This window comes from Arvicanthis niloticus, chromosome 9, assembly GCF_011762505.2.
Source record: "Arvicanthis niloticus isolate mArvNil1 chromosome 9, mArvNil1.pat.X, whole genome shotgun sequence".
Classification (NCBI taxonomy): Eukaryota; Metazoa; Chordata; class Mammalia; order Rodentia; family Muridae; genus Arvicanthis; species Arvicanthis niloticus.
In genome coordinates this window covers 60,080,179-60,149,268 of record NC_047666.1, presented here as the reverse complement: position 1 = coordinate 60,149,268, position 69,090 = coordinate 60,080,179, and the positions used below count along the sequence as shown (strand labels likewise).

Below are 69,090 nucleotides of genomic sequence, written 5' to 3'. Positions count from 1 at the left end.
GCTCAATAAACTATCCCTGTCTGACAAAGATCTGTGTTTATGTGGTTTGTGAGGCGACTCCTGGACCCCAACACTTACAAGAGTACTTTCTGAGAGTACATCCTGAGGAGCAAAGTTTTGATGTGCCTTCACATGTCTTTAAAGAAATGTAGCAGGGGGGTGGTGGGGGGAATGTTTGAGCATGCCATAGGGATTCCTGTCCATCAGTTTAATCATTTAATACGTTCTCATCACCCTGAGCTTAGTGCACTAAAGAGTATGCCTATTACGTTTCTGCCCCGATTCGATGAGACCCTAGGGAAGGGGGCAAAAGGATGAAGGGACAAGAGACACAAAGAATGAGAGCAAGTCTGGGGTTCTGATCAAGCTCTGCAACTTTAATTTCAGGGGCAGGTTATAAAGACACAGCAAAATGGAAAGTTTAGGCAAGGGTCATTGTGTAGGGCTATCCCACTATTGAATCCTTGTCTGAGACCATCCCACTGTCATATCCTCATTGCCCAAGACCATCACAATGTCGTAACCAGCTCCCAGGAAATACCAGACGTTCTTTAAGTTCCTGGGACCTGAGACTCATGAATGTTCTTTCTTAACCTTGTACTGACCAGGCTTTCCTGAATAGCAGGTAATTTCCTGAGGTTCTCTTAGAAAAGCAGATAATTTCCTGGGTTTGGCTCCCAGCACTTTTCTCTCTAAAATTATGACCTTAACCTGAGCATGCTCAAGAATGTAATTCTTAACCTCGCAACTGAGCATGCTCAACAATGTGCATGTGTGGGCAGTTCCCATGCGCGCCCCCCCCCCCAGTCCCCAATAAAATCCACTCTCTCTCTCTCCTTGCCTGCTGCATGCAGGACAGTTGTCTCCACTCTTGCACGCCTTAGCTGAGCTTCTTTGTCTTTCCATTCCCCAAGATGGGAACCTACTATGTTCAGAAACAGACCTCTTGACTTTTTAGAGTTCTTTTTCCGTCCCCTCCATCTCCTACATGAAAGCCCCTCCCCTACTAAATCTGGGCTTGCTTTACCTGGCACTATAATTTAGGTTGCATCTTTTTAGGGGTAGGGTCTCATTATGTGGGTCAGACTTGCCTTGAACTCTCAATCTTCCTGTCTCAGCCTTCCGAGGGCTTAGACTATGGGCCTGGCTAGACTGCATCATTTAAAGCTCTAGTATATAGAATTTTAAAGAATTATACAATGTGCATTTTTCTTGTCTTCTTTCACTTAAATTGTTTGACACTCATCCATATTGTACATATTAATGCTTTACTTTTGTGTACCAATATTTCCTAATATGGATTTACCATGGTTTATTTACTCCTTCATGTGTTTACAGTCATTTAGGTTATTTCAATTTGAAAATAAAGCTTTTATGGAACCAAGTGTGGTGAGATACATCCATTATCCCAGAACTGGGGAAGGTCAGGGTTCAGCTACATGGTTTGTTTGAGACCAGCCTGGGTTATAAGATACCACAAAATACCTTAAATAGATAGATTTATTTTGAACATTTGGGCACAAGTCTACAAGTGAACATAAGATTTCTTTTCTTTTGAATAAATATCCAGAAGGTAGGATATTACATTAAGTATAGGTTTATGTTTAAATTTAAAAAAAAGCGTTAAGCTTTTCCCAGGGTGGTGCAAGATTTCATAATTCAATCAGTACTCAGTACTGTGCTGGGTGTATTTTCCCTCTGTCCTAGTGGTAGTCCTTGAAATTTCAGCTCTGCTAGTAGGCATGTGCTATATATCACCAGCTCAATTACCATTTCTTCAACAATTTAGGAGGCTGAACATCTCGTTATGCAACCATTTGCCACCTGAATATTTTCCCTGAAGAAATTTCAGTTCAAATCATTTGTACATTTGACTTTTAGTCATTTTTGTTGCTGTTGTTTTTTCTTTCTCCCTTTGAGATAGGGCTGGCTCAGGCTGGCCTTGAACTCACTGTGCAGCAGAATACGACCTTGAATTCCTAATTCACCTAGCCCTACCTACCAAATGCTTCAACCATGCCCGGCTGACATTCTTTATGAATTCTCTGGACAGTTCTTTTCAGATAGGCTTTGTAAATGTGTTCTCAGGCTGTGTCTTGTCTTATCATTCTCTTAACTTTGTTTCAAAATATAGAAATTAAAAAATTATTTTTTATAGGTGCAGGTATTTTTCCTTCATGTCTCTCTGTCTGTGCACCACATGTGTGCAGGACCCATGGAGGCCAGAAGAAGGTGTCAGATCTCCTTGAACTTAAGATACAGACTACTGTGAGCTGCCATGTGGGTGCTGGCAATCAAACTGGGGTCCTCTGGAAAAGTAGCAAGTGCTCTTAACTGCTGAGCATGGTTCGTGGGATTTCTGAATTTAAATCACAGAAACATTATGTGTGAAAGTTTGTTTCTGAGAGACACGTTTTGTTCTGTTTTTTTATTCGGCCTTTTGTATTGTAGCTTGTGCTTTTTTTTTTTTTTTTATAGTGTGTATAGTCGTTGCCTTGTCTAATATCACAAAGATTACTTTTATGTTTTCTTCTAACTTTTAAAAATAGTTTTAGGTTTTCTATTTAAGTCTGTGATCTGTTTTAGCTTCAGTGTATACAAATACAGGTAATAGATTCTTTAAGAATGTGTTGAAATTAAATTGTTTTCTTTTAGATGGACAACTATGTCAGCACCATTATATTTTGCACGTGTTGTCCTGTGCATATGACATATCTACTTGTTAGTGTAGGTATGGCTGTTTAAATGAGAGTAATCCCCACAGGCTCATCTATTTTAATAGTTAGTCTATAGTTTGTAGAACAGTTTGGGAAGGATTAGGAGGCGTGGTCTTGTTGGAGGAAGCATGTCACTGGGGGTGGGCTTTGAGGTTTCAAAAGCTCATGCCAGGTCCATTTAGCTCTTTCTGCCTCGTGGTTGAGTCTTAAGAGGTGATCTCTCAGCTGTTGCTCCATTACCGTTATGATCACTAACACTTTAAAGCTCTAAGCCCCAAATTAAATACTCTCTTTTTTTATAAATAAATAAATTAAAGTTTGAGGCAGGGTCTATCTGTGTGTTCCCTGGCTGTCCTGGAACTCACTATGAAAACCAGGCTGGTCTCATACTCACAGAAATTCGTCTGTCTTTGTCCCCCACATGCTGGGATTGAAGACCTGCTGTACCTCGCCTGGCAAATGATTTCTTGTATAAGTTGTCTTAGTCATGGTATTTTGTCACAGCAGCTAAGTAACTCAGACAGTAGGTATGTGCATGTGTGCACGTGGTTGAATATGCACATATGTGTGCTGGTGTGTGTAGGCTGGGGGTAGGCTTCGGGGCTCTTTTCTTGACCATCCTCCAGCTTTGTTTTCAAGACAGGGTCTTTCTTGAATGTGAGGGTCATCAGTTTGCCTGGCCTGGCCAATGAGATTCAAGGATCTTCCTGTTTCTGTCCACCTCCTTCTATTGCTGGAGCTGTAGGCATGTACTACTTTGCTGGCTTTTTTCCATGGGCTCTAGGAACAAACTCAGGTCCTCATGCTTGTACATCAGCCATTTTATCAATGGCCATCTCCTCAGCCCTCAGCACTATTTGTTGAAGTAGCCACTTTTTTTGGTAACTTCCCTTAGTGCCTTTGTTCAAAATCAGTGAAAAAAAAAATGTCAATTTCCACATTTCTCTTTTGTCTCAGTTATTTATGATTGTTTTTAGTATATTATTTATAATAATTTTGGCAATCTGCAAATCAAGTCCCTTATCACTTTCTTTAAAAAGAAAAGTCTTAGCTGTTCTAGGCCCTATATTCTTTTCTGTAGATTTTAGTTAGATAGCCTTTAATTTTTTTCCATAGGAATGTATCAGAGACTATGTACTTGAAGTTTGGTTAGATTCTTCCAATGTTCCTACCAACTTAAACTTCTCAGCACTATGAATCAAATCACCTATTTATACCCTCACAAGGCAAGGGTAATGAAAGCCACAGACTCCTCACACTCATCTGGTTTTCAGTCCTTGCTCTGTTCTTGAGGGGCAGTGGTGAGTTTTCACTAGATGGAGATGCTTCAGGTCTTTTGCATTAGAACCTGCACAGACACAGTGACTTGGTTGTCAGTTTGACTACATCTGGAATGAACTATGACCCAGAGATGGAGGGCTCACCTGTGAGAGATTTTCTACTTGGTTTGAGGTGGGTGAATCCACTTCTAGTCTGGACCTTTGAGATAGGAAGATACACCTCTGATCTGGATATTGAGGTGGGATGACACTTTTAATCTTGGCCACGCTCTCTGGTGGAACCTTATATGGGGACATGGAAGAAGGAAGGTTTTGCTCTTTTCCTGCTTTTCTTCACCTTGCTAGCACATCCACTCCTTCACTGACGCTGGAGCCTACTTCTTCAGGATTTCAGCATATATCTCTATCTCTGTTTCTATATCTATCTATCTATCTATCTATCTATCTATCTATCTATCTATCCATCTATCTATCTATCTCTGTGTGTATATATACACACATACAAATGTGTGTATATATATATATATATACATATACACATATATGGCATATGACTGAATATAATGGAACACACACACACACACACACACACACACACACACACACTTCATAGGTTCTGTGACTCCAGAGAACCCTGACTAATACACAAGTCCTATGCTGGCAGTCATCTCTCTGAAGCAAAGCTTTGATGATGATGAAGACTGTGTTTCCATGTCAGTATCGAGATAGAGACAGAAGTGAAGAGGATGGAGAAGACTTTTGCTCTGACACACAGGGTGAATGTTCAGTCAAGTCTAGGAAGTCATGGGAGGAGTGGTTTTCAGAGCACAGGGAGAAACCATTAGCACGAAATGTTAATGAGTAAAGTAAAGTAAATGAATGAGTAAACTAGATGAATGAAGGAGAACTCAATGAATTTAACACTGGGAGGCCATTGTTCGATACTTTATTGGCGCCTCTGTCAGATGAAAGGGAGGTAAGGAAGCAGAAAGGACTCATGAAAGAGGTCGTGACAGGAAGGAAGGAGATGATATCTACGTAGTCATAGGTGAGGTCAAATGTGGATAAGAAAGACCAAGACACACTATGATTCGAGGTGAAAAATTCAGTTAAAAGGAGATTAAAAGTGCATGCCAGAGGAAGGACATTTCCTGCTTTGTGAGTCCCAACAGACAGACAACGGAGGAAAGGTTCTGCATAGAGGAAGCATCCGTTTTCTCCTTGAAGGAGAAGACTGGATGATTGGAAAGAGAGGGCACACTCTTCCTGTCTAGTGAATTTATTTTCTCAGTGAAACAAATGATAAAACCACTTACGGAGAGCTTCTAGCCTATTGACAATCTTATCTAGCCCTAGAATGCTTTCAGCCGCTGAGACTGACGGCTGAATAAGTTCACGCTTTCTAGTTCTTTCTGAGCTCTGGTTGGCTGGCTCAACTCAGCTGTTCTGTCTCAGACTGTTCTAATCTTCTGGCTCCTTCTCACTCTCTGGCTTGTTCTGTCTTTACTTGAGTCTAGCTTGTTCTCTCTTTAACCTCTCTCCGTAAAACTCTTCTAGTAAAACTGCCTCTGAATTCCATGAACTGACCAAATAGAACTGACTAGACCTCAAAGATCTGCATGCCTCTCTCTCCTGAGTGCTGGGATTAAAGGCCTGAATTTAAGTTTTTCTTTCTTTCTTTTTTTCTTCCCTGAAACTTGCTTTATACCAGAGGCTGGCCTTGAATTCAGAGATTTGCTTGCTTCTGTCTCCTGAGATTAAAGGCATGTCTGTGTTCCAGCCAGATCACATAGATTTAGAAGGGTCTTTAAAATCTTCTTACATGCTGTTGTTTTGTTAAATGGTCTTGTTTACACACTGCCCTCTAAGTATTTGTTTATATCTGTGTTGCTCTCAACCTTAGCCAGAGAAAGGTCTTTCTGTAGTGTACAGTGGTTAGTGCAGATACACAGAGTGGTCACAGTGTTGAGAATAAGCGACAAAGACAGACAGACAGACACACATATACACACACAGAAACAGACAGACAGACACACATGGACATACACACACAGACAGACACAGACAGACAGATACACAGACAGAGACACACATACACATACATACACACAGAGAGACAGACAGACAGACAGACACACACACCATGGTGGGGTAGGGGAAGGACACACTGACAGGAAAGGAGAAGGGATTAGTGGGAGTGGGATGGGGACAGGAAAGGGTAACAGGGCTGAAATACATTATATATGTTTATAAAAATACCCTGATGAAACCCATTATTACTTAACATTAATGCATAATAATAAAACGTTAAAAGTTAAGATGAGATGGAAAAGTGTGCAACAGAAAAATGATGGTTAGATATTGTAATTATCAGGGTCCAGAAAGGATACTGATGAATTCCTGAACATATTCTTATTTTTATACATTAAATGACCACTTTGCAAAAAAAAAAGAACTTGCTGGCTTATGAATAAAAGCATGTTAAAGTGTACTCCTATTCAAAAAAGCTTATTGTAAAATATCTTTTTCTTTCTTTCTTTCTTTCTTTCTTTCTTTCTTTCTTTCTTTCTTTCCTCTTCCTCTTTCTTCCTCCTCCTCCTCCTTCTTCTTCCTCTTCCTCCTCCTCCTCCTCGTCTTTTCTTCTTCTTCTTCTTCTTCTTCTTCTTCTTCTTCTTCTTCTTCTTCTTCTTCTTCTTCTTCTTCTTCTTCTTCTTCTTTCTTCTTCTTCTTTTTCTTCTTCTTGCCAGCAGCAGCTTCAAACACCTGTGTACCATCTTTGAAAACACCAAACTGTCACACACCGATAGGGCAAGATGGCGGAAGGGAACACTGAAAGCTTGTCGGCTTTTCCAAGGGATGGAGCAGGTGTGTTGATGCCGGTGGATGTGATTCACTGGGAATGAGCCCTGAAGCCTTACCACAGAGAGACAGGTATGTGGTCAAATCTCAGAGATGTAGTGAGAGTCCCCCCACCTGTCACCTAGCCATGGCCATGGCCAAAGGAGGGAATTATCTTCACTGAAGGGATGAAGATGAAAGGGAGAGCATCCCAGATTGGCACAGAAACCTGGTTATTACAGACATCCAGCGTAAATAAAGGGACATAGACTCCACAGGAGGCTAATAACTTACTGGATCCCCCAGTGAGGCCTCAAAGCACCTTAGCCAGGAGATTTCCTGTCTGAGTCTTCACTACTCTAGTGTCAGATCTCAGTGTGTTTTCATCTTTGGGTATCTGTGACAACCTCTGTGGCTTCAGGATTTAATCTTGAACCGCGGGGTGACTTTGACAAAAATCTTCAGAGGGTTTGTTGGCATCGGGAGCTGAGAACACTGCTGGAGAGTGAGCATGCCCTCTGGTGGAGGTGGAAGGCATGACGTGGAGGTAGGATTTGAGAGCACTTGCCAGTGGTTTTATAGGGCAATACTGAAGAGAATCCTGCTCTCCTCCGGCCAAGATCTTTGGGATTCAATTGCTTTTTTCAGTGGGATCTGCAAGACCCATGCCCTGACCCCTTTGGTAAGAAGCTCTGGAGGGATTACGTGTCTGGATTGGCCCTCTCTCTGCTCTCTTGTTCAGGTCAGAAACCTAGCTGAAGGAAATGTCATCTAGCTGCTGCCTGGTCACTCCTGTAGTGTCCAGTGGGCGCCACAGCCGGAAGAATTTGGTGTGCAAAGCTCGTGAATAACTCATTGCCTTGGCGGCACATAACCCAGGCTACCCAGAGCAAAGTTTTTGATTAGCAGAGCCCGAAATCACCCACCCTCCATCTGCTCTTTAAGGAACCTTTGCTGGGAGAAAATCCTATTTATTTACTTGTATTTCTTACAATTTTCATTCGTTCAAATTTTATTTGTGTTTGCTCTACATTTGTCAGCTCATATAACCAGAACTGTGCTCAAGCTGGACTACAGGAGGATTTCTGGTGCACAGATAAAAGCCAGCATCCTGCAGGAACTTGTGAAGCAGATTTTCTGTCCCCCAGAGGAGTCCTTTCCCTTACCTCTGGCAGATCGGACATATGGCTCTGCAATTCATATCTACCCATGATGCCTGTCAGCGTATCAAAGCCCATGCTGGACTCCGGGCTCTCTTGGTATCTCAACAACCAGTTATACTTTTCAAAGTCTACATCCAAGCATCCTAACCCTTCTCAGCTCTTCCACAAAACTCCCTCTATCTCACAAGCTCTCCTTCCCCAGTTACTCGCCCTTGATACTGTTCACTCTCTAGCTGGCATCTCTATTGCTCTCTTGCACACTCATACTTTCTCACTGTGCTCTATTCTCTACCTCTTGCTATCTAACTCCACTCTCCTTCCACACTGTGCTCTCTCCTACTCTGCTGCTTCCCCAGCCCTGCCCATGCCCAGTCTGATTTGCATTCTGCCTGCCTGGATTCTTCCAGATGCCTCTGGATATTTTCTCTCTCGTATTCACAATGCAAACCTTCTTCTAATGATGGATCAGTCATGTCACAGTTTCTTTACCTCACTCCCCTTAAATACAATATTATCTTTAAAATTTTTTTTTGAGAATATCTTGCTGATGAAGCCCATGGTAGTGTGGAACTCATGAGTATACTGCTTCCCTCCTGCGTGGTGGCACTACATGCATGCGCCGTGACACAATTCCCACCCTATCTGATAGACTGACTTCATTTGACTGTGTCACAGTTAAGACTGTGTGTTTCCCTGGATAGGCACTAATGGCTAGGGGAGGGGGATGGGCCCTCTATGGTACTTCCATGGTATAGCAGATTTAGGGGACATGCCTCTTACACCAGACAGTTAGCTCCACTCAGCTCTCCATGGATGCTGTCCGTATGCCTGCCTCTCCTTCACTTATAATGGGAGAAATTACTGCTAATAAACCTCAAGAGAAAGGCCTTATTGGAATGTTTTTCTTTTCTTTTTCAGATCTGTGACTGACATCGCCATTCCATTCTTGAGATTTCTTTGGAATTCTTTTACAAGATTTTAAGGATCCAGTTGGTAATGAAAATAAAAATTTCATGGCACACATCTCAGAATAAGGCACCCTACCCCACTGCTAGTTCTGTAGGGACTAGTTGTTGTGTCTGCTTCCTGGTCTTAAGGACCTTTGGGAATCATCCAGAAAAATGTGCCCAAGAAACTGTTCCTTCCTATCTGGGTATCTGTCAACTAGCCAGTCATTCCCAAATTATCCAGATCCACATCTGTGTTCAGACAGCAGAACACTGGCCAGTTTAATAACTGTGGATTTTCCTTTGTAAAGATAGATAATCATGTCCTTTAGGTATTTCTCTTAATATGATAGTGATATGATCTAGAGATCCAGGACAGACCCTCCATCTATTTCATTAACTGGTACAAACTAGTATCCTTCAGATAGAATCCACACTATTTGGCTATACTATGTGGACCCAGCACAGCGATTTCTTTTATAATGGTCTCTGTTTCACCTCTAGCTTCTTTCAGTCAATGTTTGTCCAACTATTACGTTCTGACTTCCATTATCAATGTCTTTGAACCTCTTACCAAAAGTCTTTCTCAGTTTTTTTTTTTTTAGCCTGGTGAAGTATTCCTTGGAGTCTGCTTCAGGTTCTGTATGACTGGTACCACAGAGTTCAGAATAGCCACTTCCTGGCCACAGATGGTCTAGCTGTCCCACTCCTGTATACACACACACACACACACACACACACACACACACACACACACACATGACTAGAATGAGGTTGTCATACCAGACTACTTCACATCCACGTTTATTGCACACTTGTTTTTTTTTTGTTTAAGATTTATTTATTTCATGTATATGAGTGTATAGGGGTGTTATTTAGAAAATGGTGCCAGGTCCAGCTTGTTCCTGGGCAGCCACATGTTCCTCCCCTCTGACTGGGGCTCCGGCTAGCTAGATGCACAGGCCCTGGCATCCACGAGACACCAGAGTGGGGGATGGCTCTGCCAAACCTCCATGCTGCATCTGCAAAGCTCGGCTAAACCCCAGACAATATTGCTATCCTGGCTGTACCAGGTAGAAATGAGACTCTTAAAGCTTAATGATTATCTAAAGGATTTATATATTTAGAAATGCTCAATCAACAAGATGCCCACACAATTAGAGTTGTTACCCAATATCTAAACTTTTGATAGAAGTTGGTACCCAGGACAGCTTTTGAACCATCCGTGGTTCTCCATGGCTGATAGCCTCTTTCTTCTCCTCCCTTTTCTCTTTTTCTCCCCTCCCCTTCCTCTCTTTCTCTCCCAGCTCCACCTCCACTTCTACTGCCTGATCACTGAGCTCCACTGAGAATACAATGTAGCAGAATAAATATCCTGCAACATGAGTGTTTTACCTGATCATATGTATGTATACTATGTATGCCTGGTGCTAACAGAGGCCAGAAAAGGGTGTTGCATTCCCTCAAATTAGAGTTAAAGATGGTTGTAAACCTCCATGTGTGCGCTGGAAGTTGAGTCTTTTGCAAGAGGAACAAGTGCTCTTAATTGCTGAGCCATGCCCCCAGTCCATATTGTTTCACTGTTAATAACAACCAAGTTAAGCAATCTGTCTGGGTACCGTCATACATAAATAAAGAAAATACAAAACACACGTACATGCACATGCACCCCAACCCTAAGTGCTGTTCTGTCAACAAAGAGGAATGAGAAATCCCCTGACTTGCGGGAAGATGGGTAAAACTGAAGGTCATGGTGGAGGTGGAGAGTGCAGTAAGCCAAAGTGTGGTGCTTTTCTTCTCATATGTGGAAGATGAAGAGACATCCATGGTGGGCTGAAATTAGGAGACAGAGTCTAAGAGCCTGAAAGGGAGGCTGTGCAGATGAAGTCCCTTCCCCTAGTCCTTCCCAGACTATACACTCTAACTCTCCCTGGCCACCAATACCCTAAAGTCAAGGGTGCAGTTAGGGCAGAATTGGATACAACTGTTTTGAAGGTGTGGCTGGATATTCAAGTGAGGGCCCAGGACTGTCCTTGGTCTTTTTTTTTTTTTTTTTTTTTCTATGAGTGAACTGTAACAGTCAAGAGGCTTTCTAAGATCATCTTTTGCAAGTAGGCACAGCTGAACTCCTGAAGATGGTGGCTATTTGACCAGGAGGATAGTTTCATACATATTCTCTCTCTCTCTCTCTCTCTCTCTCTCTCTCTCTCTCTCTCTCTCTCTCTCTCTCTCTCTGTGTGTGTGTGCAGTGTCTGCTGAAGGCAGAAGAGGGTATCAGATTCCTTGAGTTGGGGTTGTGAGCTGCCTAAAGTATTAGCTGCCTAATACTTTGACCTGAATGTATGTTCTCTGTAAGAATTGTCCCACCTCTGAATGGTTGAGTCATTTCTCAGGGCCTCCAGCAGGTTGTTTTTGTTTGTTTTTAGGATTTTTATTGATTAAACTTCATTGTAAATGAATCCACATGTTTATGATGCTTACTGGCCATTCCCTGTTTGCCTTTCCTCATGACCCCTGGTCAACCGACTTCTTCTCAGTGCTCAGTACATTCATTTTGTTAGTTTTGCCTTGTGACACACAAAGAATGAGTAGGGCCATCTGTACCACTATGTGTTTGGAACTATCTGTTGGAGCCTGGTAGCCCACATAAAGAAACAGTGATACCCCTTCTCTCAGAATCTATCAATAGGCTGTAGCTCAGAGGTAAGGAGTAGGTCTCCATGTTCCTTCCCCTTCTGGTCTTGTAGGTCAAAACAGCAGTTTTTAATCAACTGTATTATCTTAGCTAAAGAAGTAAAAACTTTACTTTGTTTAACTTTTAACTTTTAACTTTGTTTAACTTTGTTTTCTCGGCAGGGACTGCCAGGGCCAGACCTCCGGTCCTTGCCCCACCGGCCAGCCAGATAAGTCCGGTGTCTTCTGTGGAGGGTATGCAGTTAAAGCCTTGATTTCCTGGATTTGGTAACATGGCAAAAGGTGCCAGTCTAATTGAGGCCAACGGAGAAGTAAAGGTCTTTATAGACCAGAATCTTAGTCCTGAGAAAGGTGTGGTGTCTCTTGTGGCTATACACCCATTCACAGTGAACACACTTGGAAAGCCGCTTTTGCCAAAAACCTTCGGGCATTCTAATGTCAATATCACACAGCAAGTGGTGACTGGCATGCTTCAGAGACCTGCAACATCCAACACTATTGTAGTAGGAAGCCCACACACTTCCAACACTCACTTTGTGTCCCAGAACCAGACGTCCGACTTCTTACCTTGGTCTGCTGGGAAGCAGAACAGGAAAGGTGAGAATAATTAGCAAGGGCCTGTGGCATTTCTCCGTGAAGGTGTGTGAGAAGGTGCAGGAGGAAAGGGACGACCTCCTACAATGAGGTGGTTGATGAGCTGGTTTCAGAATTCAGTGCTGCTGACAATCACATCCTACCAAACGAATCAGCTTATGCCCAGAAGAACATCCGACGACGTGTCTAAATGTGCTAATGGCCATGAACATCACCTCCAAGGAGAAGAAGGAGATCAAGTGCCTCGGCCTGCCCACCAACTCAGCTCAGGAGTGCCAGAACTTAGAGGTGGAGAGGCAGCAGAGGCTGGAGAGGATGAAACAGAAGCAGTCACAGCTCCAGGATCTCATCCTGCAGCAAGTTGCCTTCAAGAACTTGGTGCAGAGAAATCGCCAAGCCGAGCAGCAGGCCCGCAGGCCGCCTCCTCCCAACTCTGTCATCCGCTTGCCCTTCATCATTGTCAGCACCAGCAGGAAGACAGTCATTGACTGCAGCATCTCCAATGACAAGTTTGAGTATCTGTGACAGAAATGGCTCAGGGATCCATTGGCGGAGTATTCTTTAGGACAGCAGATTCTACATCCAATGGCACAAGGCTTTCTGCCAGTGATTTGAGCAGTGGTGCAGATGGGATGCTGGCCACGAGCTCCAATGGGTCTCAGTACAGCGGCTCCAGGGTCTAGACCCCTGTGTCTTACGTTGGAGAGGATTATGACGAGTACGATGACTTTAATGAGAACGATGAGGAGAATTGATCGCTCAACCCGTAGACCCCTCCCTCCTTCAAATCATCTTCAGGAAAAACATGTATAGATAAAAGAAACTTAAAGTAGGGGCTTTCTGTTCTTTTTGGCCTACTCCCAAGAAGATACCCGTGAGTTCTGGAGTTAGAGGTGCAGCTCCAAGTAAGGAATGTGCCGCAGTTTGAGCCTAGCTGCGGAGATGTTGTGAAGCCAGCGTTCGAATGCAGAGCCTGCATCTACCTTTTAGGATTTTATGGTTTCTCTTTTCTTTCTTTTCCTTCCTTCCTTCCTTCCTTCCTTCCTTCCTTCCTTCCTTCCTTCCTTCCTTCCTTCCTTCCTTCCTTTCTTTCTTTCTTTCTTTCTTTCTTTCTTTCTTTCTTTCTTTCTTTCTTTCTTTCTTTCTTTCTTTCTTCCTTTCCTTCTTTCTGTTTTGTGTTTGAAGCTTATTTTGCCCCCCAACAGTTGTTGCTGGGTTTGCTGAGGAAACTGTACTGTGCCCACACCAGTGACAATGACAAAGTGCTACCCTGCCTCCGATGTCCAGCGCCCAGGTGGTGGACAGCCAGGCTTTAGGATGAAGTTTTCCATTTGTTAAATCATGCAGTGTCCAAAGAACCAAGCCAATAGCAACGCTCTACTTGTTAAACATTAAGAGCCATACATCTTATTATGACTATTTTTCCTTAAATTATACTGACTGTTGGAAGTCCATCAAGTCTGTACACCTTTTCTCTATTGCAGCAACAAATTGTGAAGCAGATTTTCTTGTTTGTTTGTTTGTCTTGTTTTGTTTGGAAGAAGTATAAAGTTGAAATTAAACACAGAGAATGTTTTAACAGTTTTTTTTTAAACAAAAATAACCCCCTATTTTCTCATGTGGTTTTAATTTTCATCTCTCTTGTTAAGAATGATAGCATCTTTTCACACACTGAAGAGCTGTTTGTATTTCTATTTCTGTGAATCAAGTTCATAGCCTTTATCTTTAAAGATAAAACAAAACAAGAAAAACAACTCTGTGTGAATGCTACTTTCCTTAATGGACTGTCCAGTCAAATTGTGTGAGCTTGCTCTCCCATCTGAGCCTTAAGAGTTACTTGAGCTCTTGCATCAAGGGCCACTCTGGGAGACAGTGAGGCCTGGTTTCAAAACATTGACATAATCGAGGTACACAGGTTCTTGTCATGCATAGTACAGGCTGGTCTTGAACTTGTGATGCCCTTCTGTCACTACACTACACATGGCTAAACTATCTATCTATCTATCTATCTATCTATCTATCTATCTATCTACATATCTATCTACATATCTATGTACGTAAGTCATTTGCGCCTGATGGTAGCTGAACATATCTTATCGTGGTTTGCTTTACTACTAGAATTTTCCTTACCTGTAAGGAATTTTGATTTTTACATGTCAACTTCACGTCATTTCCTTTGTGAGTTCTGAGATTTTATAATCCAAACCATTCCTTTTACATTAAAGAATACAGAAAACATGTTTCCCACATTTTCTCATAGTGCATTTTAATTTTTCCTGCTCTATATTTTAAATATTTAAAATGCTTGGAATTACTCTTGGTGCAAAATATGATATAAGCCGTAACTTGACTATTTCTGTCAAGGCTGTAGAACTGTCCCTACCACACTGATGAACTTACACTTGCTTTCTAGAACTATTTGAAACCTTACCTATGTCATATATCAAGTTCCCCTCAAGTAGAACTGTTTATCACTTTCTATTTGTTACGCTGAGCAGTGTGCTTCTTCAGTTACCTAGTCCACAGGGCAAGTGATTGCATCATGATATAGTTTGAGATGCAATAAAACTGTCCAACACATTTTTTCCCTAGAAGTTTCCTGCTTCTTCTTTGCTAATTTTTCTCTGTGTGCATTAGAATCATATTGATAGACTTGATTATTCTTACTGACTTGCTATTTCTTTTGTTTACATGATTGGCACCTTTTGTGGTTTTCAGTAGTGTTTTTAAAAATTATTTATTTTATGTATAGGAGTACATTGTCGTTGTCTTCAGACACACCAGAAGAGGGCATGAGATCCCATTGCAGATGGTTGTGGTTGCTGGGAATTGAATCCAGGACCTCCAGAAGAGTAGTCTGTGCTCTAAACCACTGAGCCATCTCTCGAGTCCCTCCAGGAGTGTTTTAGTCAGAGATTTCCTTAATGCATTCAGTCTCTTATCATATTTGCCTTCTGTTATCCTCTCTCAAATCCACATCCTTCTCTTCCCTTTCCACTCATGGTCTGGTCCTCTTTTATTTTCATACACACTCATTCCCCTAAAGTCCACATATGAGAGAAAACATGCGATGTTTGTCTTCCCAAGCCTGGTTTCTTTTGCTTATATGATGATAGAATTCCACCAAACTGCAGGCCAATGTGTAATTAAATTTTATAATGGCTGAATAAAGCTCCAGTGAGCACATACACCACACTTGTGAGACCCCTCCATCTACTGATGTGTGCTTGGGTGATTCTGTGCTTGGCTGCTAGCAACTGTGCTGTGATGAATGAGGATGTAGTTATTCCTGCATGGCTGGTGGACTTTGATTCTTCTGGGTTAAAGAAGAGATGTGCTGGGTAGTTTTATGTCAACTTGACACTAACTAGAGTCAAATGAAAGGAGGGAACCTCAATGGAGGAAATGCCCCCATAAGATCTGTCTGTAGAGCATTTTTTAAAGTGGTGATTGATGGGGGAGAGCTCAGCCTATTGTGGGTGGTGCTATTCCTAGGCTTGTGGTCCTGGAGTGTATAAGAAAGCAGGGTGAGTAAGCCATGTGGAGCAAGTCAGTAAGCAGCAGCTCTCCATAGTCTCTCTCTGCATCAGCTCCTGTCTCCAGATTCCAGCCCTGCTTGAGTTTCTGTCCTGAATTTCTTTGTTTATGAACAGCAATGTGGAAGATTTGGAAGTGTAAGCTGAACAAACCCTTTCCTCTGCAACTTGGTTTTGGTCATGGTTTTCATCACAGCAACAGAAACCCTACCTGAGACAAGTGATGTGTCTGGATGGACCATATTCTGTTTTCAATACTGATTGCCATAGTGACCAGACTAGTTACATTCTTAACAACAGCATGGAGAGTCACATTTCTGTGCATTGTCACCAACATCTGTTGCCTTTATTTTTTAAACAGTAGCCATTTAGCCTGGGAGAGTTAATATCTCAGTTTACTTTTTTATTTCCATTAAAAATGGTGAACATTTTTCATATCACCTGAAAAATGTTCTGTCAACTTCTGTGTTTATTAATGGCAATGATTCGTACTTAGATATTTATTTTTTGAGTTCTTTCCCTTTCTTTCTTAAAGAAATAAAAATAAAATAGGCCTGATATATAGCTTAAGTGGGTCATGAAATTACTATGAAGCCCAGGATAGCCCCAACATGTGCTGTTCTGTCTCATCCTCCTGAGAGCTGGAATTAGGAGCATATGCCACAGGGTCATAGATTTCATATGTTTCAGATTTAAATATTTTCTTTCTCTATTACATATATAGTCAATGTATACACACATACACATAGACACACACAGACATTCTCTCGGTACTTTTCCTTGAATATTAATTTTCTGTCAGATGAATAACTGGATAAGATTGTCTCTCATTCCTTATCCTGTTTCTTCACTCTGTTAGGAGTAGTTTCTTTGCTAGTCTTTAGCTTTCTCACTTCAGGAAATCCTGTTTACTAATTTCTGATATTATTTCCCTAGAAAGTAGAGTCCTATTAAAATCTCTACTTCCCTGTATTTTCTTCTAGATGTTTAAAAGTTGAAGTCTTACATTAAGGACCTTGAGCTATTATGATTGATTTTTTTTAATAGGGTGAGGGATAGGAATTGATTTTCAGTCTTCTAGGTGTGGGTTTCCAGTTTTTCCAGCACCACTTGCTAACACATATTCTTCAGCGTATGCTTTTGGTGCCTTTATGGAGAATCTGTTGATTGCAGCTGCCTGGCTTTATTTCCATGGCTCAGTAGTGTGTTTTGACATCTCTTTCTTTCTGTTTGTGTGTGCATATGTGTGTTTCTTTATAATGTTTAACTTTTTAAAAAAACTATTTCTGAGAAGAGGGTAAGTGGGAGGAATTTATTACATCTATAGACCATTGTCATCTGCAAAGGTAAATTGATGTCCACACTTCTTATTTGTATTTCTTTTATTTGCTCTGACTAAAATTTTAAGTGTCTTTTCTTTTGTTTCTTTTTCTTTCTCCCTTTCTTTCTTTCTTTCTTTCTTTCTTTCTTTCTTTCTTTCTTTCTTTCTTTCTTTCTTTTTTCTTTTGAGATAGGGTCTCACAGTGTAGATCAGGGTGGCCTTAAAATACAGAGATCCCTGCCTCAGCCTACAAGTGTTGGGATTCAAGGCATGCACCATCATGCCTGATGTGGTTCAAGTATTATATTCAATAAGAGTGGCCAGAATGGACATCTTTGTCTCATTCTTGATGTCAGAGGAAATGCTTTATGTCTCTCTATCTAGCAGAATGTTGCCTATCTGTCTGACGTATGTAGTCTTTATGGTGTTGAGGTGTGTTCTTCCTGTTCCTAGTTTCTTTACGTCTTTTATAATGGAGGAACACCCGATTTGGTGAAAGGCTTTTATGTGAATTGCAATGATCACGTGCTTCAGCACACTTACTAATTGGTCAGCCATTTTTGCATTCCAGAACAACAGGCAGTTTGTTCTTGGCGTGTGACCTTTTTAAAGTGAAATTAAGTTTGTGATTTTTTTTTTTAGGACTTTTGAGTCTATGTTCATCATAGATGAATATGTGATGTTCATCAAATAAAGTGGTTTTGCATTTTACTTTGTGTGTGTGTCCTTATCCGGTTTTGGTATCAGGATAATGCCACTTGTAGAAATGTTTAATTTGAGCATTTCCTCCTGTTCTGTGAGGAGGCATTCCTCCCCTCCCTAGTTATGACACAATGTGAGAGATATTTATGTTAGTCTTTTTCTAAAGGTTCTATAAAATTCAGAAGTGGATCTATTACATCTTCAGTTCTTCTGAGGGGATTGCTATGGCCTTGGTTTGGTTTCATTGCTCATTGCAGCAAAATCGCTAAGGTGTCACCATCTTGCCCTGGCTCTATTTTGTTCCTGCCTCAACCCTCCTCAGCCTTCCATTCCCCCTTCCCTGAGAAGCCACCACCTCCTTGTCAATGCTTTTGAGACTGTCTATGACCCTGACCATGGTCCATACCTGTTAACTAATATTATTAATGTTTGTGCTGGTTAAAACATAAAACCAAAATAACTAAGAGGAAGTGTAAGCCAAAAATAATTGTCATGTGGTGTCTGGAAAAATCACTAAGCTCTACAAAAAGACTTTTCTTGCTCTGACCCCATCAAACACTGATGTAATTGTGGTTTTTGTCTTTAAAAAATGTTGTTCCCCTGAGCTGTGGCACCAAGAGACTTTGAAGCATGAAATCTGCCCTTGGTCACTTGTTAATAAAAGGATTCAAATATTTTTTAATTGGCTTAATCAGCATGGTTGCCAATAACTATCTTCTGTCGTTTATTAGTTCTGTTTTCCCTGTTGATGTTGCCTTGGTCTATATCATACATATGTCTAGAAATGTATATGGTGTGGTCATATGTATGCCAAGAAACATCTATAGTTTATCAGTCACATACATGATTAGAAATTCAGTCTTTTCTCTAGACTTTCTGGTTACTGGAGTTTAATCTTTTAAAATCTGCCCTGGAAGCTGGGACTGTGGCTTTGGTTGGTTAAAGAGAACAAAACATTATGCTTTATACGTTTTTTTTCATTTTACCATTATTACATTTTATGGTTATTTTCCTTTCCCCCATCTCTTTTCCTTTTGGCCATTTTATTTAATTTATTCTTTGATCATCTTGTCCACCTCATGTTCCTCTCCAACTTCATCTTCTCTCTCTTCTTCCTTTTTTGTCATGCACTGAGTCCAGTCAGAGCTGTCTGTCTGCATGTGGTCTAGGGTCACCACTGGATATTTTCCCAATTTCTTATTTTTTGCATGGTTTTAATAAAATGTCAGTACTTATATTTTTAGTGCTTGCTGCCACCATGTGGTAATCTAGACACATACACGTCTAGAACTTTGTTCAGCTGTCATCTATATATTATCTACACAAACCATTAAGGAGATGATTATATATGTTTCTATTTATATTTGTTATATTTTGATGACAGAAATACATTTACTGTAGTAGAATTTTAACTAGTATTTTGAGGTATACACCTATCTCTAACACAAGCAAAATCCATTGTAAAACATGAATCCTTACTGTGCTGGGGGATGGGGGTGGGAGGTGTCAGCTACTGAGCAGAACAGGAGCAAACATAGGGAACACAGATTAAATAACAAACAACAGCACACAGAATATGAGACACGGGTCCAGCACATGCCATGTGTCTCTCATAATAGTGTTTATGCTTTAATCTGCACTAATCTGCACCTAACCTAATTAATTTGAATAGTCTCCCATTCCTAATTCCACTTCAAAATGAGATTCACCCACCTAGGGATCCATCCCATCTGCAAACACTAACCCCTACACTATTGCTGATATCAAGAATTGCTTGTTGACAGGAGGCTGATAAGGCTGTTCCTTAAGAGGTTCTATGAACACCTGACCAACAGATGCAGATGCTCACAGCCAACCATCTGACTGAGCCCGGGAACCCCAAAGAAAGAGCCCTTGGAAGGACTGAAGGAGCTGAAGGGGATTGAAACCCCATTCGAAGAACAATATCAACTAACTGGATCACTCAGATTTCTCAGGGACTAAACCACCAACCAAAGAGTGTACATGGAGGGATCCAAGACTTCAGATACATATGTAGCAGAGAATTGGCATATCTTACATCAGTGAGAGGGGAGGGAGGCTTGATGCCCCAGCATAGTGGGATGGTAGAGGAGTGAGGTGAAAGTGGGTCAGTGGGTGAAGGAGTAACCTCATAGAGGTAAAGGGGAGAGGGCCAAGGCCATGGGACAGGGGTAACTGAGAAGTGGAATATCATTTGAAATGTAAATGAATAAGATGATTAATAAGAATAATACAAAGATATGCAATGACTCTGGAAACACGTTTTCCATCCTGTTTTCTTACCTAAATGGAGTCTAAAAAAAATTGCACAGGAAGCTGGGCTAGGCTTTAGAAAAGATCCAGTGTTAAAATCTCTTAGGAGGCTTTGATTTTGTCTCCTAAGAGACAAAAATTGAACTTGTATTGGCTGAAACCATTTTGGCTTTTCCTAAAAACTAAATAACAAATGTTCTAAAGATGCTGAATGCATTTACAACCAGTCTTTCAAAGTTTCTATGAGACAGATTTGTTGTTACCTTCCCACTTCACCTCTGTTTGCCATTTGTTGCCCTCCAAAACCACAGGTGATTACACAGCTGTGATAAAGACCCTTGATACATTACCCTCAACTCATTACCTAGTTTCACAGTGGCATGAATAAACACTGCCCTCTTCCTTCTGCTAGGACAGCCTTTTGTTTACTGGAGCATGTATCTGCCACATAGACTTAGAAAGGAAAAGTTTCATTTTGATCGATTGATGGTCCCTGCTCTTTTAGGGTTTGTGATGAGGGAGCACAGAGGCCACTGGACACAGCAAACCAAAGCAAAAGTAAGTCAAGTTTTTACCTCATGGTCACCAAAGAAAAACAGTAAGCCAGTGAGGAGGAGCCAGCTCCCACTACCCTGTGAGGACATCATCCAGCTCTTAAATCTCCATCACCTCTGAAAAGGTCACATTAACAACTATGGCCTTTACAGCTGGATACTTGTGTTCAAGGTTTGGCCCTCAGCCTGTGGTGCCATTGGGAGGTAGTGGAACTTTGAAAAGGGTCTGGCCAATGGACAAAAGATAATTCACAGAGGGGATTATGGGACTCTGCTCTCTCCTTTCTCTCTCTTGAATTCTGACACTTAAGTGAGTGGATCCCCCTGTGAATGCTGCCTTGCCACAGGCTCCAGAATAACAGGCTGACTCACTGTTAGGGTTTGAATCTCAAATATCTCCATAGGCTCATGTGTGTAAATATCTGGTCATCAGCTGATGGTTCCCAGGTCCAGGGGACACCAGCCTGTTATGGTAGGGAAGCATAGTGGCTAGGAATGTTTAAGTCCAAGGATGGAAAACTTGTGAAATGGATTCCTCATACTTCATAGGCCAAGAATCAAAGAGAACATGGCTGGGCTAGAATTCTTAAGCTTCTCCCCTACTTCTAGCTAGGACCAATACTCCAAAGATTTTATACCCTTGCAGACCAGCACCAGCCTGGCACCAAACGAGTGCTTAAACACCCAAACCATCATGGACATTTTGCATTTAATCACTATTCCTTACATTACATAATTTAATAGATTTATCATTACAATCTTCAACATGGCACCCTGCTGATCAGTAAGGTAAGCATAGCTATTTTTCTGGCACTAAATGTTTATTTTTTCCTTTGTTAAAATTATTTTTACCTGGATGTATTATATACCTTGCTTTTCCCTTTGTTAGAAACTGAGTCCATAGATTTGAAAATCATCAAGTGTTTTGCCATGAAGCAATAATCCCTGAATTTTGATTTTTTGAGAGACAGTCTTGTTATGAAGCCCAGGCTCACTTTCCACTTGCAAAGTATCCTGGGTCACTCTTGAATTTGTGACTCTCCTGCCTCATTTTCCAGAAATCCTCTGAATACAAGCCTGAATCACCATTTCTTGCTTGTAATATAGTCTTGTTTCACTAATACACAATCATGATTTACTTGTGGAGGTAAGGTTGCCACCGTGTTATGCCTCATGTTTGGAGCACTGTTTTATTGAAGCAGTTGTAAAGTGTTCCCCGTTTCTGTTCATCTCAAATGTAGGGTATAGGGAAAAACACTAACTAAACAAGGAGAAAATTTGGATTAAGTGAAAAATAATCACAGCTAGAGACTCTCAAGAACTATGCATTTATTTTCCACGCATGTTCAGTATTTGTATTGCAGAGACAAACACAAATCACAGTCTTGAAGGTTCCTGGGTCTGGGGATTCCAGCAATGCGTTGTCTGCAGATAGGAGTCTCAAACATTTTGATTTTCTGTGTATGGGAAGAGAAGAAAACAGCACATGTGGTGAGTATAATCTAACTGGGCACAGGCAGCAGGGTTCTCAGCAGGAAAGCAAACTGGCCTTGGTGGAGAATGGGATCCTTCAGATTTTCTACCATGAGCTACCATACACTTTGGTAAGAGAGTCAGAGGAGTCTTCCAGGGTTAGCACACCAATCCAAAGGTGCACATTTCTGTGTTTCTGTCACTCAGCGGCAATTGTCTGAGCTCATCTCACAGAAGTTGTGGGTCATTTTGAGGGGAAGGAGGTCAGAGGAAGGCTTGTGGTAGGAATGCTAGGTGCTCACCTGAGCTGCAGGGGCTGCTGTATTCAGCAAAAGCCACGTCATCTGAAAGACATGGGAGTCAAACTTGAGAATGGGAGTTTTGAGAGAATTTTGGAGGGTAGGTGATGTCTTAGGACTGACCACTTTCCTCAGTCAGGACCTGGATGATTGCTGAAAAGTCACCTCTCTGGGGACATCAGACCAACAAAAGGAGGGAATTTCAACGCTTGAGGCCACTGGATGACACATTTACCCTGGGCCAGTAAGATGGCTCAGTGTTGAAAGGTGCTTGCTGCCATGCCTGAAGACCTCACTGATTTCATTCTTCAGGATCCTCATGGCAGAAGAAGAGAACACATTTCCCCAAATGGCCGGCTGACCTCCACAGGCAGCATGAAGTGTCAGCCTCTCACACAATAAAGAAACAAATGTATAACAACACTGGAATCATTTACCCTGTAGAGAAAAATCAAAGTGTGCATCTCCTACAGTGTTTGAGCAGAGTACTAGCCAAGATCCTTGTAGACATATATTGTGGGGAGCTGACAGAAGGCGGCTATCATCCTTGCAGCAGCCATCTTGAGCCATATACCCTGACAAGAAACTTGATTACAACAGCCTACAACAGCTGAGCACACTCTGATAACATCTTCTTTTAGATACCCAGGATTTTCCCTTGGGTGTGTGAGACTTAAAGGTGTGAGAGTTAATGGTGTAACTTAAAGGTGTAATTTAGAGATAAGACCTAAGGGCATGACTTAAAGGCATGACTTAAAGGTGTGGCTTAGAAGTGAGACATATAAAAGGTGAGAGGCAGACAGAAGAAATTATTAGGCACTGACACTTGGAAGGTAACTTGTAACTTGTAACTGGGAAAGAGACTAGCAACTTAGAACTAGGATTAGGACTTGAGACTTGGTGATGAAGCCCAGGACCTGAGACTTGGTACTTGGAACTAGGGACTTGGAGAGAAGAAGAGAGACTGAAGAATAATTGGGATTGAATCACACTCTGTCTGGTCTCCATTTTTTGCGTCCATCCTCACTTTCTATCTTGCTGAACCCCGACCCGTGGATGGACTGGAGTAACTTGGGGCAGTGACAACTTAGCCCCCAAGGCTTTTGGCAGTGTGGGTTCCAAAATTGACAGAGCAGTCCGTGACATTGGCCCCCAAATGTGGGGTAGTGCGGTCTGCAACAATATATCCTATCAGATTTTGTTCTATGTTTCTGTTTTTCCTTCAATATTTCTTGAATTATTCTTGTCTGAAACATTTATTATATCTCTTCACTTGACAGAAAACCCACAACTTAATTTCCCAGTTCTGGCTTTGCTTTCTTTCTTTCTGTGTTCACCACTGAACACACAGGCTATAATTCTCTCATCTTTTTATTCCTTCTGTGATTATTTGTACAACTTTTCATTTTCCCATTGCTGTATTCATAAGAAGGTTTTCCTGTCTTTCAACCTATAGACTCTACTTTGCATAATGTTTATTCCTTGGGCTATTTGGACATGGCACATGATTACTTGGACAAACAAGGCATGAATAGATGAGTGAACTAAAAATGTATAAATGGTTGTTTGGCCTACACAATGGGTCAGTGTCTGAACAACAATTGTTTTTTAATGAATATGATGGCATATGCCTGTAATACCACCATTTGGGAGGCTGAGTCAGGAGGACTGAGAATATGTGCCAGCCCAGGTTGTATAGTGAGAAACTGTAAAAAAAAAAAAAAAAAAAAAAAAAAAAAAAATCAAAACAACAAAAAGAACAAGTTTCTTTAGAGTCCACTACCATCTCTTGCTCACCTGTCTCATAGTAGTCATAGACTTTCACGATGGCAGGCTGCAGGTTTCTTACTGGGATATCTTGTTGAATGATGAAGGAGAAGGCCAGAGTCTGATTGGTCACCTGGGAAAGAGAGAAGAAAAATGATACAGACTCTGGAAAGGGGCCAGTGTTTTTCTTCAGCATGACTCAGTTATGAGTTGGATAGCATTTAACCCCACAGTCACTGTCTTCCACAACTGCCCATCTATGTGGATGGTGATATGGTGATATGGATGGTAGACTGGGGACTTGAACTAAAGGCTTCTGGGTGTATATGAAATTTTCCAGTCTATTAAACCATTCCAAAAATCCATATTCCTCCTTAATGTATGATATTTAACTTTGTCCATTGTGAGAGTTAAATCTTTTGACTTTTTGACTTGGGACTCTAATGCTAAGTCCCAGGAAAGCCAGAAATGATTTAAAGATTTGTTTTATTATATATACTCTCTCTCTCTTTCTCTTTCTCTCTCTCTCTCTCTCTCTCTCTCTCTCTCTCTCTCTCTCTCTCTCTCTCTCTCTCTGTGTGTGTGTGTGTGTGTGTACTGATGGAGCCCAGAAGAGGGAATCAGATCCCTTAGAACTGGTTATAGACAGTTTTGGGTTGGTATGGCTCCTGGGAACTGAATTCTGGTCTTCTGCAAGAGCAGTAAGTTCCCTTAACTGTTGAGTCATGTCTTTAGGCTAGAGAAAATAGACCTCAAAGTATCATGTAGAATGAGGGAATGTTGTGCCTCTAATTGTAAAAGCTTCTGTTAGAATTGCTTCTGTTCTGCTATGGGATTCCCACATGGCTTCACCAAGAAAGACTGTCCACCTCGGCATTTATTGGAAGCAGGAAGGGCCCTCACCTGACCTACATAGACCAAGCAAGGACTGTCCACCTCGGTGTGTCTAAGGAGGCAGAAGGAACTGTACCTGATCCAGATAGAATAAGACATTGTCTTTGCTCACTTCCGTTCTGCTCACGTGCTCTAATTTTTCAAGCTGAAAATGAGAGGAAACCTCCACGTTACTGAAAAAGCAAAGGCCTTGGGGGTGAGAGAGATAAATGAACTGTGGGACTGCAAGTGATAAAAAGGGGGTGTTATTGAATTCACTTAAAAGAATGAGAAGAAGTCTTTCCAGTAAGAATGAACATATATTTAGAAAATTGTGAAGGTTTCGCTACTAAAGGCCTGACTGAATATAATCTGATGTAGTAATTGATAATTTTGACTTTTGTTTGAAAATAAAAATAGTCACCCATTTGGCAGTACTTACCGCATATTCTCTAAGCTCTGCTATCAACCTTACCTTGATAATTTTCATAGTTCTTAAAAAACATCTGAAACTACACCTTCAGTTTTTGCATTTAAAAATATTTTCCCTTGAGTCATTATTGACCAGGGTCATTACACTTTAAAAGTTACTGTGAGCTAGAATGTGGACTCAACGAACTCAGACTCCTTTCTTATGTTTCTTGTGCTGGCTGCTATCACAATCCATATGAATATCAATTAGTATTTTAGCAACCTCAAGTGTGCTAAATGAGTGCTAACATTGCTTTGACATGGTCTGACATAATTATGATTGTGTTGGTAGGCTCCTAGTCTGAGGATACAGAGAATCCAAACATCTCCTCTCTGCTTACCTTTTTCACTGTTGGTTTCAATGGGATGAAACCAGATACCATCTTCACATCAGCAATCACCATGTTGGAGGATGGACGCCTCCCCGTGTAACTACAGACCAGAGAAGTGGACAGGAGGAGTCATTTTAATAGTTTGAATCTTGCCTCCTTTGAAGTCCAGCAGTAATTCCTGATATAGCCTGTGTGATTTGTCCATATCTTAAAATATATGACCTTTATTGTCAATATAAATAGACTGCATAACAATATCATCTGGAGAGTGCATTAAAATGGCTAGATCTGCCAAGCATGCTGGTGAGACAACAGTCTGCTTAGCTGGTAAGAGACCTAATATCAAAAACAAGTATGTGTGGAACCTGAGGGCTGATGGCTGACATTGTTCTTTGTCATACACACATGCTGGCACACACACACACACACACACACACACACACACACACACACACACACGATTATAAGTCAGCCTATGGATGTATTCTTTCCATCCAAGATCCCTTCAGTTTTTGCAGTTGGACCCTGTTGCTGGTTGTATTTTGTACAAAGTTTTGACGAGTGTCAGAAGAACTGAATATCTTTTTTTCTTCTAGAAAAAATGGAATTTTAAAAGACCAGGAAGTCTATTCTTTGTTGGTGAAGAAGAATAACCCATGTTAAATTCTCATAGAAAAAAATAATGTATTATTTTATTATGATATTGGTCATAAAAGGAACCCTAAAACTAGACTAATTAGAAATTATAAATCTCAAAATACAATTAAAGCCTAATTATGCCTGTTTGTACTAGTGGGGTACAAGATAGTTCTAATACCCAAACCATCATTTTGTTGACTAAACAGAACCTCTGTCATCTCTCCTAACTAAAACACTTAGTTTTGAACCTGGCTTTTTTTCTTGGCTTTAGAACGAATGTCAGCTAAAAACCATCCACTCAGATCTTTTCTCTCAAAGTAAATAGCCAGGAATGGCTATGAGACTATAGGTTTTAATGCCCGTCAGAAATCCAGAATGACTGAGTTAACTGAAATGATAGGAAGCACTAAGCATAGCTTCTAAAACTTAGCCAATTGTATTTTGAGAGAAAAGTTTTATTTAAACAGGAAGGGTGATATGTAGGAGGAGCTAAGGGGAAGGAGTACCAAGAGGAAGAGAAGGAGTAAGGAGAGGAGAAGTAGAAGGAGAGGAGAAGCTAGGTGATGAGAGAGAAAGAGTGAGAAGGGGGGGGCATGAAGGCAGATGCTCACGTATCTCCACCAGTCAAAGATAGTTTATATATCTAGGTTGGGTATTGGGTTACACTGCTGATTGTGCATTACCAAACTTATAAAGCCTTTGATTAATATTTAAAAAAATTGTATAAAAGCAAAAAGGAAAAGGGGGCATGGGATAGGCGCTTTCTAGGGAGGGGAAATGGGGAAAGGGGATGGCATCTGAAATGGAAATAAAATATCCAATAAAAATTATAATTCTACTATTCTTCATTGTTCATTTTGTTGAAGTCCAGTATTTTTATTTTTTTATTTTTACAGACAAAGCAAAATGTTAATAAAGAAACCCATTTTAGATATCTTCTAACCTGTTCCATGAAGAGTTCTAGGAAGACAGTACTATAGTAGCTGAGAGACAGAGTCAGATGCTCATACAGAGACAGACACATGCCTATGTCATACCTGATTTCTAGTGAGATCTGAAAGCTGTTTTGGCCTTTGGGGTTATTACAAGTCAAAGGTGTTGTCTGTACCCGTAGAGCAAATGCAGCCTGCTGCTTTTCCACGTGCATGTTGTATCTCAGAGTAGTCTGATAATCAGTGAACAGAAATACTTCACGTCCATTGCACTGTGTCCTTGGGTCATTTTTTCCAAATTTGAGCACAATATGAGCTGTTAGGCAAAGCCAGACTTTCCATTTTGGGGAAGGAGGCTCACAGCTGCATACTCACAACTTCCCAGCATCTTACCTGAGCATAAGCACATCCTTCACCTGACACACTGATGGTGTAGTCCCCAGGAATGTCTGGTAATGGGACCTGCTGCAGTAACAGGCGATTACTGTTGTCTACTTGGAACTTTTGGGAAAATGACCCTGAAGACTGGATGGTCACCAAAGCATTTTTCTGGCTTCTGGAAAAAGTAATTGCTCCATATTTGGACAGAGCATCGAGGGCCACCACAGTATCCTGACAGGAATGAATAAAAACTTTTAGGATAGCATCCATTTGGAAGGTCTGGTGCTCTTCCCAAAGTTCATTCTAGCTGTGACAAACTGTCATGAGATTTTGTCTCAAATTATTTGAGTTGTAGACTTTATTTCAGTCTTTAATATAGAATACACGTAAGAGTCAAATTCACATGGTTTTTCCTCTGTAGAGTATCCTAGCATATGCAATCCCCCTCAATAGCCAGCAGAAAATATAAATATGATTTTTCTCCCAGCATTTATTGTTTTTTTTTCTTTGTCCCAGGTTCCCATGGCTAGACCCTCCATCGTCCCATAAAATCACACCCATGCTCTCCTCAACAAATTTGCTTTTGCCCTTGCTGAGTCATCAAGACATACAAACAGCATGGCCAAGTGCCTGTCCTGATTCAGTCTTACTAAATAGAAAAAAAATCTATGATCTAGTATTGTCCTTCACTGCCTTGCTCCTCAGTGGCATGCTCTGTGCAAGTGTACTTCATGCTCCAGGAAGGATCTCTGTCACATGATCCTTCCTTATCCAGGGAGCTCCAGATGCTGTCCTGAGAACAGAGCCCAACAAGAGAGCAGAAACATGCATTGAGGATTTTACACACACAACATTCTTAATAGAATGGAGAGAGGGAAAGAACTGAACTGCAAAGCAGTTTTCTTTTCATACATTGCATTTCTGCTTTAGAGGACCCTGCCATGTTACAATACTTCTTGGTGATTATTTCTACCCTATATGCCCAGAATACCTGGAGCAGAAATTATAGTTACTATAGTAGATGTATATTTTTGGGGTGGGAGATATTATTACCTCTTGAGAGTTATACTATCTAAAAGATAAAGTGAATAGTTTACAGTCCTGGCTGTTCCCAAGTATCAAGAGGTAAAGTGAGGCAGCAGGACGTCTGGCTAGCTTGGAGAAAACCTGAGGGTGATCTACCCTTCCATAAGATTAAGGAGAGTCTATCAGGAGAAGGGAAACGGCTGTACCAAAGGTCAGTAGGGCAATAGACATGTCGGTTTGGTCTTAGGTCTCCACATGCTGTTCTAGAGTGTGGAAACTATGTCTAGGATTCTGGATATTCCAGGATTTTTGCCATTGTTTTATATTAAGGATTGGATCTGGGTTAGAAGTTCTAGCAACATAGGCCTGTTTCAATAACTGTTGTCTGAAGAGAACTCCTGTGCCTGGGCTCAGGAGCTAGGGCAATTTATTATGGAATACAGGAGCCCTCACTTCCTACAGACACAAAATATCCACGAGTAACATGTCCTTGTTCTTCTCTCCTCTTCCTCTTTCTATGGTCCCTGCATCTCTTGTTCAAATCCTCTAACTGAATGGGGACTCTGAAGGAAAACCACTGACCTGTGTGGAGGAGAAGCCACCATGGGAATTCTGCTGCTTTGTGAGCCACTTGATGGTGTTCATTGACAAAGTCAGGTCCTCAGGGGCTGGGGCTGGCTGGGCAGTGAGGCGAGCCAGGACGACATAGGCGCTCATCTCTACCTCAGCAGAGGCAGCCTGGGGTTCATACAAAGAGTCCTCAGATTTACTGGGTTTCTGAGGTCTTTCCCAATGGATGGAGTTGTCTTGGAGTAAAAATAGAGAAATAATGAAAAGTCTGAGTGGGCAATGACTGCATGTCCATATGTAGAAAGAAGAAGATATAAATGGTTTTAGAAGGTTTTAAAATTTTCACTCACAATATGCCCACATTTACTAATCCACAGTGAAAATCTTGACTTGGTGTTATGGGTCGTGATTGAGAAAAACCATGGACAGAAATGTGTAAGTTATTAACTAAATTACATCCTCAATGGTGCTCTAGCAGAGCTGGTGAAGGGACATTAGCAGACAGATTCTTTTACTCATTATCTCCCTCATATCCAACAAAACGTCACTTGTGTAGCTTTCAAACCAGATGACTACTAAAGTTTCCCAATGGGGTCAGAGTTGCCATTGAATTAGCAAAACCTCGATGTATCTTTCCTCTTTGTGTTTTTCATAGTTTTTGCTGCTCCTGGTAGGTTTACACATAGCAGAGAAAAGCTGGGCTTTAACTACATTCACCTTTGTAACCAAATTAGACCTGCGTGTGTTCTACTGTGATATTGTATTTGTTGATTTTGGTCATACTATCAGAAAATACCAAACAGAAGGCTTTTGTATAGAAGGAAGACTCATCTCTTAATGGGGCAGCCCAAGGAGAAACCTCAGTGTGCCATGGAGATGGGACTGACATGGAAAGCTCTTTCCACACTCCATATGCTCTTCTGTTTTCCTTCACTGGAGCTGGATGGAGACAAACATGAGAACACACATTCCTACCTTCCTTTATAGCTTCCTTATCAAGTGACTTCAGGATTTCATTTCTCTTATCCTGGTTCCCCGCCAGAGCAAAAGCATAGGCCATCAATGCCTTGGTGTACACAAAGCTGCCATTTCCTCCTTGCTTTATGGCCTTCCAAGATGACTCCAGGCAGCTCAGGGCTTTGGAGACAACGGGATGCTGTTGGCAGAACAAGGAAAACTGAGCTATGTGAAAAAAGGGTTCTAGCAGGTCCCAGGAGAAACATGGAGGCTACAGTGTTTATGCTTTTCAAATCAATCCTCCCTCCCCTCTTCTTTCCTTCCATTTCTTTCTCCTCCCTCCCTATACTTTCTCCATTCCCCCTTCCCTTTTCCCTCTGTTTCTCTCCTTCCCTCCCTTTCTCCTTCCCTACCTTATTTTCTATATCCTCCCCTACATCTTCTCTCTCCCCTCTCCTCCATTCTTTCCTACTCCCCATACTTTCTCCTCTCTCCTTCCTTCTCCCTCCCTCCACTTTCCCTCCCTTTCTCTCCATCCCTTGCTTTCTCTCTTCCTCCTTTTCTTCCTGTTCTCCCTTCCCCCTTTTCCTCCTTCTCTTCCTTCTTTCTTTCCTATCTTATTCCTGTTGATTGTCTGTCTACTCTCTCCTCTATCTTTTGGGAGCCATTCCTTTTTATAAATTGTGTTCCATTTAAGATACAGACTAACAGGGACAGTATCAGAGGCTGTGTTTTCCTGTTGGTCTTTGTAACATATCCAGGATTCCATGGAGCAAGTGGATGCTCATTAATGGAATTAGTCAAATGCAAAGCATTGAAAAAAAAAAAAAAAACAAAAAACAAGAAAGCTGCCACTTGGCTTTAGAGATGTTAAAAAGCCACAGGCTTTACATCACTTTTGGATGCTGGAAAAACAGCATGACACCTACCATGGCTGGAAGTGAACTTTCCAGAAGGGCTATGGTTATGTATGCAGAGAGGGTCATTTCATCATCTACTCCCCCCTGCAAACAAGGAGTGAAATCATCAGAATATACAGGAAGCAATTTATCAAGGTTGCCTTCCCTGCTCAAGGCCAACCCATGTATTCAATGGAAGTTCCCATTCATATCCCCATTATGAAAAGTACATTCCCAACCTAGAGGCTTATTCTTCCCCATGGTAGGTAGTATGACCTGACTTTCAGGTGTTATTAGGTCACCATGCTTATAAGCAGTTCCAAAAAGATCACCTTCATGTTATTGTTGAAGAGTGACCCAGAGCTCCGGAAGCAGCCATTGTCCTTCTGCTGCTGAGAGAGCCAGGTGAAGGCTTGGGTGATGTGTGACTCATCAATGAAGATGAAGGCTCGAGCTTGGGCAAAAGACTTCAGCACAAAGGCTGTGAGCCTGATGGGAGAGAGAGGGAGAGTGGGGGATGAAGCTTTAGTTCTGAGGTAGCTCCTCCACACAGGGGTTTGCAGGGGCCCGGTCTACACCCATGAGCAATCAGTCTAAGGGTTCCTGAGAAGAATAGCTGGATGGTGACTCTGGCTACTCCAAAGAAGTCTTCCTTTTCTTGGTCCACTTGGATGGGCACTCACTAGGTGTGGTTTCAGGTGCTTCCTGCTTTCCTTTCTCGTTGCTTCTATCCTGAGTCCTCTGGTGTTTATGTAGGTTTACACCTACATGCTTATCCTTGGCATTCCCTACCTCCTGTTATTTCCTTTTGTAGATAAGAATAATTTCCTTTCCTAAAAACCCCAGCTATATATTTTCTGCCTCAAAATATTAGAGTCCTTTTCTTGGTTTATCTTTGGTTTATGCTAGTCTGTTTTTCTTCTGTCACCTCTTGGTCATTTTTCGTGTTTTTAATCTCAATAACCCAGCCTTTTTGTTCTGTTCTGTTTTATGCTTTTAAGTGAGTGCGTAATTTTAAAAAAAGATTTATTTATTCATTTTACATATGTGAGCACACTGTTGCTTATTTCAGACAAACCAGAAGAGAGCACCAGATCCCATTATATATGGTTGTGAGCCACCATGTGATTTCTGGGAATTGAACTCAGGACCTTTGGAAGAGCAGTCAGTTCTCTTAACAGCTCTGCCATCTTTCCAGCTGTCAGTAAAACATAAGTATGCAATGCAAGGTCACGTGAAGAATGGCAACAGCTTTTGAAGTCTCAGTTATTAGCATCTTTAGATGCTCAGCCAAGTGTAGCCAGACATTTACTGATGAATGATCTTGGAGAGAAATGAAAGAGCCAGCTTACAGAAGCCAGTAAAGACATGGTACAGAGTCAAAGCAGATGAGCCTCAAGGGAATCTTACTCATGCAATCTATGACTTGCATTACTTCAAACATGTCCCTCCCAGGTCCAGGCATCTGCTAGACTCCCATGAAATAAGATGCATATAGAGTTGTTGTGAGGAACAAGATTGGAACAAGGATTGGCACACAGTGGACTCTTCTTACCAAGTGTTTCCTTGACTGTGGTCACCCAGATCCCCAAAGGCACTGTAGGAGCCATCCTTGTGTTTGTAGTTCAGCTCTGTCTGATAACCTGGAATAGAAGGCTTTGGGTGTGTTCTGAAGACTCTGATACATCACAGAATAGCAGGCAGTAAATCTGCAGTCAGAGACACTTTTATGTACCTTGGCTTATATGACTGACTGAGAACATTGCTTGGCTCTCCCCTTCAATGCTAAGCCCATTTCTAGACACTTCAAGAGAGAGTATTTACAAGAACAAGGTGTAGTTACTGAGCCTTACTGACCAGTTCTGAGGAAGCCCAGGGCCTTGGATTTGATCTTCTGAGTCAGTTGTTGTGTTTCATTCAGATATTTCAGTACGTAGATGTTGGGAACAAAAAGGACCATGTTCTGCTCCCCACAGCCATAGGGCATATGGAGAAGATTTTGTGTGTTTTTTATGGCTGAACTCAAGATATCACCTGGAAGTGAGAATCATGACATCAGCCATTATCTTCAAAAACAAAATAAGGTTTTTACTAAAACCACTTCTCACTGATGTGAAGGAGTTTTATGAGTGATGTGTGCTGGAACCCAGTGGGTATTGAGGATGTTACAGAGATCAAGTGTAGTAGTTGAGACGCTACATTTGGAACCATGGAGGGGACAGGGCAGGGTTAGCGACTATTGTTCCAAGTCTCCCAGGGATGGATTGACTCACCCATCACAGAGAAATGGGCTCTGGCTGAATCTTTCACTACCGTTGGTGGGAGCACCAGGGACAATTTTTCCGATACCTCAGCATCTTAATAAGCAAAACAAACAGGTAGGTGATCATCTCTGTTCTCTGCACATCTAAAGTGTCCTAAGATCAGTGGCTTCAGAACTGTGTCTTAAGCTTTGAGTTCTTGCCTCCCTGGAAAAATGATCTTGAGGTAAGTATCACAAATCCACATTTCCTGGTACCACAGGTTTGTCAAGCTTCACCGCTTTCCCTTTTATCACTTTAATTTTATATTAAATTAAAGTTATCATTCTAATTTCTTTAGTGTTTTGAAAAATATGGTTTGAATAGACACTATAAGTATTGGCTAAAAGAGGGGTCAGCAATGCAGTCATTATTGTGAGTGGACATTCCCTGACCTAATGCTTGTCCCTCATAGGGGACAGTGAGCTTCCTTTTGTGTGATATGTTGCTATATTTCCATTGCAATAGTTAGCTTCTGGTGAGTAGCAGGGATAGAAGAGCAAGGCATGAAAACAACCACTAGAGAAAAATGTTATGCTAACTACATACCATGATTTAGCTTGGCTCATGTATGAAGCTTTTCAGCCATGTAAATCTTTGTTTTCTATTTATGATCTAACACAAAACAAATATGGTACTTCCCAAGATATTCTCTATCTTCCCACCTTCTCGTTTTAGAGAAAATCTCAATTGTGACCTCTTCTTAGTCATTCCTTTTCTATAACTTTCTAAGTATTGAGATGGATGAAGAGGCTTCTGAATTCTAAAACCACAAGGAGTTACAGTGAACTGTGAAGCCCTCGGTGAACAATACTCTTGACAGCTCCATTGGGTAAATGATGATCTTAATTTATGAGACTTGGTTTTGTTAGTGTTTTAGGGTTATGAGGTATACTGCATTCTGATTTTCTTATAGGAATACTGCAAGATCTCTTATTAAGCCACTTAAGTCACTATCTCATTGTGTTTTGACAGGGTCTCACCTGATGTACAGAGCAGTGAGCTGAAGGTATGCTCTTTCTTGATTCCTTCATGCTTGGACAAAAAAGACAGGAAATTCAGACATGAGAAATCAAACACCAAATACAGAATTTTTGGAGGCAGTTTTTTGTTTTGTTTTGTCTTTTGAGAGACAGCTTTACTTGTGAGTCCATGGGCTGGAATGGCTTTAGCATGTGAGAATTTGGGCATACTAGGTAAAAAAGAAACCCATAGAGAAAGGTAATAAAGAAAAAGGGGCAGGGCATAATTAAAAGAAAGAGGTATAGCTTTGAGAAGGTAAACTGTCTTAGATTATTCTTACTGCCCTCAAAGCTTCAGTTTAAAGACTAGGAAGGGAAAAGAGAACAGAACACATATAAAGCATGGGCTTGCCAACTGTGATCTATCTCAAAGTTGTCTTTTAGGACATATATGTGTGGATGAAATCTATGCAAGATTTTACTTTTCATCTAAATCTTTTACTTTTCATCTAAATATAGTCAACATTGCTTCATTTTCTGGACTCAGCACACTGCCAACTGAGGAGGGTTACTCACCTCAACTATCAGGACTTTGACTACTGTGTCCTTTCTCCCAGTTTCAGGAACTGTGGCCACCTCAGAACCACAGAGCTCCGGGGACTGTTGTGCTTCGGCAGACACAGAGAAATTCACATTCCCTGAAACAAAGGGTCCAGAGAGCTGAGCCCAGATCTGCCAGGAATCTGGCATCCACCAAGCCCCAAGATCTGCAGGGTATCCTCTGTTCTAGGAGTGGTTCAGGAGCCTGTCTTGTATTTAAGAAGGTGTAAGCACACTCCAGCAGCTGCAATGACTGTGAGCTTCCTCTTGGGGACCCAATGAGAAGGAAGTAACCGAAGAAACTTGCTACACTCACCTTTACTCTGTAGAACCAACCCCCTTACAAAATTTTCACTCACCTAAAGTTTTGGGAGTTACCAACCAGGATGAGGTGTGTCTCCCATTGGCACCAAGGCAGTAAGAATCTTGGACTTTTCCTACTGGAACAGCTGTGAAATCAGGAGAGGCTTCCAGCTGCACAACCATCTGTGGCCCCACAGGGAAAAAGAAAGAGCAAAAAAAAAAAAAGGATGTTTCTGTGGAAGAACAAGGTGTTATACATGGGAGTAGATAGGCAAAAGAGTCTGAGGGGGTTTGTGTTAGGACAGGAATAGGAGAGGATGTGTTTGGAAAACATGTCTAAAATGTCATGTAAGTTGACAGTGAAGGTTTGCATAGATTTCATCCACATATATATGTCCTAAACTTTATTTAGCTATCATTTATTTGTTATCTACACAAACCATTAAGGAGATGATTATATATGTGTCTACTTATATTTGCTTTATTTTGATGGCAGAAGAACATTTACTGTACTAGATTTTTAACTACTATTTTGAAGTATACACCTACCTCTAACAACAGCAAAATCCATTGTAAAACATTATGCCATTTTATCTGGACATCAACCTCCTATATCTATGTAGACCATATCCTTTGATTGTATACAGAAGCTACATCCTATTTCTGTCAGTACAGTTTGTGCTGTTTAAATACTGTCAACATCACCTAATTTTATGTAGTATCCTTATTGTTAAACAACTCTTTGCTGTATATATGTAGCTAGATTCTGGGAATTGTTTAAGCATTTGGAATTGCTTGCTGAGCGGTCCAATTCAATCTCTTCCCCACTTTCTTCTTTTCCTTTTAAGTCTTAGCTATAATTTACACACATTAGTTGTCCTCTTCCCCTCTGGTCATGCTTAATTCAGAAAGGTGTTTACCCGCATGCTTGTAGGGAGGTAGTTCATCACAGTGGCTTTGAGCATGAAGGTTTCTCCACGAATGACAGAGTAGGGCAACGAGAGCTCCACAAAGAAGGGTTGGAAGGCTTGGAGAGGTGCCACAGAGGAGAGACCAAGGCCAGTATCATTGGACAGGCAGTAGGCTCCGGCCTTCCATTCAGTGATGGTGTCAGGGACTGTCATCTCCACTTCAGCCACTCCTGAGGAACTTGGAGAGTGGGTGTGTAATGCACAAAAAGTGAGCACATGAATTTGTTATCTCTGAGATGGTAACTCTGAGTGTGACAAGACACCATTTTTTGAATCCTTCAAAGGAATGATAGGAAGGGAACAGAGTAAACGGGACTCCAGATGGCAAAATAAATGTCATTCTCTAATCTTGTTTTACCAAGTCAAGTCACAACCCTACTGAATCTGAAAGTTCATAAGTTAGTAGAAATCTGAACATAGAGTTGAAGTTTTCTTTGAATTCCCATCTTCAAAATATCATAGAACAGTTTTATGACTTATATGGTCTACTCCATTTAGTCATCCCATAGTCTGCTCCATGTAAGACTGTCTCATCTATTAGTCAATATGGTGACCCTGAATAGTTTTAACTACCAGAAAGGTATGTGATAGTTTTTATGTGCATTTTCTGGGGGTGATGGTAATAGGCGTCCTGTATAATTGATGGGTTGATATGCTATGGTTTTCTATATGACCAGTTTCCTTTGTTTATGATACATATTAGAGAAATCCAAGAAAACAAAGAATTTTTTTTTACCCAGCCCAAATCATACAAATGGCAATCACTTACTTTACTGTGACTACGTCCCACACCCAGGTTTCAGGAAAATATTTCCGAATGGTCTCAGTAAGTGGATCTTTAGGTGGTGGATCTTTACGTGGTGGCTCTTCAGGTGGTGGATTTCTATTTGCTACTATATGGGAATTTGCAGATACTTCACTGTGATGTAGTGCTGTATCCGATTTCAAAATCGGTACTATGAAATTACAAAGGAAGAAAGGAACATAGAACTTGAATACAATGGGACATGGTGGTGCAATGGAAATGTAGCTTAATTTTCAGTTTCTTCTTGACTTTTAAACACTCTTAAGGTTACACTAGAAATAATATATTGAATCACTCATTTTGGAAGAGACTAGGTAACATCTTTGTCAAAGGAAAACTCTTCCCTTAGAGTAGTTCAATTTGGAAGGAACCATGATGTATACTTCCTTGGGTTGGATATTGGATAGTTAGTGAATGCTTACAGATATAATGCACCCCCTAGAGGGAATGAAGATCCACAATACAATCCTTGGTAACAGGTCTTGTGGCTACAATGAGAATCACTCCAGACCAGAGCTGCATGAAGTCTACATTATCAGCAGAGATATTCTTGCAATATTTTTTCTTTCTTAGCTCTGTAGGTTTATGCCAGAATTATAATAGGTTTTCAATTTGTATAAAAACTTAAAGAGGTATAAGTACAAACTCTTGGTTAGTAGTAGGAAGTTTATTACCCAAGAATCATAGCATTGGCTTGCCTTTTCCTGGCAAGAAATGCAGGATTTAAAGGTGGCCATGAAGGGTCTGTACTCTGCTTTTTTTTTTTTTTCAAGAACAAGTATACATCCAGATTTAGTGCTTCACCTAAGTATTTCCAAACTGACTACTAAACATAGAAAATGTCTCCCAATTTTTTAATTCATAGACACACACAGGGTTTCATTTCTACAGGTCCTTCCCTGTGATAGCCACAACCTTTAACCTGACCTCAGTCTTTCTATTTGCCTTCAAGAATTAAGTATTTTCTAGTGTTTTAAGTTCATCTCCCATTACCTTAACAGCTACAGGGATAGTTGTCCAATTATTCTATTGTCTAGAGTAGTCACAGTGCCTCACTCAGGCCCTGTTGCATTTAGAAACTTTTGAAGATATTTCAATTCCATTTCAAATCAGTATGAGGGAAATTAAAGTAGTCCAGTCAGAATAATGTTTTATTTTATGTTAACTCAGATATAAAATTTTAGTATTTAGAATATAAATAATAATAATAAAGATAGTGTTTCATAATTTCAAGTTATATTACAGAGGTATAGTAATAAAACCGTCATGGTAAAGGCACAAAAATAGACATGTAGGTCAATTGAACAAAATACAAGACCCAAACACACTCATGTAATCACAGGCATCTGGTAGTGGACATAGATGCCAAAACTTCCACAAGAAGGGAGACAGCATCTTCCACAAATAATGTTGGAAAAACTGAATGTACACACATAGAAGAATTAATGTACGCCTATACTATGACGCTGCACAAAAATCAACTCCAAATGCACCAAGAACCTCAACATAAAACCTGAAACTGATAGGGGAAGAACTATAGGCAGCAACCCTACAAAATACATGTGTAGGCAAGGACTCTGAATGAGACCCATTCACTTAGAAGTCAAGGTAAATACTTGACAAATGGGACCTCACAAAACTGAAATGCTTTTCGTACAACCAGGGAACAATCAGTTGAGTGAAGTGGACGCCCAGGGAGTGAGAGAAAATCTTTGCTAGCTCTACATCTGATAGAGGATAGACACCCTGCCTATATAAAGAACTCAAACACCAAAGAGTCGAGAAAACAAAAAGCTCAACTTAAAAAAATGGGCTGTGGATCTGAACAGTGGTTTCAAAAGAAATTTTAAAAGGTTAAGACATATCTTCTAACAGTGTTTGTTATGCAGGTAATTAGGAAAATATAAATTAAAACAACTCAGTTTCCATCTCATCCCAGTCAGGATGGCTAAAGTCAACAAAATAACTGACAACAAGTGCTGGAGAAGATACAGGGAAAGGGAGCCTTCATTCACTGTTGGTGGGGATGCAAATGGTGCAGTCACTCTGAAATAGACTCAGGTGAGAGGAAGAGGGAAAGATTAAATGGTTCATTGGTTAATCTATGAGTGTGCCACACCCTTTGACATACGTGCATTTTTTCCTTCCTGTCCTCACCTTTATTTGCAGTTCCTGGATTTTCTATCTTTCCTTCCTAATGCTTAGGGAACTCTCTTCACCTCTCATGACACATCTACAGAAATTCTTCCCAGTTCACACAATGACCCTGTATCACAATAACTATTGAATTTTGTCTTATTTTAACACTGAAGGAAGGATCTCCAGCCTTTAACTTCCTTGTAGTAGCAGCATATATCTGGGCACACTTTGCTCTGGTTAGGTTGGGTTCTTTTTTTCATACTTGGATTCTATACATGCACTACACTTTTATTTTACCAGCTTTGATAAATAATTCACATTTATTTTATTTTGTTCTGAAAATACTGATTTGTTATTTTACCTGCAATTGGAACCATGTCATAGTGAAAACAAAATGTAGGATGTTTGATCTTCAAGTTGGTGAGTGCTGTTAAACCCATGTCCTAGAAAGAAAATTATTAACCAAGTGAAATACCTCAAAATTCTAAAAAAATGGAGGTATAAAACTTGCTGTAAGTATTTCTCATATAATTTTACAGGTTCAAGTAAATTTCCTATTAAATTGTGTGTCTCATACTCATTAGGGAGTACAGTGAGGAACACAGAATTTATAGTGAGGCATATGTACAGACCTTCTTTCTGATGCAAGGCTGTTATTTTTAGAAGTCACTCACAGCCATGCATGGTGGCACACACATCTTTAATACCAGCACATGAGAGTCAGAGGCAGACAGATCTCTGTGAGTTTGAGGCCAGCCTGGTCTACAGAGCGAGAGCCAGGACAAGCAGAGCTGCATAATGAGAGCCTGTTTGAAAAACTATTAATATGACGACAACGATGACGGCTACTACTGCTACTAAGCAGTTCGTCCCCACTCTGTGACAGTTTCCTCAATAGAGAGATAAAATAGTCTAGACTACCCAGTTTTCAAGATGTAGATTTACATGTAAGGTGGGTGATCTGCCAGTGACTCATATTCTTGGCCTAAGCCTGAAATTCTTCATTAATATAGAATTTCATTAAACCTAAATAATTCACAGAGCAGGATGCTGATAGACAATAGGGCTTACCTCCACATATCTGTAGACATCCTTCTCATTTCTGTGTCGTACTAAGTCTGGGTGCTTATTAGTTTCCCAGGTTCTGTGCCACACACAATCATCATTTTCAGACAAGTGGGAACTTGGAATGAATTTCTTCTGCTGCATACCTGGCAGATTGTATAACTGTAAGAGACAGAAGATGAGGGGGTCATGTGGGAGCACTTCCTGAGTTATCCTTGGCTGACATTGTGGTTCCCAAGTTGACTGACTCATTGGCTTCTTCGAAGATACTCCTCCTCCTCCTCTGCCTCTTCCTCCTTCTTCTCCTCCTCCTCCTCCTCATCACTACATATGTGATCAGTACAAATACCTGAATGTTCAAAATAGGTGTCCTTATCAAAAGTACAGATACCCAGTGCATGGAGAGGGCATGGTGGGGGGAGCAAGGAACTCCACCTGTTTTTAAATTTACAGATCTCCTGTACATTCTAAAACATGCTAGTAGCCAGTGTCAATAATAATTTTTATACTATTATAGTGATCATATAACTATTCCTAATAAGTCTTGTTTTTAATTCAATATAAAGAAGCGGTTTACTGTCATTATCTTGGGCAAGGCTCCTGTAAATAGTGTATGGTTTCATTTGTGTTTTTGTGCTTCTGAGAATTTTCAAAACAAGTTGAGAAACTTGCATTTTAAAATTTAAAAATTTTAATATCCATTTTTCCTTATTTGGGGGAACCATTGAGATGTGCAAGATTCTCTTTGTATAAACACTTTTGTTTGGCTCCCATGTGCAGTGTGACTCTGAAAAGGTCCATCATGAGCATCTGAAGGAGACAAGCCACTCCTGGGGCAGGACAGCTGCAGTAAGAACACAGAGGGTTTGCAACTCACAGAGCATCTAATTTCCTTCTTTGTCTTCAGTTTATTAGCTAAAGTTTTCTCATCTGTTCTTCCAGATTTTATAACGAAGAGCTAGCTCCCTTACAGACGCTGTCAGCATTAAATGCAGTGTTTTTGCATTCAAGAGCCCTAGTGGCTGAATAATCATTGTTTCATCAGGGTCACTTCCGGTCTCTGTGACCTGTTTTGGACAGAGGCTGAATGGGACTCACCCATGACGGGGAGAGCTCAGCCTCGGGCTTCAGGAGCAGCACACTTTGGTCCACAGCTCTCAGGCCACAGAGGGACTGAGGAGAAGCTGTGACCCGCAGATGGGTTTGTGAGCCAGGAAGAGTTTGAGATGAGCTGAAGCTCAGGTCCACCTGAGAGAAAGAAAATCAAACTTAGGCTGGGTGGGGTGTGTGTGTGTTTCTGCTTTTGCCGGCCCGAAACCTGCCAGGTGGAGTCACCCTGGAACTCTGCATGCACATCTGTCTTTCCAGATTATGAATACTGTCAGAAGCACAACTGAGGTTCATTGCTTCTCTTTCTCCCCTGGAGTTGATTTAGAAAGACAGGAAATTGTCAGTCAAACTATGAAGAAACAAAGAAAAATTTTGACTCCCTGAAATTCTTGCAAATAGCTCGTTTTTGGTGTGTGTGCACATGTATGTGGCTGTGGTGTAATGCACATGCGTGTGCAGGTATGAGTATCCATACACCCAGCAGAGGCCAGAGGAGGGTGTGGGTGCCCTTTTCCTACTCTCTACCTTATTCTTTTGAGAATGTCTTTCATAATCCTGAAGCTAAACTGGCAGCAGGAAAGTTCCGGCACTTCTGTGCCTCGAACTCCACAGTATTAGAGTTATAGGACCCTCTTGTCCTGCCTGGCTTTTATATGTGTGATGGAATCAGAATTCAGTGCCAGAAGTGCTAATAGCTGTTGAGCCTTCTCTGCAGCCCTGAAGTTACACTCCCCTCTCTCCTCATTTTCTCTTCTTTTCCCTCACCCCTATTTCCCAAATCCCTCTCTCTCCCTCTCTCTCCCTCTCTGTCTCTCTCTGTCTCTCTTTCTCTCTTTCTCTCTGTCTTTCTCTGTCTCTGTCTTTCTGTGTTTTCTCCCTCCCTCCTTCCCACCTTCTCTCTTGATGAGGTTTTTTTTGGGACAATGTTTCTTTGTGTAGCCATGCTGTCCTGGAATTCACTCTATAGGCCAAGCTGGCCTTGAACTCAGAGATCGGCCTGCCTAAGAGAGCTGGGATTAAAGGCTCATGCCACAACCAACCAATAAAGTTACTCATTTGAAAGGACTTTTTCATGATGAATCTCATACTTGGGGTGGAAAAATAAGTATTCTAATTGGAAATATATCTACATCTGCCTCTCTGACTACGAGGTCATCTGCCATTCACCTTCATCTCATAATGCTTCCTAGTTCATTTCTGCCAGTGAAGCAAATTGCAGTGGACTGGGTTGTATTGAAAGGGGCTGGTGAAAGCAGATCAGAGGTGTGGTTAACTGCTCTAAAGTCAGGAAAGCACAGATGCTCACCAATAGATGTAGTTCCAACTGCCTGATGTGAACAGGCACTGAAGATCTGTGATACAGCACACATTTAATAAAATTTAAGGGTCTTATATTCTTATCACACATATAGAAAAATCATAATGAAAAAACTGGAGGGAAAATAAATATACTAACAATTGATAGGCCTGGATACTATGACTGGTCTCACATAAGACTCTGTGACATTAAGGGTCTATGAGATAGCTCCATGGGTAAAGCTGCCTGCTGACAAGCCTGTTGAGCAGAGCTTGACCTCTCAGACTCATGAGGAAGGACAGCACAGACGTCTAAAACTTGGTCTCTTTCTCCACTTGTGCAAATTCACATGCATGTGTGTACACGCAGATAAATACAATAAAAATGTAAGTTATACAACTTTAAATTAGTTATTAAGGATTCAGTTCTCTTCTCTTGCTCTCCACTTCCTTGCTTCCTCTCTCTTAAGCCCCTGACCATGTGTGAGGTTTGTGAATTAAAATCTGGCACTCTGGTACTGTCCACATCTTTGCCACTGAGGCACACACCACTGACTGGGTTTAGCATATGCATCTGAATTGTGTGTCCTTAAGATCCTGCCTTTTAAATAGACATCATAGGTAATAAACCCCTCACTTTGTTGCGAAGACACTTTTCCACTTCAAAGCTTGCAGAATCTGCAATCACTTCTCCATCAGGCAGGATGGCATAGATGAGCATTTTAGCCACGGGGACCATGCTGAACTCCACAGGGATCTCCAAGGCAAAGCTGCCTTTTACTGCAGCTGGAGGGAATGGGAAGAGATGGTCATGGGTCAGACTACTGACAGGAAAACCCACATAACTGAGCACAGGGATTTGGAGGACTGTCCTTATGTGGAAGACAGTCTTCCTGTCCTGTGGTTAGTTGTCTGCATGCTAATGATCTCAGGAAGATATCACAAAGATGTCTTCCACCAAGATGTTCACTGTCAAAAGTTATCTTGGTTATTTATAGCTAGACATATGCTAACCTCTTATCTCTTTTACATCTTAGCATCCCAAACAGCATGTTAGATATTCCTGTTATAAAAAGGAATGAGACAACCTTGGCTTATGTCCCATTTAATATTCTGATGAAAGGAAGACTAACAGAGAGGGAAAGCTTGGTACTCGGGAAGCTGAAAATTAATAATCATCTCAGAGGAGCAAGCCACATTTGGCAATAATAAGCATATCGTTGGTATTAAATTTTTTCAATACAATGTTCACAGTATTTTCATCTCTTGAGAGAAAATTATGCATTTTTGAAGTGTTTCTTATTGTTTCTGATGAAGCTGAGGGGATTCATAAGCCTTCTCAAATTGGGTGCTATGATTCCCACTTAGTGTCTGTTGAAGAACTAATTGCATATTTTATTAAATAGCTAAATAGTTTTTTATAATTGGTCAATAACAGGGAAACCTATCATTCTAGAAGTTACTTGAAAGATATCTGTGACTGTATGGAGCAAGCAGGTTTACATCTAAAACTTGCTATTAGCCAGTATTAATAATTATTTTTAAGCTATTAGAGTAATAACATAATTATTCCTAATAAGTCCTGTTTTTAATTCAATATAAAGAAGAGTTTTACTGTCACTAATTTGGGTGAGATTCCTGTAAATAGTATATGGTTTCAATTGTGCTCCATGTAGTTGATGTGGCCATAGAGAGAAATGAATAATAAAATGCAAAGTATAGAACACGTGTTTGCATGTGGTACATGCTCTTTAGGAAGGAAAGGATGGCAAGGTTAGAGCATCGAGACTACCAAGTATTATTGTTAACTTGGGATCTTAATAGGAGCGAATGCAAGAGGCCTTATTAAGGGAGTGACAACTGAGTCACATTCTGGTAGAGCTGAGCAAATATTACCAGAAGATGAAAGGGTGACTTCACTTACAAAGTCACAGCAGCTATGGTTCCCTGCCCAATACCTTACCAACAGCAAGCCAGTCAATATTCCAGCATGGAAGGGGAGGGGTTTGTGAAGACCCACTCTTAGCTGAGGAGCTATTGACAGTTGATGGCTGTGGAGGGGAGGAAGAGTCAGATCTCACCAGTGATGTGACCCTTGGTAGATTGTCCATGTTTCACGGGCTGGCCCAATACCTCATCATGTATGGGTAGCACTAACTGAACTCAACAGGTTAAAAAAAAAAAAAAAAAAAAAGAAGGTGGGCAGTGGTGGCACACGCCTTTAATCCCAGCACTTGGGAGGCAGAGGCAGGCGGATTTCTGAGTTTGAGGTCAGCCTGGTCTACAGAGTGAGTTCCAGGACAGCCAGGGCTATACAGAAAAACCCTGTCTTGAAAGAAAAAGACATAAAACAGGGAAAGGGCCTTTTGTGGTAGGCAAGGGTGAGTCAGGGGGGATTAGTGGGGAGAGGGTATGATTAAAATACACCATATAAATATATGTTACTTTCAAAGAATAAATAAAATGTCTTTAAAAGTAAAAATAAAGGAAAGGAGAGATAGTTCAGAAGTTAAGATCACTTGATGCTCTTCTAGAAGACACAGGTTTGATTCCCAGCACCCACACCAGGGTGCTCAGAACTCTGTAATTCTGGCTCCAGGATATCCAGGAGATCTGATGCCTCTGGCTTTGAGAGTACTTGTAGTGACATGCACATAGTTACCCACATGCACCTCACACACAATTTAAAAATAATAAAAATGAATCAAATACATGAAAATCAGTGTAGCTAGAATGGTAGGGACCAAGGCTGGCACCCTCCAGACTGTTTTTGGACAGACACTAAGATAACTCATTTGCCTTGGGGATAATCTGTATATGAATGCATAGGTTCCTCATGTAGACTGTATCTTGGAGTACTGTGTGTATTCAGGTGCTACATATTCACAATAGATATTTCACCATGTTGAATGATACTCAGTTTGGGACTCTGAGGCTTTTTCCTAAAGGTCATGAGTGAGAGCATACATTGGACGGCACAGCTATGAGTTCCTACTGTGGAGAGTGTCTATGGAGACACACAAGCATGATGGCACTGTTAGCTGCTCAGTGGTAAGATTCCCTTGGTGAGCATGTGGACTCTCAGTTGGAGAAATGTTACTGTGTGGGAGACACTTACATTCTCCTGGCTCCATGAGATGAGTGTGGTTTCCAGTCTGGATGATGCTGCCTTGGGCCATGACCTAAAATGTAAAGTATTTTCCAAGCTTACATCTATATTTTACAAGGCTTTCTTCTAAGTGTGCTAGAAGAAATGGAAGAATCTATTGTATTCCAGGCAGAAATACCGAGCCTAGAACCCAATGTGTCAGGAGAGACATGGTCAGGAGAGGAGGTCTTTTTTTTTTTTTCTTTCTCCAATGTGGAGACAGAACTCACCAGGTAGTAGAAAAAGAGCTCTCTCAGCACTCCCAAGTTCTCCCCCTTCAGAATAAAATGTGCCTGAACTGTGTGAATCTGGTTGCAGGGCAAGATGCTGCTGGTCTCTGTGTCAAGGTAGATGTAGCTCTTGCTGGGGGAGTAAACAGCATAGGCCACATGCTGAGCCTCTGCATTTCTTTCTTCCATGCAAAAGGAATGGGAATTTTCCTCCTTGTGATAGACCTGGAGAAACAACAAATTACTGTGCTGTAGATTGTCTAGCAGGCAGATTCTCTCTTCTCTGATGAACCAGCATATTTTCCCATCTCATTTAATGATTGAATATGTTGTACATCTTATTAAAAATGGACGGGGCCCGGGTGGTGGTGGCACACGCTTTTAATCCCAGCACTTGGGAGGCAGAGGCAGGCAGATTTCTGAGTTCTAGGCCAGCCTGATCTAGAGAGTGATACAGCAGAGTCTCGAAAAACAAAAAACAAAAAACAAAAAACAAAACAAAAAAAAAAAAAAAAAAAAAAAAGGGAGGGGAATCTTATTAAATGAATTATTGTCTAATACCCTGAATTATCAGAATGGAGGCAAATATTTATACCAGGGAAGAGAGAAAAGGAAAGTTTTCTATTTTTATGAGAAAAAGAAAGCATTTATTGTGCCTCTAATAAAAATATTTATATATATAAATTTTAGTGCATTATGACTGTGCAAAATACTGGGTTGACCGAAACATTTTCATACATTAATGTAATGTACTCTGAGCGTACTCATCCATCCTACTACCCAATCCTGTGATTCCCTCCTTAAGAGACCCTCTCTGCTTTCATTCCTGTTCTTTCCCTAGATTCTACATATTGGGGAACGTATGGGGGATGATTTCTTCTTGTCTTATACTTTTTTCTTAAATTGACAATTTCTAAATCTATTCTTTTCTCTATAGACACAATGACTCTATCATAAATATCTAAGTAAAAGGTCAATGTGCACACACTTCCAATATTCTCTGTCCACTCATGTAATGGTGGCCTTTTCCACCTGTGCCCAAGTTCACAAAAACAATGACTTGGAGGCTGAATTATTGTGAATAAGTGTTTAGTCCAAAAACTTTGGCTCCTCTTGTTAGCTCCTAATTCACATATCCTGTTTATTCTTTTCTGGGGTTACCTCTCCTCAGTTTGGGGTGAATCTCCTATGCATGACTCTATCCCAGAAATTCTCCCTTTACAGAAACTCCCGCCTCTCTGTTTCCTACCTAAGGCATTTTATCCAACAGCATTTTATTGACAGGTGATGCTTCCATACATTGACCAAGAGATTCTCTGTAAACACTCATCCACCAATAGGCATTAAAGTTGGCTCCATATCCCAGCTGTGCTGTGAACTGCTGAGATAGCCATGGGATGTAGATGTCTCCAACATATGTTAGCTTTCATTCATGTGGGCATGTATATGACTGTGGCATACCTGTAGTGTATACTGGTTTCTCTTTGGGATTATCTAGAAGCTCTGAGCTTAATGGTCATACTATTTACCTTTGCACCAGCTGTGCATATAGGTTTCTTTGTTCCCATAACCTTGCCAACATCTGCTTTCCTGATAGCCATTTTGATGAGTGAGATGAACTTTCAGCATAGTGTTAGCCTGCATTTTATTGAGAGTTTCATGTGCTGAGCATCTTCACATGTGTTTCTTGACCATTTGTCATTGATGTCTTAAATATAGACTATTTGTTGGATCTACTGAGATGACCATGTGATTTTAACCCTTGATTTTATTTATATGCTGTTTTACAGTTATCAGCTTACAAATGTGAAATCATCTGTGTATTCTTATTATGAAATCAGTTAAATCATGGTACATGATTTGTTTAATGTGCGGTTGAATTTGACATGGAGGAATTTCAAACCAGACTTTCCTTTAATGCCCATTGGGTAAATTAGTCTGAAGATTTCTTGTCACTGTGTCCTCATCTAGTTTTGGTCTCAGGGTTATTCTAGATTCATAGAACAGCTTTGGAGGTATTTCTTATTTTGAATCTTTATACAATAATATTTCATTTTTGAAGTTTGGTACAATTTGGCAATGCGTTCTTCCCAGTCTCAGCTCTTAGTACTGGGTCCCTTTAATTATTTCTTCAATTCTATTTCCCATTGCTGATCTGTTAGGTTTTTTATATTCTCCTGGTTCACTTTTGGTAGAATATAAATATCCCAAAATTCATTTGTTTCTTCTGGATTTTTTTAATTTATTGGAGTGAAAGTGTTCAGATTATTTTCTAAGAACCCCATGGACTTCATAGTATGTGCTGTAATAGTTATCTCTAATTTGTTAATTTGAGTTTTAACTTTCTTTAGAAAGTTTAGATTCAGGCTAATCACTTTCACTTATCTCTGTGACTTCAGAATCATCCTTGGTTCCACTGGACCTTTTTACTGTTCCCTTTGGTCCCCATCATTACTCTCAGGCATATTTATTATTTCCTTCCTTTCACCAATTTTGTATTTGTCCTGATCTAGTTCTGTTAACAATAAGAGGTACAGCAGAAGGTACATTATTTATTTGATAGCTATCTAATTATTTATTGTAAAATTTTATTCCTTGTATACTATACAAATTCTTTTTTCTTTTTCTCAGACTTCCTTTTCTGCTACTTTACTAATAAAGTTTATCTCAATTTTTAAACTTGACTGTTTAACTTACAGTGTATATTCCATTTTCTATTTCTTGGAACTGGGAGTATAGTGGCTGTTTTAAATTGTTTTTAAAACATATTCATACTTATCAATATAATACTTAATGAGTGGGAAACATAAACTAAAAAATCATGGCCACAACTTTCAAGACGCCTGCAACCCAGATAAGACACAAGGCGTGAAGATGTTTGTATCACACAGAGGTAATGAATTTGAGTTTACACAACACCTATCCTTGACTAAATAGTCAAAAATGGACTTTAAATCACTTTTTTACTTGAAATCCTAACTTGAGATATTTAAAACATAAATAAGGTAAAAGAGACTATGAAAAAAAACTATTGTGTTAAAAACGTGTTCACAACGTATGATCATATTTTTATTAATGACCAGAAACATTTTGTATTTTGCCCTAAAGTAAGAGACTTTGTCATGGAATATTTTGTTTCATTAAGCTAGCCATTGTTGAGTTCATGCTGTTGCAAAGCCTCACCTTGTGTCTTATGCCCTCCTCATTTCTGACTTACTTTGATATTGAGGGAATGGTCTGAGATGCCGCTGGTATCTATGGAGAACTTTGCCAGGCCATGCTGATCAGTGGTAGTAGCATTGGTGTAGCTAATCTCTTGTGCTTTGATGAAGACTTGCTCATTTGGGATAGGAGCTCCTTTGAGATCCACTAGGCGGACCTAAATTGAAAGAGAAAAGTATAGTCTAGGCATGGAAGTACGACACAGAATGTAAGACAAAACCCTGTTTCAGCATTATATAAAGATTCCACAGCTGACATTCATTCAAAAGCCAAGAAAAAAAGCCAGGTTCAAAACTAAGTGCTTTAGTTAGGACAGATGACAGAGGTTCTGGTTAGTCAACAAAATGATGGACTGGGTATTAGGACTATCTTTTGTACCTCACCGGTACAATTAGGAATAACTATGCTCTAATTGCATTTTGAGAGAAAAGTTTTATTTTAACAGGAAGGGTGAAGCTAGGTGTTGAGAGAGAGAAAGAGAGAGAATGAGAGGAGGGCATGGAGGCAGATGTTCAAGTTTCTCCACCAGTCAAAGATAGTTTATATATCTAGGTTGGGTATTGAGTTACACTTCTGGATGAGCATTACCAAACTTATAAAGCCCTTGATTAACATTTAAAAAAATGTATAAAAGCAAAAAGGAGGAGGAGGAATGGGATAGGGCTTTCTAGAGAGGGGAAATAGGGAAAGGGGATGGCATCTGAAATGTAAATAAATATAAAATAAATTAAAAAAATGTAGGAAAAAAAGGATTCCAAAGATGCATCAACTAATTCAGCATGCAAAAACTGGTTTTCAAAAATCTATACCAGCATAACTGGCTGTGCTGTGAAAGTATAGAATCTGAAGGTATAATATTCTTTTTTATTGGATATTTTATTTATTTACATTTCAGATATTATCCTCTTTCCCCATTCCCTTCCCCAGAACCTCCCTATCTCATCCCCCTTCTCCTGCTTCTATGGGGTTGGAACCCCACTCATCCACTCCCACCTCCCCTCCCTTGCATTCCTTCACACTGGAGCATCCAGTCTTCACTGGTCCAAGGGCCTCCTCTCACACCAATGCCCGACAAGGCCATCCTCCACCACATATAGTGCTGTAGCAATGGATCCCTCCATGTGTGTTCCCAGGCTGGTCGTTTAGACCTTGGGAGCTCTGGTTGGTTGGTATTGTTGTTCTCCCCATACCATATTCTTAACTTCATAACAGATGCTTTCAACTTCCCTATTATTCATTAGAAACCATCAACAAATTCATTGGGTAAACTACAGGAAGTAGATGTTCTGACACAATCACAAGAACAACTTGTGTGGATTGTGGATTTGTTTGGATATGTAGCACATGTTGCTTGACTATTGAAACACAGTGACATTTTGGGGTTTAAGGCACAGTAGTTATCAATAAAAACTTTGCTGCATGTGTTTTAGATTTGGAGCCTCTTGATAACCTTTCTAAGTCTTCAGTTTAGTTTTTGGAATTGCATGTGATGTACAAACTCCACCGCTAAGCTGAACTTCTTGTGTTGCAACCAATGATGTCAGACACCTTTAACATCAAGCAGAATGGCCTGGGTTGAGGTACCACCTTACAGCTTGACCATCTGTGAATCAAAATGCACCTTACTTTCACAAAGAATGGAATCCCACGTCTGAAGTGTGAATCTGCTTTCAGAAATATGATCTTGCTTGTGCTTCTTTCAATTTCACTTGTTTTGGATCCACTGTACTGCAATCCTGAAGAAGAAATTAGTGACAACCTTGAAAGCCCAAGCGATTAAAGAGAGTTGCTTGCTTTCTGCATCCTTTGAGTCACCATCTCAATGTGAGAAAGTGTCAGTTTTGAGAGCTTCATCTTCTATGTTCTTTGGTTACTCACATACCTGTCACTTCTTCTGTAACAGTAGCCTTCACATGATAGAGCTCCAAACTGCAATATCTTTTGTTTGTTCTGTGTGATTGGAGACTCCTGATGTTCACTTCTTTTGTTCTGCAGCCATTGTTGTCTAGCTTCTGTGTGAGATAGGCAAGGTAACATGGCATACTGTCAGACTGATGGTCTACTCAAACACACACATGAGGACTTCATTCAGAAAAATGAGCACTTAGTGCATGGTGTTCCGGTTATAAGCATAGAACTCAGCTCAAAGACTGGGTTGCTGTGTGCCATGATCCTGACTAGTTTCAATGCTGCCTTGCTTAGTCATCTATAAAAATAGTGATTATCTATTAAACATTAAGTGATATGTACTAAGGAGTATTAGATAAACTCTCAATTATAATGTATGGAGCACTTAACTTGCATGCCATTAGGATTTAATAATTACTTTCTAATATTAAAATAGCAACCACAGGCATGGATGTAGGTCAATGCTACATTTTACCAGCAGGCATGAAACTGTTGGCTTGGTACTTAGTGGCAGTAAGTAAAGTGAGGTCCATTTCCAGAGTGAGATGGTGCTTAGAAGCTGCCAGAATGTTGTTCTGTGAGTGAGAAAAGTCTTCTTAAGAAAGACTTGACATTATTCTGAAGAGTGAAAGGTCACCAGAATCAGTATTTCGTTCTTAATTAAATATTGGCTTCACAGCTTACTTCCCCTCCATTTTCATTGTTACAATTATTGTTGGCATAGTAGTATACATTATTTCATTGAAATCGCATTGCTGTAACAACTTTGGTTTTCTGCTATTATGTCAGTTTGTCTGGATCCCTTTCCCCTTTCTGGGCTGCCTCATCTGTCCAGCCTTCATAGAAGATGTCCCCAGTCTTACTGCAACTTGATATGCTAAAGCTGGTTGAAATCCATGGGAGGCCTTCCCTTTTCTGAAAGGAAGGGAGGAGGGGTAGGTGGATGGGATGAGAGGAGGTGAGAAAGAGGGACTGGGAAGAGAGAAGGGAGGGGAAGCTGTGGACAGGATATAAAGTGAATAAATAACTTAATTAAAGAAAAAGAAACAGAGGATATGTGACCAAACATGCAAGTATGACATGTACAAAAGTGTATAGCTCTTCACTAACTGCGTCCTAGGATACACAAATTGTCATAATGTTGGACTAATAATCCAGTAGTCTAGTTTTGGAAATGACTAGTGACCTCAAAGAGAATTTAAACAAGCAGATGATTATATGAATGCTATCAATTCAGAACAAGACTGAGAAAATAAGCAACAGATGTGATGGTTAATAAAAGATAAATAGTACATGAACCAACCAGAACATCCAATAAACTCATAAGAATAAACACATAATCATCAACAATAATCCAAAGTATAAATGATTTTTAACACTTTAATTAAGAGATACAGAGTAGGTCTCTTGCTGCAGAATGTGAGTGGGAGCACCTGGAGCACCAACTTAGAATGAGACTTGAGTTGTAAGAAAATGGTAGACAAGCCAGGTGTGGGAGAAATTGCCAACTTCAATAAGTCCAATCTGAAGAAAACCGAAATGCATGAAAAGAACACCCTGCCAACCAAAGAGACCATTGAATAGGAAAAGAGGAGTGAAATTTCCTAGAAGCCTAGGAGGATTTTCCCACACTACCTTGTCACCCTGTCATCTCTGAGACCCCACTGGTGATGTGGACAAAGGCTCACCTGCAAGATGTATAGCCAGAAGGCACAAGGATATACTATACGAACTTTGAACCCACTCGGGCACTTGGTTTGCCTTGTGATATTATAGAAAATTATTTGTATGATTGATAAAAATAAAGCATGCATCAAGGCCAAATTAAAAAAAAAAAGACAAAGCCTAGCTAATTAGACTAAAAAAAACCGCATGCAAGCACCAATACACACACACACACACACACACACACACACACACACTGAAAGGCTAGGAAGGGATAGATCAAGGAAATCCAAGATGAGAAGAAACAGAAATATCAACACGCATATATGATGAAATAGACCACTACAAATGTAGTTATAAGAAATAAAAAAGTCACTACCTATTAGTGAAAGGAGTAAATCAAAAAGAAAAAAGAGAATATTGAGTAAAGATGTTAATGCATCACATTTCAGAAAAGACATAGTACTAAACAAAGAATAGACAGGTCCAGGTACAATAATAATGGGTGACTTTACTGCTACACACTCATTAATTGATCAATTGGCCAAAAATTAATAATTCTCACGGCATTGTGTAGAAATTTCATCTAAATTTAAATAGTCCGTCTGGAAGGAGGTGTTCTTAGACTCAAGACATATACAAGCCTTATAAAACTCAGGGCATAAACTTAAAAGGCTCAAGAAGTTCCTAAAACTGACAAAATTGTAAACACACTATAAAATTCCACCATGTCCACCATACCAGTTCTACAGAGAATACTAAAATCAATACTTTGGACTGAAGAGAGGAGAAAGCAAAGCTAACAGGCTATAGAAAGAAAACAAATGAAACTACAATTGCTGAAACATAAAGTAAGATTGAACACAAATAGTACCAAAACTAAAATTACAGCAATCAACATGCACTTTTCAATGACAACTTTAAATATTAATGGCCTCAACTCTCCAATCAAAAGACATAGGATAGTTGAATGGGTTAAGAAAGAAAATCAGTCATTTTGTTGTTTTCAAGAAACTCATTTTCTCTTCAAAGGTAGATACCTCAGAGTGAAGGAATTGGAAAAGTATTTAAAGCAAATGACCAGAAAGCAAGCAGGCATTACCATTATAATATTTGACCAAACTGTTTTGAAGCAAAAATTGATTAGATGAGATAAAGAAGGACACTTTATTCTGATAAAGAGAACAATTAACTGAGAAGACACTACAGTTATGAACCAAGCTCTAACACACTCACTTTCATAAAAAGCATACCACTTGATTTCAAGACACTGTTGAAGCCCAACTCAGTGGCTAGAGTTGATTTCTGCACCCTAGTTTCTCCAATAGGACATTTGAAAAAAATAAACACAGAATCATCAGAAGTAAAGACATCAATTTATCACTTGGAACTAATGGATATTTGTAGAACATTCCACTGAAACACCAAAGAATATTTATTCTTTGTAGTAGTGAATGGAAGTTTCTCTAAAATGGATGACAAAGCAAGACACCAACCAAATCTGAACAAATACAGAAAAACTGAAATAACCCAGTGCACCCTATCTGATCACAATGCAATAAAGCTTAAAATCAACAGCACAAGGATTTATAGAAATTACATAAATCCATGAAAATCAAACAATACCCTACCTAATAATGAATGAATCAAATAAGAACTCAGAGAGAAAAAAAATCCTGGATTTAAATGAAAGTAATAGCATGACACAAAAGCCTTTGGAAGATATTCAATGCGAGAGAGACATAACTAGTTCTGAGTTCTGCTGAAAATAAAGAAGAGATATAACACAAATAAATGACACTGTGATATAAATCAAGGATTCAGAAAAAAGAAAGACTAATCCAAACTCTATCAGCAGAGAGGAAGAAATAATAAAAACCAGAGCAGAAACTAATGGAGAAGAAATAAAGAATACAAAAAATGAGTCTAAGAGACGGTTATTTAGGAAGATAAAATCAAGACCAATCTTTGGCACAATTAACCAAAAGAAAGAAAGTAAATGACCCAAATTTATAATCAGGAATGTGGAGGGTAACATTACACAGACATTAAAGAGACTTGGAATATTGTAAGTGAATAGTTCAAAGATATGTACCAAATTAATTTCTAAAACTTAAAACAAGTGGACAGATTTTTACATGCATCCAAAACACAAATGTTAAACTAAGAAGAAATGGATAACTTCAAAAGTCACATAGATTCTATAGAGGGAAACCTAGTACTGCCATTTTCCTTAATCAATACAGTTCATTACTGCACCCCAAGTTTTACCCTTATTCTTACAGATGCATGTGGCTCTCACTTCATCAAAGAATCTTATTTTTCATAAGACAGAGACCTTTATAGAGATCCACAACCTATGAAAATGCAGAGAACTGCCTAGGATTGCCCAACCCCAACAATACATCTCCAACATAACCCCTACATCGAAGGATTAGAAAAAATCATAGGACAAGGGTCGGAAAGGTTGTAAAAGATCAGAAAGCCTGTTGCAAAAATAGTGTCTTTCAGACACAACAGGGACAAGACACCCAACAATGTGGTTGTCTGAACAAGACTTAAACAATGGTAAAGCAAGTTATCCTGCTAATGTGGTGGAAAGGGGAAATTTCACAAAGCCCCACTCCTAGATCAAGAGCTACAGGGAACCAATAGCTGTTGAGAATGCCTGAGATAGATATAAAAGTCTGTGGGAATCAGGAGTCACTTGGCCCTACAGATAACATACAGGTCACACAGGCTGTTGGAAAGTACAAATGACATCTCCCATAATGATGGGTTTTATTGCCTGAGAAGCTAATCAAGATACAAGTCTAGAAAGAAAGAGTCTGGAATAGATTCAGGTGTGGCCTTGTCTCCTCTGTTGACAGAAACACAAAGACAAGCTTGTGTGTTTAATATTCCTGTTTTCTCTAATGCTTATCTGTGAGCACAAAGGCCTCATGTCCTAAACATTTCATAAGTTGTGGGTGAGATTACAACCTGGTACAACCACTACCCATATCAGTATAGAAGCTCCTCAGAAAATGGAAGGTCGAGGTACCATATGCTCAGCTGTCAGGAATCTACAAATGGATTCTATATCAGCATATGAAAACGTGTTCCCATTCATGGCTTGTTATTTATGTGAGTTACAGCCAAGTGAGTCCACCAGCTGATAAATTGATAATCAAAACCAAATAGGAGAATATTATGGGTATGGATAGTATCACTTTCTGCAAAATATACCAGACTCTAACACAACAGTGCATGTTTTCTGTCATATGGGATAAAACAAAAGAGAAGCAAAAGACAGCAAAACAGAAGTTGTTCCATTTGGGAGGAGAAAGGGTCTGGTGGGAGGAGGGATGAAAAGAAAAAGGTACATAATGAAGGAGGGAATCAAGTTCATGACACACTTGAATGAATATATAGTAACAAAGCCTATTTAACTTACTTACACTTTATACGTGCAAATTGAAATACACCTTCAAAGGATAGTCTATAAGGCACAAAAGTAGTGGGGGCTACATAGGAAAAGGAGAAGGACACATAAAAGTGAGGTCCTAAGGGAGCAGAGGCAGCAGTGGTACAGGGGAATGTGGTTAAAATATATGACACTCATGTCTGAAAATATCATAAACATACTATTTTGTACGATGAATATATACTCAAAATAAATTTGGTGGCCAAGGAAAGTTATTGAAATATGCCTTTAATAGTAGTGGGTCTCAGGTTTATCACTTCTGTCATTGAGGGGCTTCTGGAGATTGTGCACATGCCTGGCTAGTGTTCCATTCCTGAGCTACAGCTCAAGGTCCCAGACATCCTCCTTCAATGTCTGGGTACTCATTTCCTCTCATATTTGCTGTTTGCCTTTCTGTTAGTTAATCTTGGATATTTAAAACAGGCCTTAGAACTGATTCACTCACCAGGGGGAGGAAAAAACCATTTGCAAAATCAGTCTCAGAGCCAGATAGTTGTTGTTCATGGCGCATGAATATCACTACAGTTCCCGGGACAGGCTTCCCATAGGTATATCTGTCACAAGACACAAGATAAATTCACAGAGACCAAGGGTCTTTCTAAAGCAGACACCCACTGACTTCTCACTGATTCTGTGTAGTTTTATAATGATACAAGCATGGCCCATTATTATTACCTACTGATACTTTCTAACTGTATATGTTAAGAATTTGTGATGTAAATTAATTAATTAATTAATTAATTAATTAATAATAAAAAATTTAGCCCTATTAAGAACCTATTGAAGACATGGTTTTGTCCCTTTTGTGGTTCTGAAAAAGATTAAGTAACCAAACCAGGATCCCCAGCTACTACATGATGGGGCTGAGATGAATGGGGAGTGTGGGAAAGGACTCAGAGCTATTCTAACAAACCTCCTTAATCCTTTGCCTTTGTTCTATCATTTTTTAGTTTTTGAGCCTGTCCACTGTAAGGAGTAGCAACTATGAGCTGAGGTGTGTGTCTTCTTTGTCATTCATGCACATATTGGAAGTCCCTTCTCCTATGGTTCTAGACTTCAACAGAAATTCTAGTGGTAGTACAATGTCCTCATTTAACAGACACAGAAATGCAAGCGGAAGACTGAGATGTCTGAAGGTTAACCTTGGGTGGCAGTGGTTTGCTCTGGAGACAGACTGGGAGCTCTTGTTTCTCTGCTCTTTCTGTCAGCCCATGAGAGGACAGTGAGATGCCTAGATTGAGTGCCTGTGTTCTCTTTACATGGGTCAGTGGATCTTATTAGGTCCCTTCCTGTTTCTAGAGGCAGGAACTTCCTCACACAATTGATTTTACCCATCGATATCAGCAATGTATGCATTGAATGATTGCGCAGTAATCTATGCAGAGTAAGGGACACAGGAACACCACAGGGGAAGTATACTAGTGGGAAAAGGACACAACTGTAGCATTTGTACATATGCTTCAGTGATACAGTATTCTAGGGGTTTTCTGTGTCCAAGTACATTCTTAAGGATAGAAGGACAGAAGCAGGTAACTCACTTTGCACATACAGTCACATTGAATATTTCATCATGCAGAGAGATGACATTTGGGACTGTCACGTCGACATCAAATCTAGGAAGCACTATGGGGAGAGAGAGGAAACACTCAGGTGCCGAGTGACTTGTCTAGTTGCCTAAATGATCAGTCTCTGCCCAGAAATGGTGAGTTCCCCTTACTAAGGCATGTCCCCCCCACAATAACGTTAGAATGTTGAGTGGTTATACATTATGTCACTTCCTGAAAATCACAGGGGCATCTACTTAAATAGGAAAAACAAACAACAAACAACTAATTTGCTTCAGAAAAACCCTAGAACTTTTTGGAAGTCCCATGTTGCTACATGGATAACCTTAGCTGGGGTCAGATAAAACCCAGCCTTTTGCATTTGGAACTCTGTTTGTTTAAAATAATTTATCCTATGGTAACCAGAAACTTATGACACCCACCCTCTCTTTTTGGCATTTCCAATCCATACCAAATTCCATCACAGTGAAGGAGTGCTCTTCCTTCCGTCCTGACTGTTTCTGCATCACTATCTTGTAAGGGCCCTGAATGGGCTCTGCTGCCAGGCTGAAGGACATTTGCTTAAGCCCATTCTCCGTCTTAATATCCTGCCACTGTATAATTCGGTTCGCTTTTGGATCCTGTGAAAGAGGTTGTAAATTTTCTAAGTCAATAAAGTATTAAGTCAGCAGTGCATCTAGAATCACTGTGTTGGTGATGGAAGCATTTGGGAGCTTGGTCATATTCTTTCTGGGAAGGAAGAAATAAAGGTGAACTGGAAAATAACAAACCAGTTAATAAAATTCCAATATCAGGTTATTTTCATAAGATTGATTTCTCTCTGATTATGAAACATTTAATACTCTTACCTCAATGTAAGCCAGAGGAAACTGAAACAGAAGGAAAACAATGTTAGTTTAGAACAGCAGGCCAACCTGTTTCCAAAAATATTTACATTGTAATACCTAACTATCAAAATTATAGTCATGAAGTAGCAACAAAAATAAAAGAAAAGTGTGGTTTGGGGGTCACCACATGAGGAACTGCATTAAAGAATCACAGTATTAGGAAGCATAAGAACCACTGATTTAGAAATTTCACACACACAGAAAATTCAATAGATTTATAGAATAGACCATAGGATGTGTTTTCAGCCAAAATGTGATGAACTTAATATCTAATAACAAAGTCAATTGTAAGCCAATTCACTACCATAGAGAACTTTTACATATATTTTCTAGAACTCTCTGCGTCCTAGGAATCACTCAATGGACAGGGAATCACAAACAGAACTTTGAGGGACATCATCTGCAGGATTTCTCTGCTGTTCTGGGAGACCCGCCCTGAGGCTTTACAGTATGGAGATTAAAAAATTTAATGTTCAAATCAAAAACAATTTTAGTGAGAAGTGTGGTTACTAGTGTTAAATATATCCACTCAAAATGTATAACTTGGGAGTGTCCTGGGCAAGCCATATACACCCACTGTACCTCAGGCAGTGTCTTCCCATTTCTTGTCTGATGAGCTACAAAGGGATCAGCTTGTGTAGTCAATATTTACCTCCTGAGCACAGTTCAACAGAATAAATCAGTGCCTAACTCTGCCTAAGAAATATCAAGAAAGGGCTCAGTAGCTGCTCTTGCTTCAGAGGAGAGTTGTTGCTGACCAGGGCAAGGGGTCATGTTCAGAGCTTTGGTGGGTGAAGTGTTTCTGATCAATCAGAAGAAGTGTATGCAGTAAAGACAGACAGTTCTCTAGTAACTGAGCTGTTTCAAGAGGCAAGCTTACTTCAGGTGAGCATAAGCTTAAAGAAGTCACAGCCACTTCTAGCAGAGAATAAGGGAGCAAGCAATGTCAGTTGTAAGGGAATTTTAGTGATATCGAACTCATTTCTAAAGGTAAGGAAAAGAAGCCATGAAATGGATGATGAAAATATGGTACAGGTGTTCAAAATGGAATTTTATTTACCTATAAAAACATAATCACAAAACCTGCAGGCAAATAGATAAAACTTAAAAAAGTTACACAGATAAGGCAGGCTCAGAGAGAGAACGGTTGTGTGCCCTTTCTCAAATGTGGCTCCACACTTCAAATATATATGTGTATAATCTGGAGTACCCATGGAAGCAAGGAAACCAGAAGAAGGTCACCTGAGGGGGAATTCCTCACATAGGGGAGATAGCATGATGTAGGTGACATGAATGCACAGTGGACTGGGGGACATACAGAAAGTTGAAACAGGAATCAGTGTGTGGTGTGGGAGAGCTGGGAGGGGACTGTGGAGGGGGGAGAGGGGATCATGGGAAAGGGAGGAGGAGAAGGTGGGAAATGTGAGAGGGTAGGGTGGGAGAGGTGAGATGGGAGGGTGGGAGGGTTAACTAACACTAAGCATCTTTCAAAAAGCCATGTGGAAACTTATTACTTTATACACAGATTAAGAAACATTTGTTAAAAAGAGAGCATGTAGGAAGATACCCTGCATATCTAGATAATGTTGTACCTGAAGGTCCAATGTCATTAAACAATGTTCTCAGTACTAGACATGAGATACTTCTTCAATGAGGTGTTTGTCAGGGAGGTCCTAGAGACCTCCAAACAATAGTGCATGTCACTCTTCTTGATTGCCTGCAATAACTAGTTGATAATATTCTATTGTGGAAGACACCACACACCTTAGGTAAAGGGTGTAGAGAAATGAAGCTGGTACTGTGGCTTCCTCCCTTGCAGCCAAGCCTTCTCCATTGCTGCAGGAGAGGAGACCTCAATGGTCTCATCCAGCTGTATGAGAACTGTATGATGTGTAATATTGACCTGCTAGGTAAAATGTGCCTATGCAATAGTGGCATAACTTTTATGATGGCAACCAACTGATCTCTGATTAATTGAATCTTGCAAGATGGAGTTCATACCAGGTATTAAAAACCCAGTCAACAACACATGCCTGAGGAAGCCTTAAGCCCAAGGGATCAGGAGTCAGGGGATGCTTTTGTTTAGCTAAATTGTCATAGTGCCAAGTTTTCTTCTTAATAATTTGTTCTTATATTCACAGACAAATATACTCAGATTAAATGAGGAAAGCTTCTCTGCAGTGCTTGAAAAGGGGCTAGAAATTAGCATATTGCATTGACATTTTGTCCTGAAGAACCCACCAATACCTATAGATAGAAGACTCACCAACTCATTCAGGGGGTGTAGATTTTTATCCATAGATACAACCCGAAATTTAACTGAAAAGAGAGAGAGAGAAAATTTTATAATGAGGTTCAAAACACCAAGGCCTTCTTCGTGCCATGTTTAGGATGCTGTCTTAATTCCTTTGCCCACTATGGAGCTTCATACCTGTCTGTCCTGGCTTGTACACAGGCTTATCTGTTTGGATGAAGACAACACTTTCTTTGTTCTTCACCAGCACGGTATTCCTTTTGTTGAATTTATGTGTTGGCCCTTTGATGTTGATGTCAAGAGACTCCTCCCCTTCAGAAGAGGACAATCTAGGGATCTGAGAACACGAGAACCTTCACAATCTGACTCTCTGCACTTCTTAGATCACCTCATTAACTTTCTCTCCTTCAACCTCACAGCAAAGATGAATGGTCCATCAGTTTCTGTTTAAGTGTTATATGGATGGAAATACTGTGTGAGGGGAAAAAAGGATGAAAAGAAAACACAACTTTTTGTGTAAGTCAATGCCAGTTTATGTGAGTAACAGCAACACAGTCATTTTTAGGGGGTAAATAGAATGTTATTAAGAATTATCTCTAAGAAATAAAAGAAAATTAGCTCTAACTATGAAGCTGAGACAGAGAGAAAGGTAATGTATTAATGGTGGTAGGAAGTGTGTCTGGAGGACAGGTTCTGAAGAAGAAACCCAGCACTTAATCTCAGGATCACACATAGGAGATGTGGTCCTAATTAGCTGGAGAGCTGTTTCAAAGTTTATTAACTCACTAGCAGGAAGTACTCTGAATGGAGAGCCGTTTCTTTCTCTGTGCAGTGGGCTTTTTTGAGGGAATTCAGTGGGAAAGTAGCATATGCACAAGTATTGACTCTTCTCATTTTGGGGTGATATGATCTAAGGTATTTGTTTATTGGGGAAATGTTCTAAATTTCTATTGTTTTGAGTTCAGAAATATGATTCTAGATTAACCTTTTCTAGAAGTATGTATGGATATGATACATACATATTCACATACATGTTCATAAGTACATAAAACAAACCAGGACAAGTATCTAGTACTCACAATGAAGGAAACACAGTGGAACAAGTCCTTGTCAACTGTAAGATCGTCAAACAGCTGTCTCCTTCCCCACCGAGATATCAAGGAAGCTGTGACAGTCACTGTCTCATTCAGATGGTAGAGATGAAGGCAGATTTTCTCAGGGGTCTCAGTGTAGAGCTGGGAAGGGGCCAGCACCATATACTTCCTGGAAAGGAAGGAGTTCTGGCCAGCTGATGGCAGATCTCATTGTCTATAACTGGAATTTCATCACAGTAACCGTTATCACTCAAGTTTTCACAGCCTGAGATGGCAGGATGACACTGTGGCAGCTGTCACATTTTGCCACAGAGCAGGGTGGCAAGACAATTAGCTCATCAATCATCAGCTTCCGCAGTGATAACTGCCAAGGCAGGTTCAAATGGTATGTTCTCACTTCACTAAGCAGCAAGCACTCAAGGTCTAGAACGGTTTTATTTTTTTAAATGGATATGTGGGAGGAATAATTATTCTTTTCATAAAAATTTATCATGATTGGTTTTCATTACCATTTAAAAATTCTTAAAAACATAACTCATTACTCTGTTTTTGTTTTTGGGTACTCTTCAATCTAAGAGTTACAATGTGACTGTGAAATTCAAACTTGCATGATTCACCTGTGTTTCACTTGAGCAAGTGCCAAAGGCTTCTGTAGGAATCATTCTCTACCTCTTCCTTGAATTAGAGATTTTTGTTCCCCAAAATCTAGCCTGTCAACTCTATATCACAGTATGCAAAAATATCACTAGCTTGCTTTTTATTTTTGCCACATTAAATCTATTTTCAGAACAGATACAAAAAAACACACACTCAGCAATATAATCTTAATTATATGGTTATTTTGGACATCAAATAACAAATTTTACTGGTAGTTTAATTCAAGGTCTTTGATCCTAATAGGAATATTGTTTTAGCACACAAACATCCACAGGTTCTGATGTGCCTGAAGTCTTATCTGTCTCAAGGTTAAACCATTGGCTGCACATTTCCAACCAAGAATGCCAGCAATTTAAATGTTTATTTTCAAAGTGATTAAATAGTTTGAACACCCAAGAATGTCTCTGACCATTGGGATTTGAGATACTGCTGGTTCACTAATAAGGGGTACACTATTCCAAATCACATCGCACCTCAGTTAAGACACACTGGGAAAAAGAGATTACCTAGAATCATGTAATACTAAAGTTAGAGAACTTATATACAGTTATTTCTTAATTAAAAAGCAAAAAGAACTTAGGGAGGTTTTCAGGGGAAAGGTCTGAAAGGAAAGGGATAGCATTTTGATTGGAGGAAGGACGATATGGAAGAGGGCCTTGGAGGTACTCACGGGTCTCCATTGAGCAAGGAAGAAGAAGGCAGGAAGGTAAGAAGAACTGAAAAAAGGCACAGCTGAGCCTGTCTGTCCTTCCACATGGTGTGGTAAGAGGTCAGGAGGACAGGGCTTATGGTGTCCTCCTTTTTATCACAGTGTTCAGAGTCCTTCAATCTACAGCAGCTTATTTATGAGTCCTTTGTGTGAACAGAATGCTTTGCCCAAGGTTTATGAATACCAACCTAGAATATTTGCTGTCAATGTCACTGTGTTCAGTGGTTGCCTAAGAACAACTCAAATAAATTTCAACAGTCTCAGGAAAGGTGCCAGAGGAGCTGTGGATGGTGTTGGTAAAGGATCAAGGCCACAGTTTGAGCAGATTTTCTCAGTCCTAATGTCCAGTAAATCTTTGCAGTAGGTGGCTATGCTATGACTGTGTGACAATTACCACCTTACTGCTTCTATTCACTTAGAATCTAGTAGCACTCTCTGGGATGTCACCTCTCTGTTTCTCTCTTTCCTTATTTGAGAGTCACTAGAGTTGTCCAGATAGGAGATTTTAAGTCCTTCTGTCTCTGATCATCCAAGCATGTACTTTTATGGGTCTTGTGTATAAAAAGTGGACTTTGGATACTGGGCAAGCTCAAAACCTCACCTATTACAAGTCACTGTGCCTGAATCATCTTTGTTAGAACAGAAGTCCACAAACCTCATCTAGAAGTTCACTTCTATCTCTACAGTTTACTAGGAGGCCAAGTATAACCTGTGCAACTCGAAGTGATTGCTTCAAATGTGGAGGTATCAGTATTTGGGATGCAGGTCAGTTCCTCTGGAAGGATATTAAGGTATGAGTTGGGAACCACATTAGATTTTCTAGTCTAGATAATGGGGCTGTATATTTTTGCAAAGATCTTGTGACAGTGCCTTAAGTGGGCATAGCATAAGCTGAATCAATTATTGTGGAGGCATTAAGTAAAAAGAAAGAACATGCTAGAAGGGAATGTAATGTAAGCATGTAAGGGATGAAAAAGAAATAAAACTTATGCCAGTCATGATGGGTCACCCTGTAAGATTGTCCCCCCATGAAGGGAGAACCTCTCTCAAAGTCTCAGGAATTCATGGCTACCCAATAACTCACAAGACAACGTTCTTGATGCAACAGCAAGAGGTATATTTTAGGATCAGTCGACTGATGGTCAATTTGTAACCCACACAGGGACAGAGGAATTGACTCAGATGCTCAAAGGTTATAGGCAAGGGGTGGGGGAAGTGGGAGATTTTCATGCACATCCACATGATTGGTTGTTTTATATTTTTGAACATCAGCAGGCTGTATAGGCTGATCAGGACAGAGTATAGTTCCTGTAGGTGGATGCTTATCTAGGCTAGCAGAACATCTAGTTAACTTAAATTATAGTTTCCTAGAACTTTGAGCAGGCCTCAGGAGGGGAGTTGAGGAACACCAGATGGTCCATTACTCATTTGGACATATCTCTGTCCTTTTAAGGATGTCCTTGTATACTTTTTATCTTTCATGGCCAGCCAGTTCCTTGGATGATTCAACAGGCCTTTGTCTTATAACTCCACATTCTCTGTGGCTAATTAACTGGGCCCAAACCTGCTGACAGGCATTTTTAACTATTTAGGTTAGGGAAAAGGAATCACAGGGTCCTGCTATTTTTATTAGTTTGGGCCTATTTTAAAATTTTCTTTTATACCCCTCTTCTTCTTCTGAATAATTTTAATCTTAAAATATCTGTTTTAGGTTCTAGAGTCATCTTATTGTATGCCAAAAGAGTCATTTAACTATCGGTATATATATCTTAAGCCCCACCCTCTAAGGCTGTATTATCTCTGTGTCTCTAGGGTGGGGATATCTCAGGAGTCAAGGCCTGCTGTTCTTTGGCCTTGTAGAACAGTTGGTGACCTTGAGCTTGAGGGGGTTGTTTAGGTGTCTGGCTGGTTTTCAGTGGCATCAGGCACAGGTGTTGGTGAACTTCAATGGAGGTTGCATGGTCAACAGCACCAGGAACAGTCTCTTAGTAGCCTGAAAAATCATTTATCACAGCCAGCCACCAGTTCTCAAGGGCAATTTAGTTAAAGTCTTTTTTTAGGGTTTTGTTTATTTCCTTTACCTGTCCTGAGCTCTGGAGACAGTATGAAAAATGAAGTTTCTAATTAGTTTCTAATATCTCTGAAAATTTCTAGAAACAAAATTATTCTAGAAACAAAAGCAAGACTGCTGTCTGATCTAATTATCTCAGACATTTGAAACCTCAGGAAGATCTCTATTCTAGGCTGTTTTCTCCTAGGTAATTACTTTATTTATTTTAAGTCTCATAAGCATTTGTTTGTTGACATATCTTATACTGTCTTATTATTTTTCTGGCCCAAAACCTGAGGTCCATTATGTGTTTTAGATCTCTTGACTGTTTGGATGTACATATATCTCAAGAGTCCATCTGTGTATTTAGCCTAATAAGTCTTTTGTTTTCTGGGGAGTATAGTTCTCTCTTTTTGTGTGCACCATTGTCTCTTTTTTTTTAGATAGTAGTTGGCAGGATGGCTAGAAATCTGAGTTCCTTTTTTTCCTGTGTTTTAAGTGAGGCCATCTTTTAGGCCCATACATGGGACAGGCTCCTGAATCAAGCCACTTTATCTGTCCAATTATTGTCTCAGGCCACTGAGTCTCCTTCCTTCTGGTGTCCTGGGCAACGAGTACTCACAGTTGCTGGCTTCATCAGGGTTTCCAAGAGATCTAAGATTATTTTTTTGATGTGAGCAGTCCTCTCTCTTGGTATATAGCCCTGTGGACATGGGCTTTGGCAAAGGCATATCCGCTGTCCATGTAGATGTTGATTTTCTTGTCAGCCCCAAGTTACAAAGCTGTTCTCTGTACCAACGAGCCCAGGGTTGGGGAGTCAGCCCAGATGACATTTGTGTCGTCTACCACAGCAGCACCGGTTGTCTCTGACCAGCTAAAGAAAACTGCTCCTGTCTGTAAAGCAAGTTGCCTTGGCTCCCATCTGGGGTCAGTAGGAGAAGCCGTTCCTCTACCTGTGAGTTCTTGTCAGTTAGTTGCAGCCCATCAGGTAGGAAGTGTATCTGGGCCCCCAACCTGGGGAGTAAGTGTCAACCCGACAGAGGGTAGGGACAGTCTAAGATGACCATAAATAAATGGGATACCCAGCCCATTTCTTTGTCTATTACTTTTCGGGTAGTCCATGAATACATTTTGGCCCATCAGCTTGGGGGAGGACCCTGTTGGGCAGGTCCAAGCCCCATCTATCTCAATCGCTGTCTTCACACAGAGATAATACCTTCACCATTTGGGGTGTTTTTCTCAAGGCCTGGATTTTTTGACCCTGGCTTCTATTTGTTAGGGTCCTCTTGGACCCTGAAGCTGGCTCCTTCACTTGCAATGTGCACACTGGTCTTTTTCAAGGAGTTTCTTATCTCTCTTTGATTGGAGTCCCTCTTCTCTGCTTTCTGTAAATTCCTTTCCTGTCACCTTTCTTTTTCTTTCTTTTTCCACTCCTTTCCTCTAGACTTTCTCAGCAACTTACACTAAACCTTTTAATGACTTATCTTATAGTCTCTCTAACCTCTGAAGCCTTGCCTATACTGACAGAATGTCTCTTGTGAGCTAGTCTAGAAAGGCTGTGGGCAACTCATCTGATCCCTGTTTAACCTCATGTGCCTTGGTCAAAATTAGTGGGGTCTCATGTAGCTCTCTTTCTCAAGATCTGCCAATGGGGTCTGGTGTGGTCCTTCAGGTGTCCCTTACCTTCTGTCACATGAAGGTCTCAGTCACATCTGGTTATAAGTAACCCGCTGTTGACCATGGCCTGATCAATTGATGGGGTCCCCATGTCTCAGGGAACATTCTTTTTCCGGTATCCTCCCTTGCTCTTCACTCCTGGAGACCAGAACCTACAAGAGTCTTGGGGAAGAAAGCCTTTTATTGGAGGCAAGGGTATTCCTCCACTAGATTTATCTAGGTGACTATATTGGGCACTAGATCTAGGTGCCTGAGGGATCCTAGCCTATCTATTGCTTTGATAACTAACTTAATTTTTTTTTTTTATTATAAATTTGTATCTGTACCAAAATAGAGGCCTATTCTTTTGGCTCTCTGACTCAGGACAGCCTGTAACTTTTTGTAGCAGGTGATCTGCCTGACCTGCCTGACCTGCCTGACCTGCCTGACCTGCCTGACCTGTCTGACCTGCCTGACCTGCCTGACCTGCCTGCAGGCAGTTTTGTTTGTTCAGAGTTTCTAAGCTGGAGTCATGTCACGTGACTTGTCTCAGCACTACTTACTCACTTTTTTTCAAAATCTCAGTGCTAATCACTCACTATTTTTTAAATAAAAAATATAATTTTAACTCTCAGGTGAATAATCTTGCTGGGGCTGTTTGTCCAGCTGCCATGGCTCCTCTGCCAGGTTTTTAATCCCCTGGGCCCTACCTATCTTCATAGGTGGCTGGTGGAAAGCTGCCGAGTTGGCGTGGGTGGGCCACCCAAACCAAGGTGCCCCTCGTCAAAGGACCCACTCATCTTTCCGTTCTGTAGCAGCACTTTTGCACCGGTGGCTCCATCTCCCTCTCTGCCAGTGGTCGTGTTATCTCTTTTTAACTCAGGATGTTTTACACAGTAGTTTCAGTCCAAACAAAAACAAACAAACAAATAAAAATGTCAGTCAAAGTCCAAGAACATATAGCACAAACAATGCAGACAGCTCAGCCCTGTCACAGGCTACACATAAACCAAGTGATACAGACAGTTCTTGCTCCTGTCATGGGCGCAGAGACCAAGTTACACCATAAGGGCATAGAAAGACTGTCAGAAATCTGCCTGCCTCTGCCTTCCAAGTAAGACTCCAATAACCAGACAACGTAGTCGTCTTCACAGATTCAGATTTAATAGATTCAGACGATTTGGTCAGCCTATGCCAGACCAGGTCTAACAGATTTCTAACACGCCAGCAATGAACAACACAAAAATAGGCACACTGCCACAAGAGCACAACAACCGCTGCTCTATGCTGCAGTGGCCATTCTGACTTTTTCTCTCTGCCCCATTGTTAACACACAAAGAGACTAAAAAAAGCCTGTCTCAATCACCAGTGCCAGCCGAGAGGGATTCCACATCCTCTCTGGCACCTAGATGGACCCTCCAGACCAGTCTCTGGGGGTCCCTGCCCTCCTGAGACATCTCTCAGGGCACAGCAGCTAGTGACCCCACAGCACATCTGCCAGTTACTCATTTGTCTCCTCCCAAGACAGAAACGGTTTACTGCCTCTCACGAGACAGAAACAACTGCCAGTCCAAACCGAAAGTGCACTTTTCAGAAACCAAATAATTCAGACAGATGGGCACATGAGAAACCAAACAACTTACACAAACCACCACACAAGAAACCAGATGATGTAGACAAACCGGCACTTGAAAAACCAGACAATTTAGACAGATGGTCACACAGCAACCAGACAGAAAATCTCTGGTGAAATCTTACCTCCAAGTGAGTTCTTGGAGATTAGGATGGT

General features: G+C 40.4%; 1 protein-coding gene and 2 pseudogenes across 3 annotated transcripts; 2 read left to right on the top strand and 1 right to left on the bottom strand.

Annotated features, from left to right (window-relative positions):
- The first annotated feature begins 11,842 nt into the window (after positions 1-11,842).
- LOC117715503 (transcription factor Dp-1-like) lies at positions 11,843-12,988 on the top strand (annotated as a pseudogene).
- An 8,944-nt stretch (positions 12,989-21,932) lies between these two features.
- LOC117715140 (murinoglobulin-1-like) lies at positions 21,933-63,773 on the bottom strand. 3 transcript variants are annotated; one of them, XM_076940511.1, is made up of 36 exons: positions 63,557-63,772; positions 62,215-62,398; positions 61,313-61,472; positions 61,148-61,200; positions 58,843-58,863; positions 58,446-58,614; positions 57,968-58,052; positions 56,875-56,983; positions 51,273-51,402; positions 51,017-51,126; positions 49,386-49,547; positions 46,169-46,393; positions 45,909-45,972; positions 43,428-43,576; positions 41,483-41,632; positions 40,391-40,546; positions 39,681-39,762; positions 37,145-37,331; positions 36,325-36,553; positions 35,461-35,587; positions 35,078-35,199; positions 34,523-34,574; positions 33,513-33,596; positions 33,097-33,273; positions 32,795-32,882; positions 31,572-31,728; positions 31,270-31,344; positions 30,359-30,539; positions 29,396-29,619; positions 27,800-28,018; positions 27,512-27,639; positions 25,845-25,935; positions 25,130-25,198; positions 24,190-24,292; positions 22,396-22,437; positions 21,933-22,077 (listed from the first exon to the last, which is right to left on the bottom strand). In XM_076940511.1, exons 1-36 carry the CDS (start codon positions 63,640-63,642, stop codon positions 22,061-22,063), a joined length of 4,467 nt encoding a protein of 1,488 aa, XP_076796626.1. In that variant the 5' UTR covers positions 63,643-63,772; the 3' UTR covers positions 21,933-22,060. The 3 variants fall into 3 exon arrangements, with proteins under 3 accessions (XP_076796626.1, XP_076796625.1, XP_076796627.1); XM_076940510.1 differs by having other exon boundaries at positions 22,035-22,437; positions 63,557-63,773; XM_076940512.1 differs by lacking the exons at positions 21,933-22,077; positions 22,396-22,437; positions 24,190-24,292; ... (1 more) ...; positions 25,845-25,935; positions 27,512-27,639 and having other exon boundaries at positions 27,922-28,580; positions 63,557-63,773.
- On the top strand, positions 52,771-52,889 carry LOC117715141 (thymosin beta-10 pseudogene; annotated as a pseudogene).
- Positions 63,774-69,090: the final 5,317 nt, after the last annotated feature.

Bases quoted from the DNA above. Each gene is read 5' to 3' on its own strand.
- LOC117715140 (XM_076940510.1), bottom strand. From the start codon at position 63,642: ATGTGGAAGGACAGACAGGCTCAGCTGTGCCTTTTTTCAGTTCTTCTT. The intron at 46,394-49,385 runs GTAAGTCAGAAA...TTGTTTCTCCAG, and splicing joins ACCATTCCCTCAATATCAAA to GTCTATCACAAGGAGGAAAA. The intron at 33,274-33,512 runs GTGAGTCAATCC...TCTCACTTCCAG, and splicing joins AGCCCATTTCTCTGTGATGG to GTGATATCTTGAGTTCAGCC.